Below are 71,925 nucleotides of genomic sequence, written 5' to 3'. Positions count from 1 at the left end.
GTGATGAATAGGGATGTCTTCGGGAGAAAGACTTCCACAGCCGGGCAGATGGAGTGAGCATTTGAGCCTGCACGAGGGGAACCCATCCAAGAAGGTGGACGCTCCACCCCCAAGACAAACCACACATGTCCTACTTTTGCCCAGGGGCTGTCTTTCCATTGTTCAGGTCTGAATTTCTATGGCATGTCTTCAGGGGGCCCTCCCGACAGCGTTCCTGAAAGCAAGTCCCCTCCGTACTGTCCCTCACAGCTTCCTCTGCTTGCCTTCTCCTCCTCCCCCTCCCCCATACCCTCTTCTTCCTCTCCTTCTCCCTCAACAAAACTAACACTCACTGGTTGTTTCCTCTGTGCTGGGTAGAACCCTAAGTTCTCTGCACGGATTGTCTCATTTAATCCAGCAACCAACCTCTGTATCAATCAAGAATCTGAGTTCACACAATAGAAAGCAAGGTGATTTAAGCAGAAAATACATTTACTGAAAGGGTATGGAGTAGCTCACAAGAGCCCTGGGAGACCTGGAACCAAGCAACACTGGATGGCCAGTATCCCAGCCCAGGGCAAACCCCGGTCAGGGCCCGGCTAGCAGCCACAGCCACCACGGCAGAACATGGGTCACTGTTGTCACCACCACCCCCAGACCTGGGTACACTCACTCTAGTTAGTCAACTCCAACTGTTCTTGTGTCTTTGAGGCACAACCTTGTTCAAGTCAAAGTCTTAGCCTGAAGCAGCCAATTTTCCAGGCTAAGGCCCAGGTCATCTGCAGGCTGCTACACCAGTTTCCATGAACAGCTACTGCTTCCACCGAAGCAGAGACTGGTCAGCGGAGAGTGGACGTGGGCAGGAAGGAAACAGGCTGCCCTAGTGAGATGCACCACAGATCATTCCCAGAACACAAAAGGGAGCATTCCATGCTGTCTGGCGTCTGGCTCTAAAAGTGACCAATTGCCCACACTCCTTGGGGCAGACAGAATATTCGAGTCACAATTTTTAAAAACACCAATACCAATGCCACCCCCGCTAAAAAAAAAAAAAATGTTGAACAAATATTTAAAGACTATCCATTTGAAGAGGGGCAAATTATTAGCCTGATGAGGGCACCCAGACTTTCCAGTCTCATTCTGCTGATGGGGGTGAGGAGAGAAGTTTCCCAGATGACTGCCTACAACCTTAGCTTCTCACGAACTCGTAGTTTTGTCTTTTTTTTTAAAGATTTTATTTATTTATTTGAGAGAGAGAGCACATGAGAGGGGGGAGGGCCAGAGGGAGAAGCAGACTCCCCGCGGAGCAGGGAGCCCGATGCGGGACTCGATCCCGGGACTCCAGGATCACGACCTGAGCCGAAGGCAGTCGCCCAACCAACTGAGCCACCCAGGCGCCCCTGAACTCGTAGTTTCTGACAGCAGAGTCAGGCCTCCAAGCCTTCCAAGTCTTTGCCATGCGGAGTGTGGTCCTGAAACCCAACAGCACCTCTCAGCTGGGAGCTTGTTAGACTCCAGGTTCCACCACAGCCCTACTGAATCCGAATCTGCATTTTAGCAAAATCACCTGTGATTCAGGTCCGCATGAAAGTTTAAGATGTCCTAGTGTTGCTTCCTGATTCTCAACCTCACCCACGCAATGAAACCATATGGGCAATTTCTACAAAGGACTGAGGCCTCATCCCACTCCCAGAGACTCTGTTGTAAATGTTCTGAGGTGTGGTCTGAGTACCAAAATTTTGAGATAACTCTAATGAAAAGCCAAGGTCAAGAACTACTTAGAAAGACATGAGTCGTCCACCCAGAGCATCCTTGGAATGAAAAATTATTCTCATGAAAACTGTGTCCACCCAGGGTCGTCTCCCAACATTTCCCTCCTAAAGGGTCCCAGAGCATTATCACTCACCAAAGTTGATTCCCGGAGAAGCAATTTTAAAAACCAAAGGGCACTGACTGGCCACTGCCACTCTGAGCTGCTTACTCTAGTTCTTGGTGGTGTTTTTCCTACAAGTGTTGAAGCTCAAGAAAGCAGTTTTCCCCCAGGGGTCATCCAGTCTAAGCCTCTCATGTTACAGATGAGGAAGCCGAGCCACAGACGGAGGAACTGAGTTTTCAAGCACAACCAAGGACTTGAGCTCCAACTTTCCGATTTCAAGGGCAGTCCCTTCCCACTCACCCCATCCCCCGCTTCACACACCGCCTCTCCAGCGAAGGGCACTCATAAGGAATGGATGTTCGATGAGTGCCTGGTCAAAAGTTCATCCCCAAAATGTTGATTATTCACAATGAGGCTGACAGCTTTGAAGCCAGTCCAGGGCCTGTGGCATCCCCGAAAGCCAGTTTCTCCGCGTGTTCTCATCTAATTACGGATAGGTACAGTAATTGGAAACAGGCGCTCTCCAATGGGCAGAGTTGCAGGAAATGGAGCTCTCTAATACAATTCTGCCTGGGAAGAGTCTGCTCCCACCGTCACGTGCAGCGGGGACTCTCGCAAGCCCTGTCCTGGGAGGGGGAAAGTGGGCACATTCCAGGAGGAGTGGGGAAAACAGAGAAGATCACCAAGGTCTGGGAGAGTGACGGTCCCACAAGGAAAGTGAGCCCCTGGCCCCTGTGCTGTGGGAACTCTGGGGTGCCAATGTCCCAGGGGTCGATCCTGAGTCACAGGTGGTGCAAGCCCTGCCTGGGTGTGGTTGGTTGTGGCTGGCTGTGGTCTTCCAGTTATCCTTACTGGTAGGTACTAGGTACTCGGTGCCAGGTACTGACCTAAGTACTCTGTTCACATGACTCCATTTTATTCCTGTATCTATTCCATGAGGCAGGTACCCTCCTTTGACAGGGGAAGAAAATGAGATTTAAAGGGCTTTGAGTCACTTGCCTGGAGTCCCACCGAGTGGGGTGGAGCCGGGATCAAGGTCCAAGTTCATCTGAGCCCAGAGCTCTGGCATCCACTCTGCTCTGCTCTCCATCCCGTCTCCTCAACCCTCATCAGGACCAGCCCGAGCCTTCCAGAGGCAAGTGAGCAGAAGCACCAGGCTCCACCGAAGCAGAGGCTGGTCAGCGGAGAATGGACATGGGCAGGAAGGAAACGGCATTCACACAGCAAACAGACGTGCCCCTCAAATGCTCCAGGAGGGCCAGCACCATGCATTTGGCTGACCCAGGAGCTGCCAACCCTGGCAACTGCTACAGTGTGTGCTCGCTGCAACTGGACCATGCGACCACCAGCACCATTGGCACCATCTGGCCTGCCAGGGCCAGAGATTCCACCACCATGTGCAGCTGAGTGTAAGATGATCAGGCCTCCAGTGGATGCCACTTAACAAGTTCATGGCTCAGTGGCTCCCAAGATGGATTACTCAAAGCCCCTTGCCCGGGAGCCAGATTTTCCGAAAAGCCGGCTGCAGGTGGCTTCTCGCGGTTGCCATCAGCCTTGTTAACGCCACCTGATCTGCACATCATCGTTTTCCCATCTGCTGCCTACCAGCTGGGCTGCTGGTGGCTGGGGGACTGATTTTTCAATCTCTCTCCCCTTCTCCCTCTCTGCATTTTTATTCCAAGCCAAACTTCTCCTGCGTTTACAACCCCACATGCCATTTCATCCCCATTTTCAAGCCCAACCTCAAATTTGTATCAGCCAGGGGTGAAACTGCTCTTTTATGTCTGATTAGGGCAGTGGGATGACACCAGCTAATGCAGGCCCACCCTCCTTTTGCTGTGAAGTTGCACAGAAGTTTCAGGAAGGCCCATGGAATGCTGCGGTGGGGGGAGGGGAGAAGGGTGTTCATGTCATCGGCCCTTGCAGGTCGTCACTGCTCTCATCCCCATTCCTGCCCCTGAGGCCCCTGTTGGCCTCATGACCCTTCTGGAATAATCTGCTACTTTTTCTTTTAGGTTGGGGATAAACTGAGGCAATCAGGGAGCTCTTCATTCAAGACTCATTAGGATGCCATTTTCCCCTGAGGTCCTGCTCCGTCTGTGGAAGACAGACATCCGGCAAGGATGCTCAGCCTGGGGAGCAGGAAGCCATGCCCTGGTGGGGTCTCTCCATGTCCACTCCTTCCCTGCACCCCCCTCCAAGTTGCCTCCCTGCCTGCAGCCCTGAGCGTCTTTTTCTGGTCAGAGACAGGGATGGGAAGAAGGTCTTAATCTCAGGTGTCTGGTTTCCTCCGATATGAGGCCCTTCTGGGCTTTCGAAATTCAAAAGCCAGGAAGAGAGAGTTTTCCCTTCTCCTTTCTGCTCTCACAGGGAGGCCTATGGAGAAAGACAGGACTCGCACTGATGGATGGAAGGAAAAGACAAGAAGGAAAAAGAAATAACAATCAGGTAATATATTTTTTTTTTTAAATATGATCCTATCAATCCTGGGATTGAGTCCCAGTCGGGCTCCCTGCTCAGCGGGGAGTCTGCTTCTCCGTCGCCCTCTGCCTCTCCTCCCTGCTAGTGCTCTGTCTCTCTCTCTCTCAAATAAATAAAATCTTAAAAAAAAAAAAAAAAAAGAATATGAGATATGGGAGAAAATCCACCCTCCCTTTAATCCAGTGGGTCTGGCTAGGAGTCAAAATAACCTGGTCACACACGGGGAAACTGACGCTAACAGAGCCCCAGGAAATTAAATAGTAATCTGTGCTCTTGAGAAACCGTTTTCCAGATGAAGACACTATGGCCCAGAGAAAGCAGGGTCTCATAGTTAGCTATAATTTATAATCTACCAACTTCCGAAGAAACTGAGGCCATTCATAACAAGTTCATGGCCTCAAGACCAGAACATGATCCCGGGCTCAGCTTCCTTCTTCCAAAAACCAGCCCATTGTCTACCCTCCAGCCTGTTTGCTCCTGGCAAGGGAAATGTTTTATCCATTTTTTTACCCTTTGTAAACAATTCATTCCCGAAGATTATCCAGGAGGCCCAATCGGGTTGGGAGAGAAATAGAAGAGTCTGTGCTCAGGTGTGACTGTTGTGAGTAAGAGTGACATTAATACACACTCAACACTCATCTGTCCCACCCAGGGGGCATGTACGTGTGTTTAGAGCAAGTAGGCTCAACATGATTCAGAATTACTAACCTGACCAGTCATTAACTACTTGATTAATCCTAAAAGATACTGGATAATGCCTTAATTCTTTTTTGTTTTGGTCAAATAATAATTGAATGCCTCGTGTATGCCCATCCCCATGCTCAGACTGGGCATACAGGTGTCACCTCTCTCATGTAATGCCCTTACGCTCAGGGAAGTCCCGCTTTTATGGGAAGATAGGCCAAAACAAAGGGGAACATGAAATTATGTAAATTGATTCTTGTATGTGAAAAATGACAATAAAAAAGCAAACAAAAGACTGAGCTGGAACAGGAGTCAACAAGTTGTTTTTTGGGGGTTTTGTTTGTTTGTTTTTTTCAAAAAAGGACCAGATGGTTAAGTATTTTCTGCCTTGCGGACCACACAGCCTGTGTCTCAACCTCTTGGCTCTGCCCCTATGACCCCAAGGTGACGGAACAGGTGTGGCTGTGTTCCAATAAAGCCTCATTTATGAAAGCCCACGCAGCTTGGTGACCCCTGCGCATGTTGCCGTAGGGGGCGGGGAGTAGAGGGCGCGTCCCTAAGCTAAGGCTAGAAGGGTAAGGAGCAAGAGGAGAAAGCCCCCCAGCAGAGGGAACCCAGGGCCGGGGCAGGCTGTGGGACGAGTGGGCAGTGCTGGTGGGGTGCTAATGGGGCTGTGAGCACCGGCGGGGGTGGGGTGCGGTCCCTGCATGGGCAGACCCTCCCTGTGGGCCATCCGAGGAGTCAGAATCTTACTCCAAGTGCCACAGAAAGCCATGGACAGCTTTAAGCGGAGAGTTCCCATGATTTGAGTGTGTTGCATCTTATAAGCATCACCTCTGATACAGTCGCTGGGGGAATCGGGAGCTATAGGCGAGACCAGGGTGGCAGCAGGGCCCCGGGGAAAGGGGAAAGGAGTCTCTCGGGATCTGGGTGGCAGGGGTGGGCTGTGCTGAGGTGGTGACCATGGCAATGGAGAGGAGACACACTGTAGATGTCAAGCCCACGGCTCTTGCAGCTGGAGGGCTTGTGCCGGGGAGCAAAGGAAAGAGTCGAGAATGATGAAGAGGATTCTGACCTGAGCAGCGGGGTGAAGTTGGGCTCCCAGGCCGTCTTAGCCCTGAGAGGCCACGTGTCATCGGTGAGGAAGTCGATGATGCAGGGGATGGGGCGAATCACAGGAAGGGTCATCTGAGCGGGGGTTCTCAAGCCATCCCTGGCTGTTCCTTGCATCCATCCGCCTTCATGAGGCACCACTGCGAGCCCAGCAAAAAGCCAGGTTGGGAGGCCCTACGTGGATGGGGTGGGCAGTCTCATCAGAAATCAGGACAGGTGAGGGCGGTCGCAGGCCGCCTCGGTGCGGGCCACACTCGGCCCCCCTCCACCTTCCATCTGGCTCCGGTTCCCTGACATCAAGGAATCAAAAGGCCAGCGAAGGCAGAGGCAGGGGCACCTGAAGGACAGCTCTGACCTCTCAGCATTGGCTCCGTCCTGAAAACTAGGAAGTTTTCAGAAGCTTAACTTTTAAATAAAACAGAACTGTCACCTTTATTATCCTTCAGTAAAAGCTGGGCCAGATCAAGTGATTTAAATGCCAGCCACCCAGGGAGCCCGGGGGTGGGTGTGGGGGATGTTATCTGCTTGGTTTTGACTGTTTTTATGAGGTAAGGCCTCAGGGGAGTCCAAAGAGTCCAAGGACCCCTGGATTCCAGCCCTGCCCTGCCCTGCCCCGAGGGAGGATGCCCATGTTTGACCCGGAGCAAGTCACGGCCTCGGCAGGCCCATCTGTAAACTTGGACTTGGCACAGCTGCTCCTGGAGGCTCTGGCGTCTTGCCCGTGCCATAAATCTCCTCTGTCGGGTGATGTCATTCACCACGCCGCTGCCCCAAAGGGTCTGTGGCTCGTGTAAATCAGGATCACTTGCCCTCTGTCTGGGACCCATACATCACGGCACAGAGAGCCCGAAAGGCCCTTCCTGCTCAGACACAGGGCACGCCTCCCGGGCGAGCAGAACTGAGGAACCCAGCTCCTAGTGGCAAGCACGTGGCACCCCAAGGTCACAGGGAAACAGAGCTAGCTGGTCCTGACCCGCCTGCATCAACATGTCCTACCCAGGGACCGTGGATTGGGTCATTTCTGACCTCCCCTCCTCCCCATGCCTCCCTCTGCCCAGCCTCACCCCATGAAACATCTTCACATGTGTATGTGGGGTTTATTTACTCGGCAAATATTGACAAAGCACCTACAGGGCACCAGTGTGAAGAGCTAGGGATACAGGACAAAAAGACACGTGTGCCTGTTGAGCTGGTAAGGGGACGAAGTCACAGCCTGTTTAAAATTACAACTTGGAATAAGTGCCATGAAGGAAGTTACAACGGAACATGAGAGAGACTGACAGGTCCCTAATGCTGATGAGCCCCGGCTCAGGGGGGCCACTCTGGGAATCGGCATTTGAAGGGAAGCCTGTGGGATGATCAGGAGGACAGGTGGAAAAGGGGGCGTGGCCAGAGCACAGGAGGGGCGGCAGGACATGACGGGCCACCTTATTCTCCGTACAGTTTCGAATTTATTAAGGGTTTGTATCATTTTCTGGGGCTGCCATCACAAAGTACCACCAACTGAGTGGCTTAAAACAACTCACATTTATTCTCTCACCGTTCCGGCAGGTACGATCCAACCTCGAGGCGTTGGCAGGGCCATGCTCCCTCTGAAGGCTCTAGGGAAGAATCCTTTCATGCTTTCTCTTAGCTTCTAGGGGTTGCCAGCCATCCTGGGCCCTCCTCAACTTGTGTGCCTCACTCCAATCTGCCCGTCTTCGCATGGTCTTCTCTGTGTCCTCTCTTCTTATAAGGACACCAGTCACTGGGCTTAAGGCCCACCTTCATCCAGTAGGACCTCATTTTAATCACACATGCAAAGAATGTACTTCCAAATAAAGTCCCATTTTGAGGTCCCGGGTAGACAGGAGTTTTGGGGAAACTAGTCCACCCACCACAGGATTTTTAGGCAGCGGGTGGGTAGAACAGCCTCTGTGTTTCCAAAACTATGACTGGCTGCTGTGTGAGGGCTGGATTAGGGTCAGAAGGAAGGTAAGTAAGGGTCTGAGGAGCCATGGGGAGGGGATGGAGGTGGGGGCTGGGCTGGAGGAGATGGAGACAAGGGGACAAACCCTAACTCTGTGTTGGAGGTTGAGTTGACACCGTTGGCCATGTATGGGATGTGCAGGACAAAGGAGAAGGGTCAAAAATGCCTTCCCGTCGTCTGGCCATGGAGCCAGACACACTGTGAGGGTATGAAATGACACCGTCTTCCCTACGGGTATTTTCTCCCCAAACCCCGTGTGTCGGTGGATGGCTCTCAGAGCACACAGGTCCGCCGCCAGGACAGGAATCCTAGAAGGCGAGCTTGCGGCCTCTTTCTCCACTAGCACTGTCACCTCCACACTCCGTCTCTGGCTTGCGTGGGGCTTCCCACCCCGCAGGAGAGGCAGAGAGCAGACCGTGCTCCCTGACCTTCCCCCAGCCCTCCTCCTGTTTCCAGGGCACTCTGGGCATTCGTTGGGGTGACTGCTGTCACTTCGGCCCCCAGGACCTTCGGGGCCAGAACCAGAGGTTCACATCTGACTTCTCAGCTGTGGCATTGAGCTGGCACAGAATGACGGGAGGGAGCGGGAGGAGAAGGGAGAAGGTCTTGGATCCTCAAGACCCTAAGTCAAAAGATGAGCAACAGAAGGAGGCAGCTGGAGGAAACTCATGTACAGACATCACAAAGAATTGTGTCCCCGCTGAAGAAGGCTTTTTTGCGGCAGCATCCTGGGGACTGACTTCGACGAAGGAGATACTTTTATGGTTTCCTGGCCTTCTCTTTGTTTGGCAAGTAGCCTTGAAGGAGTTTTGCAACCTTGAGAGGAGCCTGTGAACAGTGGAAAGCAGTGGCTGCTGGGAAGGGGCCAAAGGGGGAAGAAAGTAGCCCGCAGGCATATGCACATGTGTGTGCACACACGGGCAAACACACACACACACACACACACACGTTGCTCAGCAGGCTGCCTTTTGATTTTGTGCTTAAGAATGCCAGAGATACAGGGCGCCTGGGTGGCTCAGTCGTTGAGCGTCTGCCTTCAGCTCAGGTCATGATCCCGGGGTCCCGGGATCGAGTCCCGCGTCGGGCTCCCTGCTCAGTGGGGAGCCTGCTTCTCCCTCTCCCACTCCCCCTGCTTGTGTTCCCTCTCTCACTGTGTCTCTATCTGTCAAATAAATAAATAAAATCTTTAAAAAAAAAAAAAAAAAGAATGCCAGAGATACAAAAATTGCACCTGGATGGGGTCCAGCCTCCAGATCCAAGGTCTGCACTTCCAGACTACAGGAAATACAGCGGACAGAGGAACAGGTTATCCAGGACCCTGAGGATGCCAACAGCAGGTGTGGGAAACCACGGAACAATGCACCAGCTGTCTTAACAAACACATTGCAAGGTGGGCAGGGAAAGGAGAGAGGAAAAAAATCCAGCTCAAAAGAAACTTAAAAGACCTAACTGCTTGCAGTGTGTGGCTCTTGCTGGGATCCTGACTTGAACAAATCAACTATTAAAAAAAAAAAAAAAAATTTGAGGCAATTGAACGTTGAACACCGACTAGAACAACTGCTGTTTTTAGGTGTGATAATGCTATTGTGATTATGTTTTTTAAAGTTTCATTATCCCTTAGAGCTGCCTACTGAAATATTTATGGATAAAATGATCCGATGTCAGGGATTTGCTTTGAAATAATCCAGAGGTGGGGGAGGCAGGGAGGAAACAGACACAGCAGAATTGGCCCGAAGTCGGCAATTGCTGAAACCAGCTGAGGCAAGCGTGGGGCTTTGTTACACTCTTCTCTCCAGGAATTTTTTAAAAAAGGAAAGCAAGAGGCCTCTGGCCAGTAGACTCCCAGCCCCGCCACTGACCGGCTGGGGGCCTCTGGCCACTCCTGGCTCCCCCCCAGAGCCAGTCACCTTGGGGTACGGATTCCTGCTCCCAGGGACTAGAGTCTAGAAAGCTCCAACATGTCAGGGACTTCGGCTACTTATTTGTCCCTTTGTTAGTGTTTACTCTCTGTTTCTCCTGGGACATTCTCAGTGGGGTATCACATTACTGGATTCTCTTCCATCAGAGCTCAACTACTTTTCACTTCCTCTAAGAAGTCTTGCTTGCCCCCCAACTCAGCCAAGGTGAGTCCCTCCTCTGAGCCACCCTAACACCCTGCCTGGGCTTGTCATATTGTGTACCCATCATCCTTATGTGGTAATAGCCTGTCAACTTGCCTGCATCGCCCAGCAGACCCCAAGCTGTCCTCAGCACCTAGCATGCAGTAAGCACGCGGTGAAGATTATTTGACCAAGTAGATAAATATTTTGAAGAAAGAACTCTGAAGATCTAGAGGCAGAAATCTGCCTCCTGAGCCTTGCTTGGTCTCTGCTTTGCTGTGTGGCCCTGGGCAAGAATCTAAACCTCTCTGAGCCTCTCCTCCAAAAAAGTCACACTTACCGTCACATTGCAATGCAGAATGAATAGAAATCTGGCCGTGACCCACCGCCTCCTGGTTTCTGGTGAACCTGCATAGATAACGCACCTCCTCCATCCATACTGGCCTTCAGAAGCATGGCTGCCATCTCCTACCCACTGGCCTTCCCTTCATTAGACTCCCTCGTGTTCCACACAGACTCTACAGGAGTCCTCGGCCTCTGGACAATGTCCATCCTTCGCTAAGGCTCTCTTGATGTTGACAATCATCCACCAATGACATTTAAAATCAAATATAGTAACATTTCAGACAAGCCCTATACACAGTGAGGGTTTATCTTCAGACCCGAGAAATGGCTGCTGGAGGTTAGCACAGAAGCAGGGGCCTGCCAGGGTAGAAGCTGTATCCCCCTGGGAGAAGAAAATGCAGCCTGCCTGGCCTGCCCACAGCCCACATTGTCGGGCGGGGGGTCCAAGAATTTTATGCAGCCCCACCCCCAGGTTGGCCATGTTCAGAGACGCTGGTGGCAAGAGCCACGCCAGTTGAAACATGACACCTGTGCCCACAGCTGTCAAGACTTCCGTGGACCCCCCCGGGGGGGGGGGGGACAGAGGAGTGCCTGGCCCGATGGTTAAAGGCCAGGGCAGAATAAGGAAAACATTCCCCCCCCAACCCTTGGTTCCCTGGCCCAGAGCAGCCTGGAGGAAATGGCTTTGGAAGTGGGAAGCAGAACCAACGAGCTCCATGGGTTGGTTCTCGAACAGTGGCAAGCCGCGGTGGCCACCTGGCCAAACCTTCTCATGGTAGAGATCCTCCCTGCCCGTCTGAATCCTCCTCCGTGCTTCCAAGAGTGGCTCAATGCCCTCCGCTCCCTCCTCTTCCTCCTCCCCTTCCTCCAGGTGTGTGGTCCCACCTCCCCCTCCTCCCTGCTGGGCCCTCCTCCCTCACTCAGGGTCCCCAGCACCCCCGCGGCTTCTGAGCCTCCCCCGGCAGGAGGGGCTGAGCTCCGGCCACACCGCCTTCCCGCCCACTCATTGCCTGCCAAGGCCTTGCCACCACCCCAGCCAGCAGCGCGCCGGGAGCCGGCCCCCAGGAGGCACGCGGCTCTAGCGCATCCGATGAGCTCCTACTGAGTGCAGCACCCAGCTCGGCCTGAAGCGCGGAGAGGGACAGATGGGCCAAAGACGGGTGCTGCCCCAGGAAAGTCACCCTGTAGGGAGGGGGCTGGAGGCACCCACAGGATCCCGGACGGGCCGACCCGACCACACACACTGGGGCCAACTCGGGGAGCCTTTCTAATGTTCACCACCGGGGTGGGGGGCTTTGGCCTGGGGTCCCCACTCTAGGGCTCACATGGCCAATAGTGGGGCCAGGGCAGGTCGGCAAGAAGCCCAAGGAAGCAGCGGCCACGTGTGAGCACCGGAGCAGAGGAGGGGGTGAAGGGGATGCCAGAGAGCAGTTCCAGGCACTACAGTATGTCCATCCTGAGGTCCCGGAGACACCCCAAACCTCGCCCACTATCAACGGCCCTTCCAGCCAAGCCGGGCGCTGGCACCTGCCGGCCGCACTGAAGGGTGCTGGCACCCTCTAGCGGCGGAAGTGCAGACGGTCCTCCTCCACCGCGCCTCCGTCTCCGGCTTCTGGAGCTTCTTCCCTGCGGGGCGGGGAGGATGGCTCACGTTCCCAGAGGGGCAGGGCCGGAGCAAAACTGTGCACCGTTCCGGCTTCCTGTCCCTCCCTACGCCCCTCCTCAGCGTTTGCCATCTTCCCGCAGATCCCAGGCGCAAAGTGACACATCCTCCCTCCCACCCCCAGCTTGCTCTGTGGATCTCAGCTTTAGTAAGGTGCGAAATTGACACTGTAAACAAGACCTAACAGGGCAGCCTTCTCCTTCTCGGGAGGAAGGCAGTTTACAGCCGGTAGAATCTTTGTTAGGATTGAAGTTCGGATCTGATTCAGGCATCAGGGATGTGTTTCTGGGTGTGTGGGAGGCACCCACTGTCCCCTTCGGCAAGGCCATCTGGACCACGGAACTCCTAAAGCGCTCCACTTTCCAGAAGTCTAGAAGCAGGCAGGCGGGACCACCAAAGGGAGAATACGAGGGATCTGGAGCTCGCTGCTTAAGCAATAGCGGTGAGGGCCCAGTGGGCTTAGAGCCCCGTGGGCACAGAGCAAAGGGGAAAAGAGCCTGCCCAGCCTGGCCCCTCACTGTCTCCATGCACAGCAAGCATTCCTCACACAGCCAGGGGCAGGCAGCGGAGCGGACCCTGCTCCAGCCCCGTTGGCAGTATCAAATCCTGATGCTTGTTTTGCCCAAGGGAGTCCACCCCAGGAAATGCTTTTTGGAACACAACAATTAATCAAGAACAGTTCCTGCCCTCTGGAAGTTCTGAGTCTATGAATCAAACCTCAGATCGACTGTCCAGGTCACTCTGCCCCTCCTGCGCCCAACCCGGGAGCTGGCTGCTCCATCGTGTCACCCTTGGCTTCTCAGACGACACAGGGCCTCAGAACCCCTCCACCCCAGCCCAAGCCATTGGCGTTGGTATTCAACCTGACCCAAGACCCCATCCCTTTGTGATAGGGGAGAGTTGTCTGTCAATCTCTAGCACATACCCCAGTGGGCCCACCCGCCCAGCTCCTCCCACCGTGTCCTGGACACCATCAACTTCCGTGCATCGTGCTCTCCTTTCTTCCCCTTCCCTGCCAGGCCACGGCACAGCAAGTGGCAACAGTGCCCTTTAAAGGGCTTGAGCTTTGATTTCCCTTCGGTGCTGGGTTCCAGCCTTCTCCTAGCTTCTCTACAGCGGGCACCTTCCTGTCCTAGCCCCACTCGTGCTGCCCCGTAGGCAGAAGCAGCCCACTCCAGAGCCCCCCTTCAGACTCTCAGCCTAACCGTCAACTTGCTCAGAGAAGACCCCCGGTCCACATCCCAGTTATGCTCTCTCGCAGCACCCCAGCACCGCTTTGGCTTCATTCATCCTCATCTGTGCTTCATTTACACTCATGTTCACTCCCCTGAGGCCGAGCTCAGCACCTGGAAGGCAAGCTCCACGAGGGCCGAGATGTCCGTGCTGTTCACCACGGCTCAGCACCTTGCTGCACACAGTAGGGGCTCAGTGGAATGGATGAAGGTGTCCAGTGCCATAGGAGAGATGCAACGAGGGTTCAGAAGAAGGAGCAATCACTTGCAGGTGACCCAGGGGGGAAAAGAGAAGATTTGAACGTGCAGAGGTGGTGACAAGGCTGCAGGGGAGGGCGTGTCTAAGGAAGTCTCCCGAGTGGTTGGGCTTGACTACAGGGAGCAGTGAGGGCAAGGAGAGGGGACGTGGTCTTGGAGGGCTCTGGGAGGAGCCGAAAGGCTCACAGAAGACGGACAGCAAGGCAGAAGGGACAGGGGGCAGGGGGACCGAAGAGCGTGACAGAGTGGCCAGAGCCTGAACTAACACAGGGGATGGGCCGAGACACAGCCACAGACATAAGCCCAAGGCAGAGGTGACAGGGCTCCCTGGGGCCTCACCCATCGGCATCCTTGTTCCACAGGGACAGCAGACAGGGGACCTAGGGCCGCAGGAACCACACCCACTGCTGCCCTTTCTATCTCACCCCTCCCCACTGCGCTCTCTTCTCTTCCCTTTCCTCCCCTTGGAGGATCCATGTTGAGGTCTCATCTGTGGCCACGGCTGCTGAGGAGCAGAAGGAGCTTCTCAAATCCCCGCCCCGCGGAAGCGCACCTTCTAGTCCTGCGGTCTGGGCGAGTCCAGGAGCCCCCGGTGGGGCGCTCGCGCCACCTAGTGGACGGAGCCGGCGTGGCCACACCCTGCCTCCCCGTACAGGTGGGACCAGACTGGGGCCATCTGGCGTCGGAGGCTTCACGACCTCCGCTAGGGAAGCACAAAGCACTGTTCCTGACCATGCTGCCCTGTCACGTGGCTGGCATAGCTTTTGCCAGAGTGTTCCGGAGATCTCTGGCTAAGAGAGAGCGGGCAGATGGAAGTAGAAAAACCAGAGGGTCCTGGGGAAAGTTTCTGAGTCATCTGGAAAGGGACAGAGCCTTGACAGAGCTAACATTTATAAAGCATTTCCTATGTGCCAGGCTTGGCGCTAAATGCTTCCCGAACATTCCTTATTTCCTTGTATCCCCTGTGGGTGGAGGCGGGTAATCAAGAAACAGCTGGGAGGTCCCTGGGCTGGTCAGGAGGGAGCTGCGACTTGAAGCCAGGGAGCCTGGGCAGATTCTAGGCATTGGCTGAATCACAAAGCTATGGACACATCAGCAGCAGTCAAGTCAGGAAGACAGTTAACCCAGAAGCCCCAAGACTCCTGCACGGGACCTTACCTGTTCAAAACTATGTTAGCGGTTCAGGGCTCTGTACCTGAAGAAAGCTGTGAACACGGAAGTCACCCATGACTTCCTGGTCATGGCCTGCTTTTCCTCATCCAGGCTTGGGACTCGCCCATCCGTCACACTCAACGCCAGCCCTCACATCCCCTCCTGAAACATCTCTCTGTCCCGGGGTGGGCGGGCGTGAGTCCCGAGGCAGGACTGGGAGGCCTGTGGGTCCTGGGAGGCGGGCTTCAAGTCATAGGGGTGACCATAAGACCCACTTCCGGTGTGTCCCCGGACTCTCTCCCCCACTACCCTCACCCCTAACCCACCCCTGAATGTGGTGACTGTGGGGACTTACCAAACCCAGATCATGAAATTCAAGCACTCGGGAAGAAGCTCAAGGTCAAGGCAGCCCCGGGGCTTGGTGGAAAGAGCAAAGGTTCCAACGCTAGGCTGGTCATGCTTCCTTTAAAGAAACTTGAGGGTTTTCCCCAAGACGTTCTGCCTCCACTTCTTCATCTGTAAAATGGGGAGTGGCTGGCGTGCCTGGAAAGCTGTTAGCTCAGCGACCAGCAATTAGTTCGTGCTCAATATGTACCATTTTATTCTCGCCTAAAAAAAAAATACCTTTCCCATCCGCACACTCAGATGGCTTTCCTTTTTGTCATTTTAAGTAAAGACATGCATTTAGAGACATTGCTCAGTATTTGGGGGAAAAAAATTAAAAACTGCAAGCAAGCGGATTCAGTGACCTCTGACCCTTGGCCTCAGTGCCCGGGAACAATCAGGTGGGGGCGGGGGAGGGGACTGTAACAAACTAAAAGCCACAGGCCTCATCTGAACCCATTGTTCCAGGTGGAATGCAGACCCACTGTTGCCAGATCTTCTAGGAATCTTAACAAAAGTTAGAATTTTAGAATTTAGAAATCTTTTTGACAGCTTGCACATTGACTCCATTTGTTTTGCATTTCACAGTTAAGCAGAAGGAGGCAGGTCTTTGGGCTGAATGAAGCCCACAGGTGACCCATGCGCAACTTAATAGTTCTGTGAAATTTATTTACCGAGTGGGGTTCTGCAAGGATTCCTATTCCCACTGCCTGATTCTCACCCTGCCTTCCAGACCCTACTGAAGACTGACTCTGCCATGCACCCTCCCCGCCAAGTCCTTCGCCCCACATCTCCCACAGCAGGTTCTGTATTTGCCTCCAGGTAACTTTTCTTGGGAAAAGTCCCGTGTCTCCTAGGAGACAGGGAGCTGCTCACTTTACACTTTGTATCTTATTCCCCCGCCTATTAAACCCTGTCCGTGTTGGCAACTGATAACAATAACACTCCCTGAACATTTACCACCTGAATGCTGATCTCTCCAAGCACCATGTTGATCTTTCCCACTGACAACCAGCAAAAGATGCAGGGCAATGTTTATAGATCATTCCTCATCACCATCTTTGAACATGGATCGCAAACTAGGAATTAGAAAAGTCAGGTTCTCTCCCTCTCTAATTGTTCTGCTAGCTGGCATGACAGTGCATTGGTGAGTCCAACTTAGCAGTCTCTGGAAACACTCTTAACATCGCTTTGCAGCTCAGCATCTAGCCAACGAGTAGTCATGACGGCTGTCTTAGTTTGGGTTCCCCTAAAAGCAGCTTCTGAAACAAGAATTTATCTACAAGTCATGTATGTGTGAGCTGGTGCCAGGAAGCACCAGTAAGGGACAGGCAAAGGGAGACACAGCAGAGGGAAAGCCAAGAAAAAAGTATAATGAGTGGGTCACTGCCATGGCCGGTGGATCTTAATCTCACTGGGGGTCCTCTGAATTGTTCCAATGAGGGGCAAAAAAGCCATCTATTTATCGTCTGGTTCCCACCCCTCCTTGGTTGAGGGTCACTCTTGGGATGTTAACACTCCAGCACTTCTGGCTTGCTCTGTGGGCCCCTCATGCTTCTCAGGCAGAGACTGCCCTCAGCAGGGAGATCCAGGCAGACAAGGGGTGCTGGAACATTCTTGAGTGACCCCCAGGTGGCCAAGAGGGTATAGACAGAGTCCTACAGAATCTCCTGCAAGAACTCTGCTTCCAGAAGACCGAGTTCCATGGCCCTGGGAGAATGAATTATACTTGCAAAGCATAGCCAGCCCACTGGCCCATCTCTGTTCCCCATGATAGGCATGGGGCTCGGCTCGCTGCTGTAATTTACAAATGGGAGAAATCAAGTGTTTGCCCTGATGGGTAGAAACAAGTTACTGACTCTAGTTTGCAGACTTGCTGAACTTTGTATCACTAAAGACCTTGCCAGGGGGTTACTTTACACATAGCCAAGCATCTCATCCCTTCAAATTATTCTATAATTCTTATTTATTTCTATTTTTTTTAAAGATTTTATTTATTTATTTGACAGAGAGAGCCACACAGAGAGAGGGAACACAAGCAGGGGGAGTGGGAGAGGGAGAAGCAGGCTTCCCGCAGAGCAGGGAGCCCGACGCGGGTCTCAATCCCAGGACCCCGGGATCATGACCCGAGCCAAAGGCAGACACCCAACAACTCAGCCACCCAGGTGCCCCTATTCTGTAATTTTTAAAGCTGATTTCCTCACATCTTTTCGGGGAATTTGTCTGGTTCCTGGTGCGTCTTTTTGCGCTTGAGGGTCATCTCTGCTACAGAAACCTGTGTCTGCAGAAATTCGATGTCTGTCCCATTCTGGCCCCTTCCAGTGTCATGAGATCTGAACGCCCTTTCTGACAAGTACTCTTTCAACTTGTACATTTCACCTTAATTTATGTAAAACTGTTTCCTGGGCACTGGCAAGATTTTGTTGTTAATAAAATTGAATTAAAACAGCAACCATGGACACACCATTTACGCTGATGTCCCCGGTACAATGGATTAGAGAGCACAATGGATTTTCATTGGGAATGATCTCAATGGAAGGTTGTTGCCAATAAAAATTAAGTTTCGTCCTGATCAAAAACAATGGTTGTGTTCCACTGCCCATCTGAGACATTCTTTCCAAATTAATTTGCCTGCTTTGTGCCTACAGTGAGCGGGAACGTCAGTGGGGAAAAGTTAATGAGGCTGGAAGGCTCCTACAAAGCAGATTCTGTAAAACTTCAGAACCCAGAGATAGAAGCTAACTTTCCATTAAAAAATGACTTGCTGTTTTGAGTCTTAGAGCATTACGTAGCTCTGACCCTGTGGATACCATTACTGTCCCAGGAGCGCAGATTTAGAAGTGATTTATTCGGTGCTTTGTAGGGGAGGGGAGATCTCCTGACCCCAGACGGAGGGGCCAGGACCACAGGCTGCCCCGGGGGAGGACAGAGTGGAACCTAACCTCTTCCCTCCATAAGAGAGACAGTGACTTGTCCAACCCACTGAACACAGTGGAAGACTTCGGCGTGAGCCCAACCAAAGCCTGCCTGCCACTCAAAACACCTCCCAAATAAACGCCACCTGCAGATTCTGGGTCAATGTTATCCGTTCCCTCTTCCAGACGTGGACCCACCAGGGAGGCTGAGTGCCTTCCCTGAGTGCTTATAAAACACAATGCTGAGGATCACAAGCCCGCTAGCAACATGACCTTGCCTCAGTTTCCTCTGAGGGTCTTGAGGACCACCACCAAGTGACCAGCATGGTGCTTGACACACAGGATACTAAAAATACTATCTTATGATCCTTCACAAACTGGCCTTTGTACACTAAGGGCAAAGAGACACCAAAGAAAGAGGCAGACCACTCCAGATGGGTAGGTGGCAGCCTTAAACAAGCAAGGGAACTTACTTATGAGGCTTGCCCTGGGCAGTGGCAAGACAAACAGATCTCCACACCGGAATCTTAAAAGTTCACTGAGAGACCTTCACTGGGTTCCCTCACAGGAGCCCTCCAGATGATCTGAACAACTCCTTCCTCTCTCAGCACTACCTCCTTGAAATGTCTGCTAGGGCAGAAATAGTAGGTGAAATGTACATCCCAGGCGAAATGTACGGGGGCGGGGTGAGGCGCCTCCCATTGCCCTGGTCCAGGCTGCGGGTCGACGGGGGGGTCACGTTCTCTGGATAACCTCCTCCGACACCTATGGCAATCACTGCTGAGTTCTGGCTCTGCACCATGACAGATACACAATAAATGGCAGCCAATTTTAGCCATCTTCAACCTCAGAGGCTCTCTTCCTGCTCAACTCTGTGTAAGCAAAGGAACCATGGCAGGCAAATGGGGGTCTAGGTATAGGATCAGCCCACCAATAAAGAACCCAAAAGGAAGCAAGGGGAAAGGTTATCTACATCTGCTCTTGCCTTATGCAGGCATGTCACTTCTACGAAGTTCTCTATCTTGGCTATGTGAGTTAAGGACTTTAAAAGGTGTTTGAGGGGCTCTGTATGGATTCTTTTCTTTCTAATCTTCAACTGACATGCAATGGGAAGATGGCAAGACGTTTTCCCAGAAGGCTAGAAATTGAACTTGTGCACTTATTCTCATCACTCCCTGCCAGAAGTAGCTTTGGCCCTAGTACCAAGGCCACTGACAGGTGCAACCCTGCCTTGTTTTGACATACCCCTTCCTTGATGTGGGCACAGCAATGAGCCTGACATCAAAGGCTGACTCAGATGCGCACGGCCCGCATGGTTAAACATTACCCAGTGGTCCTCATCAAAGCTTTGCTTTGAGACCTCGTCCCTGCTTAACTCGGATGAGCACGGTCAATCTTCTTCCAACAACGGATTGCCCTCTGGCTCCTGGAAGGAGCATCTAGAACTGATGCTTTCATAGCCGCTGTCTCCCAGGCCAGAAGGCATGAACTGGCCGCTGATGAGAGAGAAAAGGGCCCAGCAAGCCAGTGTACATGATCACATCGTTTGTTGCACTGGCACATGAAAACTGGGTTCCTTCCTATAAAAATAGATTTCAGACAAAATTGATTTTTTTAACTCAGAGGCTCCAGCAACAATATCAGGACCATCTGATAAGGGGTGGGAGGCAAGTAAGAGCTGGAGAAGGTGGAGTTCTGAAGGAGACAGAAGACCAGAGGGCCAGGGAAGCTAGAAGGGCAGAAGCAGCATCTCACTGAGAGGCCAGGCTGCGGTATGGACGTCGCAAGGACTGTGGACAAGAACCAGGAAAACGCCTTTCTATTTGCCAAGGAGGGACATAAGAATTTTACTAGATGTGTGTGTAGAGCAGACTGCCAGTTGTTAAAAAAGGGAATAAACAGGCCTGAAATGAGTGGGTAGAACTGAACATTAAGAGATTAGCCTTCAAAAGGAACACCACTTAGAGTGAGTGAGTGGTTGTAAAAAATGGAATTTTGTTTGATAAAGGGAAGGTCACATTTGGCCGCAGCAAGAGTTGCTAAAAAGAAAGAAATGAATGCACCAGAGGGCAAGGACACAGTCCTGGCAACGATCTTCCAGAGCAAACCAGAGGGGGAAAAGTACAAAGTTCAGATAGAGGGTGTGGTGGAGAACAGATGGGGTGGTCTTGAATGTCAGGTTCACAGCCATGCCACGTACCCAAAGGACATGGACAGCATGGCCAGGCACCTGTTCGCTCCCTTTCCAGAGGGCACACTCTTCTTGAGAAGGCTGCATTTATGTGATTTCAAAGGATCCACAGAAAATAGTGCTGTAAGAAATACTTGCCTTACTTGTCAAAAAAGTCAACTAATATTTTTTGGGCGACTATTATGAACCGGTGGGGAAAACCTAACACTTCAGTACATAAAAATAGGACAGAAGCACCAAGTTTAAAGGAATCTTGACAGAAACTCAAAGTATATCTCTGTAATGTGAATATTTACTAAGGAGACCAAATGCTTGATCAAATTTGGAGAGCTATGGATCAGTAATAAAACCATGCACTGCAAGCTCATGCATTTATGTAAGATTATTTCCTATAAGCATTTTAATAAAGTTCCATGTAAAGTCAAACAAGAACAATTGTTTGTCTAACGAATTATGTCAGGAACTTTTAACTACAAATGCAAGACATCAAGAATATATTCATTTTTTGATTTATTAAAACAAAACTACACTTCTGTGCTTCTTACAATACATTAACAGGCATAAAAATCAATCAACATTTCCAAAAAAGTTTCGCTCACAAAATCACGCAGTATTATTTCACAGTACTTTATAGTAATTCTTTTTACAACAATTTAACATTTCTTTGTACAACAGGAAAATAACACCTTCCATCAAGGCATTTCAGAGCTTTAGATGTTTAGAAATAAAGTCAAAATTCTTTCAAATGCAATCATTAGTTTGTATTAAGCTAGAACGCCAGACGCCAAGTCTCAAGTTCCTAAAAAGAGTGTTTTAAAAAACAGATTTACATCCAAATTAAGTCTTATAAACTTCAATGATAGGTCTTACCATTTCTAAACACTAGAACTATCTGTGGATAAAAATCTGCATTCAGTTGTGCAGTACTTTCTTCTAGATCTGAATTAAAACCTTAAATTATTTACCCCAGTTAATCCTTGTGTTAATTTTATTACTTTCAGGGAAAAACCCAGGATCATGGACGGCTGATCTCTCCATCAAAGAGACCTGACCGCCTATATGACTATATGAGTTTTCTGTGCTTATCGTCGCGGGGGGCGGGGGGCGGGGGAGGGGGGCATACATCCACTAACTGTAACAGGTGATTGTACAAAATGCATGCAAGTTCTGCCTCCGTGCCATCTCATATTGTTTTGTCCCCTTAAAAAACTACCTAATGTAGTGTTTCCCAAAATGTTTTCCATGGCATACTAGTGAGAGGCTCATAGGGATACCAAGGGGGACAGAGGTCCTGGGGTGACAACAGTTTGGAAATGCTGGGTTAAACAGGCTTGGGACTGGCACGCCCTGAGCCCACGCCATGCCAGAGTGCACTGTTGAGTTTCTAAAAAAGAGGATCCACGTACACATTTATCGTACCAGCGACACATCTTCTACAAAACACCTGTGAACATCTCACAGCGCAGAGATTGCATTCTCGGAGAACCGTGGGAAATGCTTTTCCCCTTCAGGTGCCTAGAAGTTCCACAATCTGAGTTTACATTCACGGCAATCCCTGATGTATTTTCTCCACTCATCCTCGTGACTTCGAGAGACTGAACAGATCTGAGAAGGAAGACCTGGGAGTACTTTCCCTGTTACTACTAGTTCTATGCGTCTCACGCAAGTTCCTTCCCTTTGCTTTTCTTGAAATTAAGGGAGCAAAAAATCCTTCCTCTTTTCTGAAATCACTTAGGATATTCTCAGTTGGAAAGCGTGCAGATTCATATTGCTCATTATTGGATTTTGTTTTTTAATTTGACTCACAGTCTTCCCCTGGAGGGCATGCATTTCAGTTTTAGAGAAATGCAGTAAACTGTAATAAATTATTTACAAGCACCTAGTTTGTATCATCTTACATGGAAGCCATTCACTTTTGGAAAACAGTGAGAATAAATCTTTAAGCAAAAACAGTGCTATCTGGAAGCCTTACTGTGATGATGTATGTTTGTTTTTCAGTAATGAGGCACTGAAGAATGAGTTGTGCTAAAATTAACCCCGGGTCAGCTTGTCTGGATGAGCATAACTTTGGTTGAGATTCTTCTTCCGTAAAAAAGGTTTTCAAAGCACCAGTTAATTACAAAAAGCATGCATATTTATTCTCACAGTGAGTTAAGTTGCGGGAGAGCTAGCAAATCATACATTGCATTCCCCAAAGCATCTGATGATATTTCTAGAAAACAACCGGAAAGGAAGATGAAGCCAGGGCAGCCACTGTGCCCTGCTCAGGCTGACTCGGCAGCAGCGCTTAGTGGAAGCCACGGGCAGGGCAGTCCCAACCTTGACTTCCCAGGTAACTTGAGAGAGTGCTCGGGCAATCCTTGATCTCTAATTGGGAGGGAGAATGAGCAAGACTAGTGCAGTGACCGCCCGCCTGGAGAAGGAACACCCACGGGGATAACGAAGTCTCCCTGGGTGTCCCCCACGTGCAGGGCTCTGGCCAACAGAAGAATTGTTCCTCCGTCCCCGTCAGTGCAAGGAGTGCTACCACGTGGAGACCCTGTCCACGCTGGAGCCGCGACAACACTGACAATGGCTTAAGGGTACATGAATTCCTATAGAGAAGAGAGAGATCTTAAGCATGGAATTTGAGAAGACTGGAAAAAGCTCACAACAGCACAGCATTATTGCTATGAGTTTCAAACGAGATCTTTCATACGACGTGAAGTACCCATCAGTCCCCTTCCTTCTCCCGACACACACAGGATATTCATGGGCTACCATTAGTGTTTCAAATCCAAGCTTATAAAGGTACAAACTGAATTCTCAGTACTTTCAAATTCAAAGTCTATATGCAATATTCATCAGGAAAAATTCCTAATTCCATAATACCATGGAGAGAAGGAACAAGCTGTTAGAAAATATTTTAATATCACATGATCTTTATGAAATCACACCATAATTATCACAATGAACAGTTATGCTCCCTCCTCCTAAGAAGGCACCTACCCGTTATGAAAATTTTTCCATAATAATTTGCCACTATGTGACATCAGGGTTTAGGCATATAACCCATACATATTTGTTAAAAACCATGGTTTTTCCTCACAGCTAAAAATCCGTAACTGCCTCCAACCCCTGAGCAGTCCATAGGGCTCCCACATATATGGCACACGGGTTGTACACCACACAACTCGAGCGGGCACCAGTCATGTGGACTGAGTGCAGTGCACAACCTGTACACAGTGCATGAGAGCCCTGGGTCAGCAGCCTCCAGCCACAGCACTTTCCGCTCACACAGTCTATCAGGCCAAGCGAATCAAGTTAGGACAGTTGCTGTTTGGTTGGAGAATCTCCAAGAAACAGCTGTACCTGGGAGAGGCAGGTGCCACCTGAGGGGTGGGAAGGGGTACAGACATAAAACAGGAGTCGTTCCTAAATACTTGCTGGTCATTTAAAACTCAATGGCACTTTTTTATATGAGCAAAAGTTCAAAGTCAGTGTTCTGGCCAAGTTTACCTTGAATTTTGCCGGCCAAATTTACCTCCTGATGTTGACTTTTTGATCACATTGTAGCTCTATTTCTGACCTAAACTAATATTGTGTTTTCATGTAGCTCTTCAAACACTTTCTAAATCTGACCTCAAAGGACAGCACAGTGATACCTGGGTGTGATATAGATCAGCCCATTCATTTGTAAAGCACTTTGGGATGAAAGGTGTCCGCTTTAAAATTTAGCTACTATTGACAAAGGTAAAACTGAAAAAAACAAAACAGTGAACGGATGACTCAATTACGTTTAAAGGAAGCATTAACCATTAATCAGAAAATATACCGACAAATTATCCGACAGTATTAAGAATACTATATAAGATTCGGTTCTAAAATGAATCTACATTTTTGTGCCCATCACAGTAATTTAGTCCTTAACGGTTATACTTAAAAGGGAAATCTTTAATAAACTCCAGAATAACTTTCTGAGATTTCATTGTGTCATCTACTGACGATGAATTGCAAGCGGAAGCCGGGGGGCCCCCAAGCGTCACACGAAGGCTGCAGTGTCATCTCGGAGTAGGGGTTAGCACAGCCCCGTGGAGGGGAAGGCACTTGTCTTCCAGCACGTCACAGCAGGACAGGCCAAACCTGCCCACATGCCGGCACCTTCAGCTCTCAAGCCAGAGGCTGGAGCCTACGAGGGACTCGTCCGATGCCCTCCACTTGCCAGAGGTGCCAGGAGTAACCTACAGCACCACAAAACTCAGAATGTACTCGAGGAGTTTCTGCCGGTTGCACTGAGGTAGAAACGTGCTGCTGAGTTCTAAAACAGACACTCTCTTTTGTTTGGTCTCTTTGAAAACCTAGAGAGAAAGTTGAAATTAAAGACAAACCAAAACAAGAAGATATTTCTGCCACCAGCCCTGACCTGTGTCCTAGACCCCAAAAGGCAGTCAAGGCACATAAAACCGTATCCTGGCTTTAAGTAAACAGACATGTGGGTGTTCACCAGTAGGGTTACGGATGCAGGTGTGGTGTTTTTTTGAGTAGAGCCCAATCAGCGTATTATACTTTAAAATCCATGTTAGAACAAAGTCACAAAGAGTCCCTTACAAAGGCCATGGAGTACAATACACCGGAGGAAACTTCCAGCAATACTGGTAGAAATACAGTAAGTGAAGATCATGTGACATAACTAACATCCTGGCCGAAAACTGCAGTAGCATGTTGAAACACACTGCCACCTGTGATATGTAAATGGTTTGGGGATGAAGGTGAAAACCAGGAAAATTCTGGAACATTCAAACAAATCTGTACTGATGGGCCTCACCTTCAACATGCCCGTCCCCTTTCCAATCCCCAGAAACGTGCTCATGATCAGTCCAGCAGAAACTGCTTTTCTCAGGGCCCGCCCCAAATGCAGGTGGCTCAAACAGACGAGATCTGAGCAGAGCGAGAAGGTAACACACGCCTTCCTACCATAAGCGGTGGGGACTCACCCCAATATCCTTAAACATTTTCACAGCATTCTTCACGAGGCAGTAAGTGGCGCTCTCAGCTGCAGGGAAAGCATAAGACCTTGTCAAAAGCTGATGCCCGGCAAACACGTAAACCCCAACATCCACAGCAACAAAGTGTGGGAGGCCCTGGAGAGGGTTTGAGCAAGTCGGCAGACTCCGATCCAGCTTCACTCCTGCCACCGGTGACCTGGGAGGTCTCACAGGACTTGCTGTTTCTTTAAACCTATTCTGTCATCTTTTAAGGCAAAAAGAGCAAGGAGAGAGACAGAAAGAGGAAGGGAGGGAACGAGAGAAAGGAAAAGGAGAAACACCTGCAACATCCAGGTCAGCGGGTTTTTGAGAGAAGCGAACAAGACAGTGGGTAGAAATTCTGTTAAACTGCACAGTGATGAACAGATGAGTCCTGTTATCAGTGGAACCGGAAAGAGCACAAATCTAGAGGTCGGAAAAAGAGTGCTGAACCCACGTGTGCCCATTAACTGGCTGTGTGATCTACGATAGTTTCCTCATCTATAAAGTGGGTGACTTCTCTCCAGATATCTATCTATCTATCTGGAGAGAAATCTAGAACCACATAGGTCTACATGGATACGGAGAGAATGTCTAGAGAGAAATTATCCCTAGAGCCCTTTTGGCTCTAAAGAGTCTGGATTCCAAGCAGTTTTGGTCCTAAGCCATCACTGTATAAAACGTTGCTCCCACCCTAGTCGCACCTCTTATCATGACCAAGCAAGGGCCGGAGGTGGAGCCCCGGAAACACGCCGCAGCCGGAGTGCAGACGGGCGCCCCCGCCCCAAGGAACCACCTGCGGGGCCCACAGAGGCTCTGACAGGCAACACTACTCCTACACACGGATAGGTTCGTGCCGACGCCTTCAACACGTTCATGGCAGCACCAGTCACGGTAGCTCTCAAGTGCAGACACCCCAACTATCCCTCAGTGATGGGCATAAATAAAATGCAGTGGATGTTTATATGTGGGAATACTATAAAGGAACAAGAATAAACAACCACCCACATGCACAAACACGCAGGACTCTCACTTACCACGTTAAGTGAAAAAAGCCACACACAAGAGTACAGCACTGTATCGTCCCATTTACAGAACATCCCGAAACAGACGATAGGAATCTATGAAGCCAGAGGTGGGGATAATTCTGCATTTCTTCCCTACGGTCTACCTATCGTCAAAAAAGGCAGAGCTTTTAAAAGAAGCTGAAGCAGCAACAGGCCTACCATATACGGCAACACTTCTTTCTGTTCTGGTGATCAGGTATTTGTGCAACTTTTGCAGGTACTCAGGCTCGGGAACCGGGCCACTGAAGTTGTGGATGAAGATGGCGGCGGAGCTGTAGGCCTCCAGCGAAGGCCCGAGGAGCCTCTGCAAGAAGGTGACGAACTGCTGGTGCTCCTTGGACTGGCTCACCTGGGAGTGCAAGAGCGGGGGATGAGGCCACGAGAAGGGGGGCGAACAAGCATGCTGACACAGCAACTTCCGCAGAGGCCGGCCCTGGGCCAGACGGAAGCAGCCTGCCACGCCCCGGGCACAGGCCCTCTGCTGAAAAGGACTCTGGCTTTGAAATGGGCCCTGCACTGGGGTCACTGTTTGCTAGAGTATCTGCGGTTTGCATTCACTGGACAGCTGCCTGGAAGAAACGGGCACACTTGACTGACATGTCGCCACCACCGAGCATAGCTGGTCCCCAGGCTGGACACCCCGGGGTTTCGCTCAAGTGTGAAAGAGGGCACATGGCAAGACGCCAAGGTCACCTCAGTCCTCCCCGGTCCTCACTTCCTGCCACCCCACAGGGCCTTTGGCCCACATTCTGGCACAGTGGGGAGTGGCGGTCGTGGCGACGGGGTGCCGGGTGGCAGCGGGGGCTCTCACTGCCCCATCTCACGGCTGATCACACCCAAAAAGGCCAGGCGGACTCTCCAGAAGTCACACCTCCTAACTGTGTGTGTGTGTAAATCAGGGGTATTCTAGAGTAATCCATTTAAGGTATTCAGAAAAAATGGGTCATTATTAACTTATAAAATTACAAATCAGGGACAATCTATCTTTTAAACATCTAAAGTTTCTCCTGTGATGAGATTTGTTTTAATTGAAGGCAAAGGGCTCAAGGTAAGAAATCTGGGGGGGACTGGCAAGACGGAGCAGCACTCTGAAAGAGCCACCGGCCGTGGCGGCTGAGGAGTGACCCCTCCACCACCCTGGGCCCGCACCGCCTGGTCTTGCTGGTGATTGAACACGGTCCTGCCTCTTCAGGAGGGAACATAGGTGTGGGCAAATAGGTCTGCACCCTGGGCATCGTGAAGAGAGGCTCAGGAAGGGTCTCACACACGATACTCATCTTCCCAAATTTGCACTTTTGCTTCCTTTTCTGTTACCTGCACCCAAACTGAGCAATTGGGGGTATTCGCTCACCTCCAACATTTGAGTGTCTTTATTAGGCAGAAAGGACCACAGCTGGCTTATGGGTGCCAGAAATGGGAATAAGTCAGCAGAGGCTCCGTTTCTAAGAACCTCATTAACTAGGGGCAACAAAAACCTCAACTCCTCCCTGTAATGTCCACCAGAATTCTTCACCGAAGTACCTTCAGGTAGCAATCTCGCTGCTCCTCACCAAAATCACTGTCTTCATCTTCTTCATCACTTCTCCAAGACAAAGGCTCAGGAAGCTTCTTATCCCACTGCTGCTCAGCAAGACCAGGACTAATATCTTCCTGGTCATCTTGCTATGCCAAAGAGATGGCGAACAGGAAATAAACAGGCATGGGCACACGGACATCTGCGTGCCTGGACGTCAGGCCAGCAGCCCCTCTCCCTGCCTCCCTACTCCTCTCTGTTAGCCATTCAGTGTCAACCCACCTCCGGTTCCAAACTCAGAGTCACTCGGCAGACGGTGGGGAGGGAAAGAAAGAAAGGAAGAGGTAGTGGGGGGAAGCTACCAGACAGAGCAAATAAAGATACCCTCACCTCCTCTAACCTAATTTCTACTTCCCCAAGCCATACCCGTTACACTAAATCGACAAAAATTAAAATCTCAAAAGAGAAAAATGTGTGTGTGCAAGCTACAAGCATGCGCATATGTGAAACATCTCCTCTTGGAATGAAAACTTTCAGGTATCACAGAGTCAAGATATGTTCTAGACAACACCAGTTACACAAAAGAAACCAAAATACTAAAAACAATCCCAAAAGGTGTTTTACTCTCCCTGTTCTTACTTTTCTTTTCTCTTCATGTGGACTTGACTACATTTCAAATGTAATTATTGTCTAAAATAATCAGTTGTAACACTGAGTAAAATAACTGGTAGAAAAGACAAGGAAGAGCAAACTAAATAAAGGCAAATGAAGGAGAGCCATTCCTCTTACCTCTGCCACTACGAGAATGCCATACTGGATAAACCTTCCTACTGTTTCATGGCAAATCTGGTAAAACGTCTGGCAGGGCTGAAAAGAAAAGGCATTTAAATATAAATGTCACTGAACTTTTTTTTTTTTAAACGATTTTATTTATTTGAGAGAGGGAAAAAAAAGCACAAGTGGGGGCAGGGAGGGGCAGAGAGAGAGAGAGAGAGAGAGAGAGAGAGAAGCAGGCTCCCTGGGGCTCAATCCCAGGACCCTGGGATCATGACCTGAGTCGAAGGCAGACGCTTAACCGACTGAGCCACCCAGACGCCCCGTCACTGACCTTTTTATAGACATAAAACACTGTACAAAGTAACCGCCAAATGCTTCCATATCAACTACTTCGTTCTACTGGGCAAGTCCTAAGATTCCCAACGCCCACCCTCTTGATAAATGCATGGTCAAGGGCAATGCCCAAGAAAAGCCCTCGTTCTGGGTCTGGCAGAGCACCCAGTGAGTGGGTGGAGCCGGTCCTCAGAAGGGCTGCTCGTCAGGCCCCTACCGCCGATTTCTTGTCCATCATAAGACAATTTCCCTGCAAATGCACCTTATGGTAAACGCTGTACAGAGAGGTGGTGGAGGAGGAGACAAATATTCAAGTAACTCAAAAATGACCCAGGAAAAGGACACAGTCAATCTTGGGAGCTCTATCCACCCCATCCCATCCTGCCCTGCTCCCCAGGGTTCACGCAAAACAGATTCCCCAACAGGGTGACAATATACCATATGCAAAGAACGCGGCAGAGGGCCGCACTCACAATACAAGCAGGCACAAATGTCCCAAGACACATTCAAATGAGTGAGAGTATTAGACTTTAAATAGAATAGGGATACTATTTGTTGATGATTTTGAGGGAAAAAATCTATTGCTGAATGCCTATGCCTAATTATGAATGTCTAAAAGTGCTAGAATATAAAATAAATGCTCATCAGCCCTGCTGGGCCTTAGTTTTCCCATTAGTAAAATGACAGGGGTTGAAGAGATGATTTTTAAGACTGTTTTTGGCTCTTACGTTCTGGGCATGTTAATTATTTACAAGCCTCTGACCCAGTGACGTATGTACAATAAGAGCTCAGTAACTTTGGCTCTGACTCATGGAGCATGTTGAGCAATCTGTCCTATCACACCTCATAACTACATCAGGGGTTCACTGGAGCAGGGATCCCAACAGCAAACAAAGTTAGCAAACAACATATTGGCCTGAGAGTCACTGAGACTCAGGAGTATTATGTAAAGCTTCAGTAACAGACCAAACATTCCCTGAGAGAAAAACAAAGGTGGCTTATGTTTTCATAAAAATTCTCTAGAAAAGACAAGAGGCGGCACTGAAGAGTCCACTTACGAGCGATACGGTGCCTTCGTTAGAGAGCAGGTAGCAGAGGCTGGAGGCCTTCCGCACCAGCTGCTCCTGGCTGATCAGGCTGGGGGACGGCCCCGCAGGCCCTCCCGAGCCCCTCTTGTTCAGAACTGCGTAAAGGCTGCAGGCTAAGGAGAGAAAAGCATCACTGAGGCCGGCCACCTTAGAGCTCCAAGAAAAACTTGAACTGGCTCAGAAAACTTGGATTACCTTAATAGATTGTGAACACATCAGAAAGAATTACCTGCATTCACTGGAGAAAAACGTAACTAAATCCCTTCAGGATTCACTCCTCATGATGCCATGTGATCCCAACTCCATCTAACCCCTTCCCTCAGGGGCTTCGGTCCCTCCTGCTCTCCTTCTCCTCTGCTCCCTCTTCACACCCTATGCTCACCTTACTGCCATGTGCACTTTCTTGTCTCACGCAGACTTCCAGCTCCTGAGAGCCGAACACCTTCCCTCTCCTCCTCAGTAATAAGCGTAATACTACGCAAACGGTAATTCAGTAACTACTCATTGATTAATAAATGTAAAAAATAAGCTATAGTGATATAGCAACACATCCCCTCCAACAAGGGGCTACGATCTAAATCAACAGACACCACCATGTGCTTTAGGCTCTTTTCCCTCCCACGAAGCTACTTCCGGGCAGGCCGTACCTATGATGGCCTCCATGATGAAGACATGGAGCACGCCATTGCTGTAGAAGTTGAGTTCAAAGACTGACGGGACAGTTGTGCTGGGGGTAATAAAAAACTCATCGTTCCTGCTGGTGTGGGTGATCGTGACACAATTTCCCAGCAGCTGTATGGCATGCATGACTACATCTTCAGAGTTTCCTGAGAAGCCCAGGTCGAAATCACGAGCCAGGACTTCCTCCTTCATCACAAAGAAGTCCTCCACCAATGTGGAGAGATCAATGCCCTGGAGAAACAGACAGAAATGATCTCGCAACACTGGAAAACCTGCCTCCCAAAAAGCCAAGAGGCATTCTGAGGATTTTAGGTCTTGCCTTGGCTTTCCTGCAGTCTGCTGTTGGCACAGAGAGAAAGGGCCAGAATATTAGGACGCGGGATGTCAGAAAACTGGTGAAAAAGCTGGTCCTCCTGAAGGTCAAGATATTCACATCCAGAGAGAATGCTCTGGTCACAACACATGACAGGAGCATGTAAGATCACAAAGGGCAGAAGAAGCCATCTAAAAGTAAGCACTGCTTACGTTTTAAGCAGTAACTCCCCTTTTATTTTTTTTTAACAATTTTACTTATTTATTTGAGAGAGAGAGCTAGAGAGCACAAGCAGGGAGAGGGAGAAGCTGACTCCCCGCTGAGCTGGGAGCCCGATGCGGGGCTCAATCCCAGGACCCCTGTGATCATGACCTGAACCAAAGGCAGACGCTTAACCGACTGAGTCACCTAGTTGGCGCCCCAATTTCCCTCATTTTAAATATTTAAATATTCATCTGACAACTACTTAGTTGGTGCTTACATATGTGTGTACATACACGTGTGTAGATGTGTGTACATACGTGTATGTATGTGTGTACATGCATGTGTGCGCATACGTGTGTGTGCATATGTGTATGATGCATGCGCGCATGTGAATATGCGTGCATGTGTGTTGTATATGTGCGTGTACATGCATGTGTACATGTGCGTGTGTGTGTGTGCGTGTATGTGTGTACACACACACACACACACACACACACGTAGGCACTATGTTTGTGTTGAGAACATGACTGTGAATGGCACAAATGCGGTCTTTTCCATCATAGCACTTAGACAAGTGCATGAAGGGAACGCGGCCCTAAACATAAGTCAAATAGCTGTCATCAGCTGTCAGAACACTTACGGCACGTCAACGCAATAGGCCTTATTTACGTGAACTATAGTACTCAAATGTCCTACTGTCGTCTAAGTTATGCAGTCTCGGAGCTTTTTCACGTAGACATCTTCCTCCGTTGGATCTGGAAGCCCCAGAGCACGTGAGCTAGGTGCTTGGCTTATTTTACTGCTTATCTCAGAAGCACAAGCCAGGACTGGGCCATGTCCATTCACGAACAAGCTCTGAACAGCTGACAAGGCATCCGCACGCTTCCCCTCGAGTGCAGGGGACACCGCAGACGTACCTGCCTGTGTCTGTAGAGGAGCAGGCAGGCCACGATGTGCGTGGACATAATGGCACAGGACTTGCTAGCCGCTGGAAGGCAAACACAGAGCTTTAGGCTCCCTTTCTTCAATACCGCTCAAAGTCTCCGAAAGTACCTACATCTTAAACAGGAGTATTTACAACTATAAATACCTCTACATCTACCACATTTCCTGTAACTAGAATTTACCGAAGGGAAAGGACAACACGGTACCACGTTCTGGCCAACAGTCCTCACTAGAGATTATTGGTATCGTGTAACAGCACTCAGCCTAAGACAGCTCCATTTTCCAAACAGGCCAGTGGAATTTAGTTACTGAATGGCCGAGAGACATCTTCATGGAAGGCAGTAGAAGACCCAGAGTAGAAGCCTGCTCTGGCAGCTCTACAGGGTCTCCCACTTCCGTGCTTTTGGACGTGCTCCTGGCTCCAGGCTCTGGTGGCTATACACCTCACTGCTCTCTTCTGCAGGCATAATCACTGTCACCCTAGAACAGGGGTGCAGTGGGAGAAGGGGCAGTCGATCTGAAGTCAGAAAATCTGGGCTCAAATCTAATTCCTACACTGCCTAATTTCGTAACTGGGGGAAATTACTTCAACCCCCGTGCAGCAGCTTCCTCACTGGTAAGATGAAAATGCTGCCTCATTCACTGGGCTGCGGAGGAAACGACCAGGCCCGAGGTATGGAGGGAGAGGACAAAATACATTTGAGAATTACTGTAGTCCATAACCCAATACCCGGAATTCGTAGAAAATATAATCATATAAATCAAGTATGAGAACATCTATGGAAGAATCTGAAATAAACACACCGTGTGTGAATTTTCTGAGATGATAATGAATTCATGTACACTTCACTCACACTCAGTGCTGTCTCCAGTGTTTAAAAAATGAAAAAAGTACCAAGTACCATATTCATAGCCATTAAAAAGAATATTTATAAAGAGTTTTTTAAAAACATAAATAAGTACGTGTGTTACAAATGGAAAACAGTGCAATACAAAATCGTAAAAAAATATTTTTAGCGACTAGACAGCCACATCCTGGTTGTCTGGGTAGAGACACGCAAACAGATGTGCGCACAAAAGAATACCCCGACCTCCCGAGAAGCAGGACTAGGAGCTGGAGCGGCGGGAGCGAGGGGAGGAGAAGAAGTCCCCATGACGGTGTCACCAGCAAGTGCTGAGAGTCTGGCCTGCCTGGGAGTGACGCTCAGGGAATGGAAAGGAGAGCCCCCCCTGGGCTGTGCACCAAGGGGCTAGCCACTATCACTGCCACAGGATTTTGAAGCGGATCCTACAACATGACACATGTTGGCATTCGGGACTTCGAGAAGGCTAATTCTGCACGCAACTCACTCTGCTCTGGCTCACTCCCACTTGAATTACTTGCGCACAGCTCTGCCACCCAGACGAGCGTAAGCTCAGGCAGAACTGCTAATTCTTCAATTTGTATTCCCCACAGCTAAAACAAAGCTCTACACATACATAAGAGCCCCTCAATATTTGCTGGATAGAAATAATCATGGTGTCAGCAGGAAAAGGGACATGCAACTATACACCTAGACACCATCCCGCTAATTAGTGCAAAGAAATTCATGAACAAAAGAGACAATAAATCACTTTGACAGTACTGTTTTTTTAAAAAGCATAAGACCTACCATATGAGCACCTATTAATTCTCAGGCACCCTGTCTGATGTTTTACTTAATTACTTCAAATCCCCCTGGCATCACCTTCTAATAACTTTCCATCACCACCTGTGCAGTAGGTAATGGCACCAGAAGTAGAACCTAACTCCAGCAGATTCCAAAACCAGTGCAGTGTGCCCGGCACCATGCTGAGTCTGAACTGCAGAATGAAAGGGTTTGGTATTGTACTTACTGAAGAGAACGTGCTCAGCCAGATTTGCAATCAGTCTTCTTCGGAAGGACTCATCTGTTACATTTCTGGACTCGTTAATGGATGTGTCTGCACCTTCATCAGCAGCATCATTGGGTCTGAAAAGATTGTTTTCTAATTAGACTCTATAACCACACTCTTATCTCTCTTATAAGCAAACTATCTAGAATTAAGGTATAAATGTCTTAAATACTTTCAATTCTACATATTCTAAATTTAAACCACAAATAGATCATTTCTATGCATTGTTTTCCCCCATAACATACCTTATTATATTTAATACAGTCTCCTGACCAAAAGATTTTGAGCTATGACCAAATAATCTATTGGTACACCACCTCCAAAATCCACTGGCTGAAAAAAACTGCATAAAGTAAGATACCTCATTTTAAAACATTTCTAAAATTTTGACACCTGCACACATTAGGGGAGGGGCTTAATATTTAATTTCTCTAAGTTACAATTCACCCTGAAGTCTGGAAAATGTACGTAGGAAAACTCTTTTATACACTGCACTTACATACAATATGCATAACCTAAGCTATTACCAAAAGGAATCCAGTTCCAACATTCAAAAGCATAAATCAAATAAGAACTCCTACCTGATTCATACAATCAAAAAGATGTTATAACGCAAATAATCAAAAACCTCCAGACTAGTATGAAAATGTGTCACTTCACTATCCTTTATCAGACCAAGAGAAAAGGTACCCAAAGGGAGGAAGTGACAATGAGAACGTGCACATTCTTCATAAACTTAACCTATTTTTCTGTGCAATGCCAGAAATAACAGATATTTGATAGTATAGATAGTACAAAAAGCTTCCACAAATCTTACCTTAAAGGAAGTATAGCTGGTAACAATGCTTGCTCCAGAGAAAGTGGAGCAGATACAGGTTTCTGACTTTGGCTTTCTAAATATTCCTGGGGGGCGGGGAATACAACACAGTCATTAACTCATTGTCTTGCTTACATAAAATGAGCCATGCTACAGAGCAGGAGAAGTACTTTCCATAGCCTAAACTACCTTCAGAACTGCAGGACAACTCCTAGAATTTTGGCAAGTGTGAAATCTAAGGCCTGATGATACAAAGGATGGGACAATGACGCTTAAGCACAATTATGTATTTTTTTAATTTTTTAACTTTTTTAATTTTTAAAAAATTTTTTAAGTAGACTCCACGCCCAATGTGGGGTTTGAACTCACGATCCCAGTATCAAGAGCTGCCAGGCACCCCTTAAACAGAATTATTTAAAAGTTAAAGGAAAACACTTAACTTTTCTCACATCGACACAAAATATCGGACATTCCCAATATTATTATTAGTAATGATAAACACAACCATGCTTTTTAAAGGAAATCTGACAACCTGAGGGTTACATAATATTCAAAAGAACCTCAATCCAAAAGCAAATCATAACAACATAGAGAAATTGTGCAACAGTTTTGAAAAAGATAAAGTGGTAAGAAATGACAAGGCTCCTCAAAGTGGAAAGCATGTAAGGCCAGAAAGCATCTAGCCTGGCAGTTAGGTTCTTTAAAGTAAAACTAAGAATGGAACAAAAGGAAAAGGAGGACCCCTGCCCCTTACCCCTGGGCTCCCGATTCCCTTACTCATCCTTCTTCTCCACCAATTCAAAAATCTTAGGAATTTAAAACTGCCAGGACCTCGGGACCCATCAGTGCCAGGCTTCTGCGTAAGAATGTCACTCTCCCTGTGAAATGTGTGCGGGCTGGATTCCACTCAGGAGAACATCATCCTAGACTGTCAATTTTACCCAGATTTTAGGGGTAGATTTTGCAAAATTTCCTCTAAAGGCAATTTTAAAATATAAAATACCAATATATACTATGAAGCAACAAGCAGAATTCTCATGAACTAAAAAAGAAACAGTAGCAATAAATGTTGACCCTGGCATCTCCCAAAGATAGATATTTACTGTCCTCTGTCAACAGGCATACTTTGGTAGGAAAATTTAGGAAATGCCATTCTTGACATAGTCTTCATTTCCCAAGAGAAGAAACCGAGGTCACACGGAGAGGAGGCTGCAGAGGCAGGACCAGAGCCCACATCTTCCAACACGGAGCTACACCAACGCTTTAACACTGCATCATTCCAACAGATACTCACCTTTAAGGAAAATGGTTGTGCAAAATCCACTCTGACACATCCATAGTTTTTTCGTAACATTCTGATAACTCCTCTAGCTACACTCCAAAGGCTCTCATTCTTCTTAGGTTTTCCCTAAATTCCAATTTTAAAAGAATAGCATGGTAAGAAATAAAGCTAATAGGCATTCTGTTATCCAAAAAATGCCATTTATTTATTTATTTACTTCTTAGCTTTATCTGAGAGAGAGAGCAAGCGAGCATGTGTGGGGAAGGGGGCGGTACAGAGGGACAGAGAATCTCCAGCAGACTCCCCACCAAGTGCAGAGCCTGATGCAGGGCTCAATCTCACCACCCTGAGATCATGACCTGAGCCGAAACCCGACTTGGACATTTAACTGACTGAGCCACCCAGGCGCCTGCCATTTATTTATTTTTTTTTTTATGGAAACTGGAGGTTTGTATAAAGAACAACACTAAATAAAGAAGAAAAATAAGTATTCATTGACTGAGACCTGTCATAAAACCTTTAGCATGCAAAGATGCTAACAGATGTAATCCTTTTATTGGGAGAGGCAGTCTGGTCAGTGAAAACCAGAACACTTAACACTAATTCACTTAGTACATTGTTTACACCATTCACAAAAATACAACTGCGAACTATGGTATTGGCACAAAAATAGACACATAGATCAATGGAACAGAATAGAAAAGTCCAGAAATAAACCCACAATTATTTGGTCAACTACTCTTCAACAAAGGAGGCAAGACTATGCCCGGGGAAAAGGACTGTCTCTTCAACAAATGGTGAAGGGAAAACTGGACAGCTACATGCCAAAGAACTAAACTGGACCACTTCCTTACACCATACACAAATATACACTCAAAATGGATGAAAGACCTAAATATGAGACCTGAAACCATAAAAACCCTTGAAGAGAACACAGGCAGTAATTTCTCTGACACTGGCCATAGCAACATTTTTCTAGATATGTCTCGAGACAAGGGAAATAAAAGCAAAAATAAACTATTAAGACTACATGAAAATAAAAAGTTTCTGCATAGCAAAGGAAACATTCAACAAAACTAAAAGACAACCTACTGCATGGGAGAAGATATTTGCAAACAACAATGTAATAAAGAGGATAAAGAGTTAGTATTTAAAACATATAAAGAACTTACACAACTCAACATTCTCCCTGAAGAACTCAGTCAGGGGCCTTCAGAGGACTCTCACGTTCCTTCTGGGACACCTTTTGAACTTCCCTCCCCGGAGACCTGCCTGCCAGGGCTCAGCCTGATGTTGTTGCTCCTACAGTGGGTTTGAAGTCAGGGCCCAGGGAACGTGCGGCCAGGGGAGGACGTGTCAGGGAACAGCAGGGCCTTGGCTCTGCCCTTCTCTCTTGTATCCTGTAGACTCACTTTTCTGAGTTCCGTGCACTGCCCCGAGGGCGGTCATGCTCCTGCTCTGCCCAGCTTTTTATTGGGGCGACCCTAAGTGGGTGTAGGCCAGGGGCAGCGGCTGTACAAATCAAGGTTTTGTTTCTTTGAACTTGCTCTGTTTTGCTGTCAAGTTGGAGAAGATTTTGTCTCCTGCCCTGACCCCTGTCCGGGTCTTCCCTGGAGTTCTTCTCAGCCGGACCTCTGGCAGTCCCGCAGGCCGGGAAGGGAGGCATGGGGGCTACACATCCTTGACACTGCATCATGACACAGGTAGTGTCTTGGCAGTGGGTGTCACTGCCTCCTAGGGTTGTAGAGCCTTCCTGGGCCCCATCCCCTTTTGATCTGAACCTTGGGCAGCTCTAGAGGAGGAAGCAGCCTTGAAGACCTGCCTTTTTCTATGCCCCAGAGCAGTGGCGCCCTGGCAACACAGGGTAGTTCTGGGGTTGGGGCACACCTGGCCCTTTGGCAATCATGGCACCTCCATTTGCCCATGGCACCCACCTTGCTAACCCCTCCCTTCGTTCTTCTTGCCCAATAGGAAGTACAGTCACTTTGTCCTCCTGTGGTCACTCCATTTCCTCTGTCTTGGCAGAGGGGGAAGAGGGGAAGCTGGGCAGTAGCTTTGGGTGGGGGAGGGCAGCTGTGGTCGTTTTTAATGGGAAATACCTCTCAGAGATGCTCCTAGGGGCTCCCTAGAGCCCCATCCCAGTGCTGGGCTGGTTTCCATGGAGATAGGGCACTGAGACTCCCTGTGAGGTTGCAACTGTACCTGGGGGGAGGGTCTCCAGCCAGGATCCGGCCCTTCCCTCCCCCAGATTGGTGGCAGTATGGCTGAGAAAGCTGTATTTCCACCCAGTTCTGGGTATATCAGTGTGTCTTGCAGAATCTTGGATCATTAAAGATAAACATATTTAAAAAAAAAAAAAAAATCCAAATAATCCAATTAAAAAATGGGCAGGGGTGACTGGGTGGTGCAGTCAGTTGGGCATCCAACTCTTGGTTTCGGCTCAGGTCATGATCTCGGGGTCATGAGATCAAGCCCCGCGTGGGGCTACATGCTCAGCAGAGAGTCTGCTTGAGATTCTCTCTGTCCCTCCCCAAACCCCCTCCATGCACCTTCTCTCTCTCAAATGAATTAGTAAATAAATCTTTTTTTTTTTTTTTTAAGATTTTATTTGAGAGAGAGAGAAGGAGAGACAGTGAGAGAGTACAAGCGGGGCGGAGAGGGAGAAGCAGGCTCCCTGCAGAGCAAGAGCCCGATGCAGGGCTTGATCCCAGGACCCTGGGATCATGACTCGAGCCGAAGGCAGTCACTTAACCGACTGAGCCACCCAGGCGCCCCTAGTAAATAAATCTTTAAAAAAAAAGTGGGCAGAAGACATGAACAGATAGTTCTCCAAAGAAGACATACAGATGCCAACGGACACATCATCAAGGAAAGGCAAATCAAAACTACAATGATATATCACACCCGTCAGAATGGCTAGCATCAAAATCACAAGAAACAAGTGTTTCAAGGATGTGGAGAAAAAGGAACCCTCTTGTACCGCTGGTGGGAATGCAAACTGGTGCAGCCAATGTGGAAAACAGTATGGAGGTTCCTCAAAAAATTAAACATAGAACTACCCTACAAGCCCATAATCATAGTACTGGGTATTTACCCCCAAAATACAAAAACACTAATTCAAAGGGATACATGCACTCCATGTTTACTGCAGCATCATTTATATCAGCCAAAGTATGGAAGCAGCCCAAGTATCTACCGACAGATGAATGGATAAGGAAGATGTGCAGGAAAATGCCACATTAGCAAGGCCAATCACACGGACACAAGGGATGACAGCTACTCACCCCACCCACTCTACCATGTTTCCTACAGTGCTTTAAATAGCAGCAAAAAATTCCTAATTGATTCCAAAAGCCCGTATCTAAAAGCAAAAGACTTGAAAGTGAAGAAGACGTTTGGGAAGGCAGTCCTCTTACCAGCTGTTCGCCATTGTAGTGACCTTCAATAATTCGATCATAGGAGATTCCAACAGGTATTATCAAGATGTCTGGAATGGTATTAGTAGACAAAGTATCTACCACAACTGACAAAAGTCCTGCCCGAGCACAGGAGGTTTTTCCACTCCTAGAGCGTGTACCTTCCAGAAAAATCTCTAAGAACTGCTGCTGTCGAAGTAGTTCAACTATATGCTGGAATATAAGGAGAATGTAAACCATGAATTCAAGACCACCCAACTTAGAATAAGCTCAGCAAAGTTAAATCTTAAAATAAACAAACAAAAACCTGTAACTTCACTACTGACAAAATATTTTATTCACAGGAATAATAGCAAGCCAGCTCCGCCGATGCTATATTTTGGTGATAACAGAAATAATCATCAACCCCCATACCCAGACAATAACCACTTAAATAATTACACAGACAACAATTTTTTTTTTAAATCTCAATCAAGTCTGTTTTTCCTTCTACTGTGATAACTACTATAAGGGCTTTAAGGGTGATGAGAGGGCATACATACTCCATGGAGCAAAGCTCTATAGAGAATATCCTTCCGTCCATCTGGCGTTTCGTCCAGCCTCCGACGTATGAAAAAGCCCCCAAGCTTATGGATCAAGGTACTATAAATTGAAGAACGCATCCGTTATTTATAAGTAAAAATGTAACAATATTCAATTCCAAGTTACTTCAAAACATATGCCGTAGGAATATAAACCACATGTGTTGTTTGAGCTGTTGACAGTGAAAATGTGGATGTTTTTCCATTTTCCATGTTACTGACATTTTTCAGTCATTTGCATCATTGGTCAGCCTTTAGAATATCACTTCGTGTACTGAAGCCCTACTAACCTACTAACATCTGTTCCAAACCAAAAGAAGTTTGTATAATATATTACCCTGCAAAGGTAATGTTACAGATTTTAAGAGGATGATGAAATACTGCTCAATTTGAAAACTGTCAAGGATCTCAGGACACTGACTGTTAGACATCCTGAAATCTGCCTTTGGCACATTTGCTACAAAATGAATGTGATGTTACAAAAGCTCCTTTGGGGAAATTTCCTCAAGAAAGTACTGCTTAGAGAGTGTCTCTGTAAGACAAGGGTAATTTTATCAAACCAAAACCAAGCACAACCATTTTCCCAAAACATGAAACAAAAATGTGCTTTATGTACACTTACACGGGGATAAAACGATTCTTTTCTCAACCCCATGGTTCTATGACACTGACAGATTTTGATACTGAGATGAAATTTTATAATACTTAAGGCAACGTTTCCAAATTCAGAGCCTCCTCTTCTTTTCAAATAGAGTGATATTAATATCAATGTATATTTTCACTATCTTCTTTCACTCTCTGAGAGCAAAACTATGAAAAAGTTCATAATGAATGAGATGAACCCCCCAGAGAAACAACCCACCCTGAAAAGTGGTTTGTGAACGGGCAGACTGGCGTGTAACAGAAGAAAGTGGCCAATAAACAGGCCAGGTCATCGACTGTCACGTCTGAAGGAAGGATGAGCTAAGCAACGCCCGGCACAGAGTTCATGAAAAGGAAAGTTGGATTATGAGATATTATCAATTTTTAACACGCATTTCGATGAGATTCTTCCAGCAGCACCTGCAAGCTGAGAACCTGGAGGGAATGAGTACAGGAATTACTCTGATGACAGGAAAGGCAAACTATTATGGGGCAGGGCCCCCCTAAAGCCCAAAGGGAACAGTTCTCTTGGCTCTAAGTCTGTGCCTGCTACCGACTTTCTGGTGACTTTCTAATGCAACTTCCCAGTTTTCCCAGTACTGGGAAGAGGTTCCCAGGAGAGTAAACACAGATATTCTAGTCCCTAGGGAAGCATGTCTGCCCCGCAGGGGGTGTATCGCATCGCATTAGAGCTGTTTGTTTATATTCCCCAGTAGATTATGAGCTATTTGAAGGCAAGGACTATGTAACTTCTTCACTCTTGTCTACAGCACAGCTGGTAAGTATCAGTGACTACACGAATGAATGGCTTCCCTTCAGCTATTCCCATGAGTCCGGTTAGCCACAGAACTCTGAGCCAATGGAATCAGGAAGGAGCTCCTTGGACTGTGAGGCTGAGGATCAGACTTCACAACACACAAAGGTTATTACGGCTACTTTGTGAGACCTTATGTGCACAACCCCCCACTCCACTTGCTCTCCAGTTACTGTAAATCCATCCTCCTCATACTCCCTACTGCTCGGAGCCGACGTCACAGATGCTCTCTGCTTTGAAATTTGAACCTGCAATGTCCCCAACCAACTAAACCTACTCCTCACCCATTCCCCATTGGTGATCAGCTCCACTATCTATCCAGTTCCCTGGTGGTAAATATCTGGGAGTCTTCCTCCCACAACTCCCCCTCTCTGGACTAGCATTTCGTCTTATAAATTCACCTTACTAAATACTTTTCCACTCTATGCCTTCCTCACCAAGAGCACCACTACAAATTTTAATTTAAGCCTTCATTATCTTTTGCCTAAACTACTTTAATAGAGTCAGAATTGTTCTAACACCCTGTAATCCAGAATGACTTTTCAAAATGCAAATCTGACCACTTTTCAACTACAGGATACACTCTAAACTCAGCTTAAAAACTGTTTTGACCTAGCTCCCACTCCCCATGCAATGACCACTTCCGGCCTCTGACCCTTCCCACTGCACCCTGCATTCCTATGCAATGACCACTTCTGGCCTCTGACCCTTCCCACCGCACCCTGCATTCTAACCCTACCAAATCGTCTGCCGTTTTGGGGCCGTACCAGGCATCTGAGCCTCTCGGCCTCTTCACATACTATTTCCTCTGAATGGAATGCACTGCCTTCTCCTGAAAAACCTCTAAAATATACTTTTTGTGTCGTATTATAATTATTATGTGTTTCTAGCACTACTAAATTATCAGGTCAAAGGTAACAGGTATGGTTCTTCTTACTTTATACCATCACCACGACCCATATCCCCACCCCCACCTTCCCTACTGCCAGGCCTGCTACAGTAATTTGCTATCTCATCTTTCTAATTGCCTTTTAGCCGTGTGATAAATAGTGCCCATGAAGTTGAGGTATTCACAGTTCAAGTATCCCACATAAAGCATAGAAATAACAGTGATAGTCTTAATGTCTTTTTGTACCTTTCAGATTTTCCACAATAAACATGCATGACTTGTATAATGAAAGCAAAAAACCTAATGTCATCTCTACAACATGTTTCAAAATGTACACTGAAAACACCAAAAATTCAAAATATAATTTTTCCATACCTTAAATTTCAAAATAAGTTGGTCTTACCTGAAGATGGGAATGTTCAGATTGTTGCCTGAAGCAATGTACGGTGCTTTGATGTTATGGCAGAAGAGAATGAAGGTCAGCAGGAGATAGTCAATATGTGATCTGTGAACTGGTAGAAATATAAGTGGCAAATTCATCTAGTAAAAGAAAAAATGCCAAATTTAAAATTCAAATGTGAATTTCAATCACACTTCGCAACTTCATATTTGGTTAGAATCACTCCAACGCTGGCTAATCAATGACTCATTCTTTAAAAACATTTTCCAGTAATATGAACTTCTTCCAATTTAACACTTCCTTAGCTGAAAACAACCACCACCACCACCACAATTAAAAAAAAAAAAAAAAAGAGCTGGGGAAGGAGAAGTGCAACTGAGAATTCAAGTGGACTTTATGTATTTCTGAGAGTCAGCCCTGATCATGTCAAAAGAGCAAAGTAAACCCCAAGCTTGGTTTGGCTTGAAATCATGGGCAGTCACTTACTAGCCGTGACTGGGCAATCTTTATCTGTGCTTTTATTTTGTCACTTATAAATATGGATTGTTCTATCTAATTTCAGAGCTGTTGCAAGGTAACTTACAAAAGGAATCCAGCACATTACTGGTAGGTCCTCCCTTACTCACCCCTCCCCAAATGCACAGCTACTGTGCTCATGTCACATGGGGGAAATCTTCCAAATGGGTTGGATGCACACAGGACACAAGAGAACATTTCCATACAAAAGAACTCTAAAATCACTCCACAAACATGGGGACAACAGAATGACAGATCCCACAAAATTCTTGCCTCAGTTGCAGCTTTAACCATCTCAAGTTGGCCTTTGTGAATCTGAATATTCCAAAAGAAGCTGTTGAACAGTTTGAGCAACACCCATCCCGTCAGTCTAAAAGAAGGGGGGAAAAAAAAAAAGAAATTCAAATGTATATACATACATTTAGAGAGTTGACTTTTGTCTACTTAAGTTTCTGAACCTACAACCGAAAAGTACTTGTAAGTAACTTAGTATGTGTATGTCTGTACCTGAACTATTGAATTAAAGAGCTGACTTTCACATGCACACTTATGGATACATGTATTTATTATAGACTAAAATCTTACATTTCTATTTATCTATTTATTACAGATGAAAATCTTACATTTCACTCAAATAGCACACTTTACACTTCAGAAGCAAATCATTAACAGAATATTTAGGTGAACAGAAAGCTGCATAAAACCACTCCCTTTAAGATATGGATATGTGGGGTGCCTGGGTGGCTCTGTTGGTTAGGCGACTGCCTTTAGCTCAGGTCATGATCCTGGAGTCCCGGGATCAAGTCCCGCGTCGGGCTCCCTGCTCAGTGGGGAGTCTGCTTCTCCCTCTGACCCTCCCCCCCCCCATGCTCTATCTCATTCTCTCTCTCAAATAAATAAAAATCTTTAAAAAAAAAAAAGAAAAAAAGATATGGATATGTGAAACCCAGCTCACAAGTCTAGAGATAAGTCAGCAGTCATACAAGGGCTGCTATCGATTAACAAAGATCAAGGCACCTTAAAGTCTACCACAGGGCTACTTTCCATGGAAGCTGAATAAGAATATAAGGAGTTTTGGGCACATGGGTGGCTCAGTCGGTTAAGCATCTGCCTTCAGCTCAGGTCATGATCACAGGGTCCTGGGATCGAGTCCCACATGGGATTGAAAGTCCCTCATCGGGGTCCCTGCTCAGCAGGGAATCTGCTTCTCCCTCTACCCTTTCCCCCTGCCCGTGATCTCTCTCTCAAATAAATAAAATCTTAAAAAAATTAAAAAAATAAAAAATAAAATAAAAAGGAGTTTTAACAACAGAATATGTCCAAACTTCCTTTGGACCAAAACCATTGTGCCAGGAAAGTCTAATGGTTCAGTCCCTGTTTGCTCAAAATAGGATGGCTCTCACTGAAAACTTTGTGCTTTGCCTCTTAATACCTGATCATCGTTGGTGAGACAGTGGCAACCATTTCTTGAAGGATCCTTTTGGCTTTCTTTTTCACTTTATTGATGGCTTTTGATTGCTGCTGAGCAGAACCATCAGGGTTTAATTCAGCAGCCACTTCTGTAATTGCCTCTTGTACTCTGGAAAACAGAAAATGTAACTAGTTCTATGCTACATTCTGCATCCAGTATTTTCTAAATCATAGCTATAAGTCACAAAACAAAATGTATCTTCTTAATATGTGATTAACACGAAAATAAGCTCAAATTAGATATGTTTTATCTGGCTGCCTAATAAATATTAAGGATATTATATTCCTAAATCAATGAATCCCTGAGGAATCTGGAAAGCAGCTTTAAAAATTTAACTCAAATTCACTGGGTAACAGCTACAGGAATTTGAACATTCCAGGTATGTTGCGGGGGATACAAAGTTACACTCTACCAGAGGGGAGAGAAAGGTTGTGGCTTTAGGCAATACTCAGAGGTATCCAAAGCCCACTGCCAAAGTAATGTGTGATTTTTCTTTTAAAGACCTAATTTATTACTCATTTATATAGTGACTTTATTAGTAGAACTATATGTGACACTCCCTAGGAGGGATCAGAGAGGGGCATAAATATTTACAAGTGTTTGCCATATCAACCCAGTAATTTAAGAAAGCTCAAGATTAAAACAACACAGAGCAATAAGCAGTGAAGTAAGACGTAAGATCTAATCCAGTTTTGTAAATTTTCCATGTGACTTAAGGAAGAACCCATGAGGTTAAACCTCCTTAAATCACTTTTAATATCATAGTTACTAGTCAAAACCTCTGGATGGAATGAAACATCCTTGAAGGTTTTTACCTAGAAAACAGAATATACAATAACCCAAAGGAGTTTCAAATAATATGTTTTCTCCCACTGTTGCTACTGATTTTAGACTAGTACACAGCAAAACCGCATATAACCCCATAATTCATTAATTCAAAAGTCCAATTCCACAGACTGCTGATGCACCTTAGGCCATTCCTTTAATACCTTTATTTCAATCTGGCCAGGAATGTTTTTACAAGTAATTGAGAAGATAATTAAATCTCCATTATCAACTATTTATTCATTCATTCAATATTTATTGAGTACCTACTACATGCCACCACTGTTTGGGCCTTAGCAACCACACTACAGGGTTTCTAAGCAGTCTTTCAAACCACTCTGGTCTCTGGCTCCCCAAATCCAGATAGATGTCTACCATGGTGACACCAAATGAGGTGGATCAGAGACCGACCTTCATGCAAACTCTCATATTCTAACGCCTAAACTTGAGAATGATTTATTTCCCCACTCCATCTGAGTTCCAGTCAGTCTCCCATTTGTAAGTAAGCTCTTCTGAGAGCAAGGACAGAATCTTATTCTCTTAAAATTTCTAGTAAGGATTTCCTAGCACAAGAATTTGTGCCTAGGTACTCAAAAACTGACAGAAATATCAAATGTGTTTCCCTTTTGGCTATAATGATAAGAAACACAATGTCCCAACATTCGTATTACAGAAAACAGAGAACTGGAAATATGTTCATCTCTGAATTCCGACTCACCTTTCACATCTTAGAAACCCATTCGATTGTTAATGCATAAAACAAGACTGCTATTTCCAAAACCATCAGTTCTCCTACTTTTCCTTGCTTTCCTTTTGAGTTTAACATTTAACATTTGGAAATGGAAATCCCTCTTGAGACAGAGTCCCAGAGAAAGTAAAGGTTAATAAAGGAAGGCAAAAATTCCTACCCCACTTCCCCCCCAACTCCCCACCCCCCGCCTCTTCCCTTTATAACAGCATCCCCACCCTTACCTACTGCTGTTCAGTACATTTTCAGCCACATTGGTGGCAAACATGCCTTTATGGACATCTCGCTCTTGAACAAAAAGCACATAAGAAAGACGTCTTGCAAGCCATCCTCTGTGCCTGCAATGTGAAAAGGACTTAGCAGAGAAGTCATCTAGGTACACCTAAAACAAACTGCTTGACTTGTAGTTTCCTGCTATAAAAACAAAGCCTTGTTTCATCTATTCCTGAAATTTGGTGTTCTCCTTTAGCAAATTCTCCTTAGTAGTTCAGGATGATCTATGCAATTTCATTTCTGATTTCTTTTGTGTACACTCAACTAAAATTTAAACTTGGAATTTGTGTACTAAAATGCTTGAATGGCGTTACTCTGCCAAATAATAAACCAAATATAAAAACAAAAGAAATTTAAAGTCTTACTTTATCAATATATTTTTTAAAAGTATGCTGAATGCTATATATATATATGTAACTTATAGCTATGAGCTATAAAGAGATAATCCGGAAGTCTTTTCTACATGAAGGGCTAATTTTTTATAAAAGGTAATTTTTTTTTTATCTAAGGCAATCACTGACTCTGACAAAGCTGATTAGTTGACAGAAGTCAAGGATAATTAAAGTATGGTCTAAACATTTGCACACTGGGCTTATGAAGCCAGAAGTTCTTACCTCCCCCCCCACCCCCCCACCCCCCCCCAACATTTGACATATCTAAGGGATAGGACTATTCCCATTGTTGTTGGTAACTATGTGTTACTTATATAGGGGCTTGGGACAGAGACCTCAGAATAACAATGTTACAAACCTTCATATGCAATGATTTGAAACCATTTGTAATGATTATATAATGCCTCATTATCATTTCACGCATAAAGACACTCAAATAGACAGATTTCAAATATAAATGCATGAATTCTGAAAAGCCCTCAGTTAAGGAAAAGTAACTGGAGGAAGAAGTGTTGATTAATCACTTGTTCCTTCATCTCTTTTTCTGACATTCTCTTTTTCTACCTCCTTTCCTTTGTCTCAATTCTCTGCAAACATGACCCACTATGTTAAGTGTTTAATTCTAAATTCTTCCTTGAGTGAACACTTTCACAATTGTTACTAGAATGTGCAAAGTCCCAGCTCTTGATGAAATCCTTCTGTAATGGATTGAAGGCAGTGTGTGTGTGTGTGTATGTGTGTGTGTGCTTAAAAGTGTCTAGGCTTTGCTTCATGTAACACACAGAGAAGTGAAGTAGCCAGCTCAACTGCACAGGCAGGTCATCACACGGACTGGTTTCAGATCACCTAGTCAGTACAGTGTAGGCTTTTTTTTCTTAAATGCCTTCAACTGGGGACAACAAATGAACCCTTTGGCTTTATACATAAAATGGCTACTTACATAAACAAGGGACTCTATGAGATCCCTTAGGATCTTAAGTCAAAAAAGAGAGAAAAAATATCAGGGGGCCAGAATTGCTCCTCTCTCCTTTAAATTTAAAAGAGAGAGAGAGAGAGGGAGAAGGGTAGCATGGGATTGGGAAAAAATATGTCCCCTGACTTTGGTTCTATTAAAAAAAAAAAACAAAACACTTTTATATGCAGGCATTGTCATGCTCACTTATTACCTCATCACCAAAATATGATCAGTAACATCAGAAAGCCTTCAAATTTACATATTTGACTTCTTGGATCAATTTTCACAGAATTTCAAGAATGTCTCATCACCTGAACCTACTGCTGACCTATTCCAGGCATTTACTCTTAGAACTAAGTAGAAGGACTGGCAGCGTTTTTGGCTGCCATTCTCTCCTGCCTCACAGACATTCACACAACCTCCCCTCACCCCTCCCTTATCCCCTAGCCTAGATTCACATAAAACAAAGCCTCTTTTCTCTCACTGGGATGCCTAACAGCCCACCCCCAAGTGCCTGACGTCTGGAAGAATTCTAAAGAAAGTCTTAAGCTAGTAATAAAATGAAAGAACATTTGCTCAATACAGGAATACATCTTCTAAAACTCCATAGATTAGGTTTATTTCAATTTTTAAGCATAAAATAATAAGTCATAAGACATTCAAACTTACCCTTTCCTCAGACAAATCTTTATCACGTTTTGGTACACTTCAGATATAAAATCAATATGCCAAATAGAAAGAGAAAGCTGTAAGTGATATCTACACTCTCATGAAATCAGTACTATATAATTACATAGTGGTAATAGTAACCAGTCTCTCAGGGGGCTATGCTACTTCCAATTTTTAGATAAGGCCTCTTGTGTCAGAAGCTCAATTCTATTAATTCTCAAAAAGATGAAGAAATTCCTCTTAGAGTATATCCATTGATTATTATAGTTTTTCTTTTGAGATGTATTAGAAATAAAAGAAATTTCTTTTTACCTTGTGTGAGTTTCATTGATATAAATAACATTCCGCAAACCCAAAGATGGGATACTGGAGTTGAAAAATTTATCCTACACGAAACAAAATAAATGTAGACATAAGTATACAACTGGATGGCTGGTGAAGAGCTCACATTACTTCTTTTTTTTTTTTAAAGATTTTATTTATTTGAGAGAGAGAGAGCATGAGCTGGGGGGAGAGGGAGAGGGAGAAGGAGACTCCCCACTCAGCAGGGAGCCTGCCTTGGGGCTTGATCTCAAGACCCTGAGATCATGACCTGAGCTAAAGGCAGACGCTTAACCAACTGAGCCACCCAGGCATCCCACATTACTACTTCTTGATAACTTTTGTAACTCAAGTATAAAGTTAAGCACTGCTTCAAAAATCTAAGTGATGAAGAAAAATGCTTTATTGAAAAGTACTTTTTAGTCTTCAAAGAAGGTCACAAACTCAGAATTAAGGCTTACCACGTTGCAAAGGAAGCTGTGCCTCCCTTTCCTGCCTCACTCCTTACCTCCAACCCAAAAGAGTTGAAGCTACTGAGAGCTTATTAAATCACTGACAGGAATATTGGAGATTTCAGTATTCCCCAAATGCAAAAATACCATGCTAAGTAGCATGTAGTTATCATTAGATTATTAAATCCAGCAATAATCCTGACACAATAATTATTATCCCCATTTTACAGATAGGAAAATTGAGGCTGATGGAGGTTCTAATATTCAAATCTACATCTTGCTCTAAAGAGTACGGTCTTTATTTCTCTAAAATGACTGTTTACTTAATTGGAAAATGTACGGCTAAAGGTCACTCTCTTTACAGGAAAACTTAAAAGGATAACTCAGAGATAGTTCTTCTGGAAAGAGAAAGTCTGTAGCTTTATCAGTGTGGACAAAAAGGTAAACATTCCACAAATAAATGCTGGGAAAGCATAATGTACCTTCAGTAGAAGATATAAAAATATTTACTTGGAATCTCTTTAGAGATAAGGAAAACAGGGTATCAGAGAAAGGGCAGCAAATATCAAAAATTACTATGAAAGTACTGTTTAAAATTATTTTAAATAAACATGCCACGAAAGAACTTAAAATCAAGTTCAACTCCATCAGGTACTGTATTTAAGCAAAAAACAATTATTTACTATACAACTCATCCATGCCCACCCCAAAACACCCCCAACCACCACCACCAAATAATTTCCTACACTCTATCCTGACGCCTAGGTGGCTCAGTCAGTTGAGCTTCAGACTCTTGGTTTCGGCTCAGGTCGTGATCTCAGGGTCCTGGGATCGAGCCTCGTTGGGCTCTGTGCTCAGCACAGAATCTACTTGGGATTTTCTCTCCCTCTCCTTCTGCCCCTCCCCCATGTTCATGCGTGTGTTCACTTTCTCTCTCTAAAATAAATAAATCTTTTTAAAAAAAGAATACATTAAAGTCAAGGTATTATTTTGACTTTTTAAGGATTTGAAATTAGAATTAGATGAGATGCCAGTCTAAAAAGAAAAGTCACATGATCATTTATTTAAATTTTTATTTCTACTGGCCTATTAATCTGAACTGCCCTCACTCCTAGACTATAAATGTCATGGTCCTTCAATTCTACCAAATTCCTGCAACAGGTGCTTGTGATTTAAAAGGAACAATATTTATAATTAAGAATATTTAACATAAATTGCTTGGGTCCCACACAAATCTTTCCCAAGTTAGTGAACCTTTACACCAGACTCAGAATTCTACTTCCTGCCAAGCCAATCCTGAGTAGAAAATTCACACAGCACAGTCAGCTACCCACACAGGTTATAAGCAATGTCTATAAATGAAAGGCACTCAAAATGGCAGAATTTCTGTCCTGATAACTGGCCCATCCCAGAAAGAGTTAACATCCAGGTATACTTTTTTTTTTTTTAAAGATTTTATCCATTTATTTGAGAGAGAGAATGAGAGATAGCACAAGAGGGAAGAGGGTCAGAGGGAGAATCAGACTCCCTACTGAGCAGGGAGCCGGATGTAGGACTCGATCCGGGGACTCCAGGATCATAACCCGGGCCGAAGGCAGTCACCCAACCAACCGAGCCACCCAGGTGCCCAGGTATACCTTTTAAAAGGTAACTCTACTGCCCAAGAACACAGCCACTTCGATTCTACATTCCCGGGCTAACTCATCCATCTAGCAAATTACCAACAGAAGCTTGCCTTTCATCCAACTGACTCTTTTCAAATACTACACTGTAATGTGAAAGATTCTGCATGACATGTGTTTGCTTCACCAAAATATAAACAAACCCGCACATACTCTATTTAAAATCTTCAGCCTAACATTTTATTTTTTAAAGACTTTATTTATTTGAGAGAGCGAGAAAGCGCGTGCGCGCGGGTGCTTGAGCAAGTAGAGCAGGGGGAGAGGGGCAGAGGGAGAAGCAGACTCGACTCAGGACTTGATCCAGACGCTGAGGTCACGACCTGAGTTAAAGGCAGAGGTTTAACTGACTCAGCCACACGGGCACCCCTTATTTTGTTTTAAATAGATTTTATTTATTTATTTATTTATTTATTTATTTGGGGGAGGGTAAAGAGAGAAAGAGAAAATCTCAAGCTGACTCCACGCTGAGCACAGAGCCCGATGCAGAGCTCCATCTCACAACCCAGAGATCATGACCTGAGCAGAAATCAGGAGTCGGACACCTATCTGACTGAGCCACCCAGGCACCCCAATCCTAACATTTTAGTAACCATCTTTCACTATAACAGTCACCAGATACTCACCCTCCCTACCCATCCCCCCTGCAACAGAAACTTAGGAAAAGGAGAGTAGGGTAAATCCACAGCTTTAAACTTCACTCTGTCCTGCTATCTCTTACACATCTCACTAGGATTTTAACAGTGAGTCAAAAGTTCAACATCTAGAAGTTCTATGAAGGTTCCCATCAACTCTTTAAAATTAAGGAGGGCATGTGATCGATGAGCACTGGGTGTTAAGCAACTAATGAATCATTGAACACTAAATCAAAAACTCATGATATACTATATGTTGGCTAAATGAACTTAAAAACTAAAAAAAGAAATAAAAAAAGAAGAGATCTAAAAGTAAGATCTACTCTTCCCCTAAAGTCATACTAAACTAAAAAAAGAACCAGGGCGCCTGGGTGGCTCAGTTAAGTGGCTGTCTTCAGCTCAGGTCATGATTCCAGGGTCCTGGGGCTCCCTGCTCAGCAGGGAGTCTGCTTCTCCCCCTGCCCCTCCCCCTCCACGTGCTCGATCTCTCTCAAGTGTGTGCCCATTCTCTCTCTCAAATAAATAAAATCTTAAAAAAAAAAAAAAAACTAAAAAAGAACCAAATTATCACTTAGCATCAACTGTTTGACCGGTATTTACTGAATAAATGAATGGAAAGAAAAACTGAGTCAACATCATTACTTGGAATATTTGGTTTATAAACATGGGCCTAAGTTCTAAAAATGAATTAAGTCCATTAAGACTACCCAATAATAAAATTCACACAAAGTTGGAATTTCACTGTTTATTAAAGGTCAACAAGCAGTAACATTCTTACCCAGCTCTGGGGAGTACAGGAATAACAACATCTTCCAACAAATGGTCTCTTCCGGCTCATTAGGCTTTCTTTCCATTTTAAGGTTGCAGATCTGAAGACGGTAGGTCTGAAACCACACTCACCCTAAAAAATGTTAATGGAAAAAAAAAAGTGTCTGAATGGCAAGAGAACTGTATTTGTCCACTTGATCTCTAAAACTAAGATATTTCAGATAGATGAGAAACCTAGACTTGGGTTTCTTTTGGTAGTGTAAGTTTCTCAGTGATTTTCCTTTATGGTACTCCCCTCCATCATCAACACTTGGAACAAAACTTGGAACATAAGCAAAATTTGAGCACCTAAGAATAGTGATGGCTAGCAAGGACTACCGCACACTCAGAGGTTCAAAAACAGTTTTACAAGGTTCAACAGCCCATGACAGCAGCAGGATGAATAAAACCAGACTCCTGGATCCATATGCTAACAGTTAATATTCCTCTTCAATCCTGGACGCCCACAAAAGCACTACAAAGCCTTACTCAGTAAGCAAGTTGTTATGCACAGCTTAAAATATTTTACTTTAAATAAAAACAAGGTAAACTTATATAACATTCCTTTATCCTGACAACAGAGTTTAAAACCTGGAATTCTTATCAGAGCTGTATGTACTGTCCAATTAGGGTCAAATTCTGCTCCTCTGTTCTAAACATTTTGCTCATTGAGCTCATCAGTTGCTCATATCCCACTGATACAACATTCTCAAAACTAAGCAAAAAAACCCCAAAACTCTGACATCATTTTTATATAAAGCAGATAATGTTCAAGAAATATTTTAAACATGCCATGTTATGTCAAAATAGAAAAAAATACAAGAAAATGCATGTCCTTTGAATTGAGATTCATACTAAAATTTTTATTTTTTTAAAAAACTTTATTTCCATTACAAAATTCATAATTATGGAAAATAGATTCAGAAAGTATCTTTATAAGTACACCACCCAAAACAACTCCTAGGTTTTTCTATGCAAAGTATTTTGCTTTTTTTAACACAATCACTATGCTTAAATATCCCACCCAATTTTTTCTTCCCAATTAACACAAAACCATAAGAATGTTTAAATATTAGGCTCCATAAACATATCTTCTAACAGCTGGAGGCAGTTTCTGTAGCTATTAACCTCTATTTGATACTATGTTGCTTCCAGCTACCTTCATAAACAACACTGAGACAAACATCTTTAGGTTGAATGTTTCTAACCTGTATTAAACTTACCCATTCCTCATTTGCATGCTTACATCGACCAACACTGCATTCTGATGAATTTGGCAAATAAGAAACATCTATTGTGCCAAGGGTCAGTGCAGATTCATCCATGTCACAAGAAGTAACTCCCAAATCATGTGCTATAAAAAATATACATCATTTAAATTAATGACTAATCCAGACAGTAACGACCAAAACTCAAAATTCTGACCTCGACATTATTTTGCTCCATCATAGGATGTCAAATGAACTACTGTGGACGTCCACCATGTTTAGTCAATGTGTAAAAGCAGACTTTGATGTGTTTAAACTCAACAACTCTGGTAGACTGTTCTGATTTTTTTTTTAATCAACATTTGTATCTTTAGATTTCCTGAACAAAATAGCCATGAATGTGAAAGGGCACATAACAGCTTATTTCGGGTAGGTAACAAAGAATTATTTCATTTGCGTTAATAACTGCATAGTTCCTGGGAGGATGAAGGTATGTGTTTATTTAATTAAATAGAAGTTATCTGTATGCGCACAAGTAGATGATTTTTTTAAATTACGTGCTGGGAATTTTTGGTCATACATATTATGCAATATAAAAATGGTGAAGGCAAAGAGGGCACCTCTAAAGTTTCCCACTCAAAGTGAATTAAGCTCTCAATTTTCTTGTGATGCCTTAAATGCAATGATATTTGCACTTTTAATACATTTACAAAGCTCTAAATCAAAACCATACCATCTTGAAATATCTGATTTAAAAAATTTTCATCCTTGGCGTGCCTGGGTGGCTCAGTTGTTAAGCAGCTGCCTCCGGCTCAGATCACGGTCCCAGGGTCCTGGGATGGAGCCCCACATCAGGCTCCCTGCTAGGTGGGAAGCCTGTTTCTCCCTCCTCTACTCCCCCTGCTTGTGTTCCCTCTCTCGCTGTGTCTCTCTGTCAAATAAATAAATAAAATCTTTTTTTAAATAAATAGTTTTCATCCTTTTCAATAAGCCTTTTCGTACCCTAAGGGAAAATTTCATTAACAGTGAACTGCTTAAAAAAAAAAAAAAAAAAAAAAAACAGCGATTAACCTAAAATATAAAAACTTCCTAACATAATTCTCAAATTGCTTTAGCTTTTGGCTACTTCTCACCCTGCCTTAAATTACTCCTTTAAAACTCTGAAAGGTCACGTCCAGGGTAACAGAGTTACTCCCCATATGGGTTTGCTGCAGTAACGGTTATTCTCAGCACAACCATATCGTCCTTAACTATTTGACATGACATCAACCTAACATAATAGGCCAGTTGAGAGAACAGTAAAGCAATGCACCTGGCATGAAAGCTCTACACTATTATGAAATAAATCACCTATCAGTTTCACATGCAGAATGTAGCTACAACAGGGGGAGCCCCGTTGCTGCCTGAGAAAAAGAAGTTGCTGCTGGCCCCAGCGATGGGAGTAGTGGAAGACAGTCTGGTGCCAATAGGAAATCAGGGTTCGCTCCTCCCTCCCTACAGCGTTTATCCAAGGTCAAGAAGTAAAACAAAATCTGGAGGCGCCGAACTATAAGCTGAGGTGAACTAACTCCTTTTTAAAGGAACAGAGACAGGAGGATCAGCTCTGAAGCCAAACATACCCAAGTTCGAATCCCCCACTGCTGACCATCTGCGTGTTTTTTGAACAAGTTGGTTAACTTCTACGCCTTGGTTTCCCCATCTGGAAAATGGGCATATGATAGATCTTACCTCCTGGGGTTGCTGGGAGGGCGGCACAGTACCTATAAAGCGCCTAACATAGTGTCTGGCACACGATGTGCGCTCAGGCCAGTCATCGGTTAAGTGTCATGGGATTGTCCCCAGCACCAGCTGCTCGCAAAGCACCCCAGCTGCCTGAAAGCCAATGCCCCCACGATCCCTTCAGGTGCAGAGGCTACTCAGTCCACAGGAACTTCTCCCCTCCTCCCCAGGGGAGCCCATGCCGCAGCCCGGTCTCCCGACCCCCACCCGGCACGAGCCGGGCCCATTTCTCAGGGGGAATCCTGGAGCTCCGGGGAAGTGGACAACCTGCCGGCGTGGCGCCGGGTCCAGCGGAGAGGGCGACGACGCACCTGTCGCGGCGCTCCGGGCCCGAGCAGCTTCCCGCAGCCGCTCTCGCCCTCGCGGTCCGCACCCCGCAGCTCCGCCGGCTCCGACTTCCGCTCCTGCAGTCGCCGGCACTTCGAGTCTCGGCCGGTGCGGCTGCAAGGTCGCGTCGCGATGACGCAACCGGCGCCCGAGAGTGAGCGGAGCCTCGGCGAGTGCGCCGGCCCCGGCCTGGGCGGGGGACTGCCGAAGGCTGGGGGGGTGGGGCTCCCGGGCTCCGCGTGCGGATCCGAGCAGAAAGTGTGCACAGCAGGGGGCCAGGGGGGCCAATAATGGAGTGTAAGTGCCTAACCGAACGGGTACTCCGCCTAGACGCTGAGTCACGTGAGGGTGTTGTGCGCGCGCGCTACGCGGTCGTGCACGTGCGCCTGAGGCTGCTTTGGGTCAATTCTGCCCATCTGGAAGTCTGTGCCTACCCCGGGCTCTTTTGGGACTGTTCGCTTGGGTTGTTTGGTTCCCGTGTGTATGTGTGGTCTGTCTTATGAGATTTGTAAGAATATGCAGAAATTGTTAGGGTCGGGGGAGGTGGGGATTGGGAATGACCCTGTTGTGTAATTTCTGTAACAGTGGCTGAGTACCTTTTCCTCAATAGAATAAAATGAGCTGAAAGAGAAACAAGGCTTGAAAGAGCCCGAGTCCAAGTTTGCCTGCCTTTAATTCTTCATGGGGCACAAAGAAGTTCTTTCACAGTATTTGTCATGCCATTGACAAAGCAGGTGGTTTTCAAGAATATTAGCAGTTTGGAAAGCAAAGGATAACCTTTTACGTGGACCTTAGCAACAAGCATGAAGTTTGATCCAGCAGATGGGAATACAAAGATGATTAGGTCATAGTATAGTCCCTGCTCTCACACCTCTGCCACCAACCCTCATCAACTCTGCACACATTAACCCTAACCCTCTCATGGAAACACATCTTCCATGTCCTCCCATCAAAAACCATCCAGAGCTCGCCACAGTCCAAATGCCTGAGCCTGGCACATAAGGCCTCCACAGATAGACCTCTCCTTTCCCCACTGTTCTCCAGTAGAAGCTCCCACTCCAACCTCTCTGGTGGTCCCTAGTCAAGCCATGGCCTCCCATACTCCTAACTGTGCTCACACCATGTTTTCCTAAATCCTGTAATTCTTTCCTGAACTAGGTCTCCAAGCCTTCCCTATTATCTCCAGCTCTCAGTAATCACACCCTTCTGTGAAATCTCACAGATTTACTGTGGTGCCACACCTTGGGTCTTTATCAATATGTGTCATTCTTTCATAACAGTATGAAATCATCATCAATGTCTGTGACTTGTCTCAGTCTCTTAGATAATACAATAACACTATTAGTAAACACTCAATAAATACTGTTGAAGCTGAGGAGCAGGAAGAAAAACAAGAATTCCTTTTCTTGAACTTTCTACTTCTAAGTCCATCTCAAAATGCAGAGGTGTCCTACTTTTAAAACAATCCAAAACTGTGGGAGTAGCTATTCATTAAAAAAAAAAAGACTGAGCTGCTTGAAGTCAAAGGCCCTGCCTTTATTCAACCCCACACACCCCTTTACTCCAAGCACACACCTGAGTACAAAAAGACTGTGCTGACAAGAATGTGATGAATTCTAATCCCAAAACATCATGACATGTTGTGTATAGATTGTTGGTCCCTGACCAAAAGGAAAGAAAAACAAAACAAAACAAAACAAAAACAAGGAGAGAAGAAAACAAAGGAAAGTCTCAGGGTTTGAAGTCATTGCTAAAGAGAAAGTGATGAGAAATGAAGCAGAGAGAGTATTGCAGGAATGAAAATGGAAGCCAGAGGGAAAAATCAGATGATCTTACACAGAGTTTATTTGTAGGCAACTCTTCTGTAACACCCATCACACAAGGGTGTACTGTACTTGCAGGAGATGTGGATTGCAGTGCAAGGTGTTTCAGGTTACATAATGAGAATTCTTGGGGAAACAGTTGACACAGCAATCTGTTTTATCAACAGAACAACAATAATTTATAGTAATCCAGTCTAGCCAGCCACAATGGAACAACATTGACTGAATTTACTCTCCTACCAAAACAACTAAATAAATTAATTAAATAAATAGGCAGCAATGCAGAACAGTGGTCCATAGGGAGAGTAGACGAATGAGGTGGTTGCCTCTGATTGCCTCTGCTTACTGCCTAAGAGAGCTGTCAGGCGGCAGTGCAGAGAGGGGGATCAAGGAAGAGCTAGACAGACTCCCTGAGTTGAGGAGATAGAACTGGGAGACCGGGAAAGGCGAAACAGTGGGAGCTGGGAGTAGAGTGCTGGAGAGAAGAGAACTATACAGTGAAAGAGGAGCTCTGGAGACCTACAAAAGGCCTTGTTCCAGTCTTCAGCTGATTAGCACGTGAGCGTGAGGAAGCAACCCATGGCCAGGGAAAGAGCCACCTAGAAAGGGAGTGAGAACAATCACCAAAGCTTGCACAGGGCAGGCAGTTGTTCCAGTTCCCACAACTCAGAGTGGAAAGATACCCAGGGATTATATAGGACCAAGGAATAGGACCTGATCCTGGCACCTGGATCAGAAACCTCATAATTCATGACTCAACAGGTCTTGTCTCAGTAGTGGGGTAAAAATAACCATAGAGTAAATGCTGCTCTGGTCCTACCGAACAAATCTTAAAAGCCAGCACCAAAAGGACCAAACCGTTTCTAAGAACAAAGTATCCCAAAACCAGTACAACAGTACTTAATAGGAAATCAGAGATATCCACCAACCAACAAGATAAAATTCACAATGTCTGGCATCCAATCAAAAATGATCAGACATACAAAAATAATGTAGGGAAAAAATGGCCCATATAAGGAGAAAAATCAATCAATTGAAAGGGTAACAGAGGGGCGCCTAGGTGGTTCAGTTGGTTAAGCGTCTGCCTTCGGCTCAGGTCATGTCCCCAGAGTCCTGGGATTGATCCCTGCATCAGGCTCCCTGCTCAGCGGGGTGTCTGCTTCTCCCTCTCCCATTGCCCCTCGCCCCACTCATGCTTTCTCTCTCTCTCTCAAATAAATAAAGTTTAAAAAAAAGAAAAATGAATCAACTGAATGAGTCACAGAAATTATAGAATTAGTAAACTAGGACATTAAAAAACAATTATAACTGTATTCTATATGGCCAAGGAAGTAGAGATATGGAAAATCTTTAAAAAGACCTAAAAAGCAAATACCTAGAAATCATAAAAACATTGTCTGAGATTTTTTTTAAAGATTTTATTTATTTATTTGACAGAGAGAGACACAGCAAGAGAGGGAACACAAGCAGGGGGAGTGGGGGAGGAAGAAGCAGGCTTCCCACAGAGCAGGGAGCCCGATGCAGGGCTCCATCCCAGGACCCTGGGATCATAACCCCAGCCGAAGGCAGATGCTTAACGACTGAGCCACCCAGGCACCCCAACATTGTCTGAGATTTTTAACACACACACCCTACACTTCTATGGGACTAACAGCAGATTAAGCATTACTGGGGGAAAAAAAGGTTAAAGAACCTGAAAACATTGCAATAGAAACTCTCCAAAATGAAATACAGAGGGAATAAAAAGCCTGAAAATATAAACAGAGTATCAGTGAGCTTAACATACACATAACTGAAGTCCCTGAAGGACAGAAGAAATATGGGAACAAGGAGGGGTCAGGGAAGACAGAAAAAACAGTTGAAGAAATAGTAGCTGAAAACTTCCTGAACTTGATAAAAAACTATAAACTCGCAAATCCAAGAAGCCCAACAAACTCTTCAGTAGAAAAATGAAGAAAACTATACCAAGGAACATCGCAATTAAATTGCTTAAAACCAGTGGTAAAGTGAAAACCTTAAAAGCAGAGAGAAAAAAAGGTACATCACTATGCAAAGGAACAAAGATAAAATGAGGACAGTTTTCTTATCAGAAATTTGCAAACAAGAAATCAGGAAAGCAGCATCTTTAAAGTACTCAAAGAGGGCATCTGGGCGATTAAGCGTCTGCTTTTGGCTCATGATCCTGGGGGCCTGGGATCGGCTGCTCAGTGGGGAGCCCACTTCTCCCTCTCCCTCTCCCCCTCCCCCTGCTTGTGCTCTCTCTCTCTCTCTCTCAAATAAATAAAATCTTTAAAAAAAAATAAAATACTCAAAGAAAAAACTGTCAGTGTAGAATTCTTTTCCCCAAATAAATACATAGATTTCAAAAACAAGACAAAATAAAGACACTTTCTGACATACATACTCTGGCCATCCATTGCAGCCAACATGGTCATATGACCCAGTTCTGAACAATGAGACCTAAGAGAAAGTCAAATTTGAGGATTTCCAGAGAAGCTTTTCTTAGTAAAAGGGAACAGACAGCTAGCACTGCTTCTTTTTCACTTTCTTCCCCCAATTTGTTCCGTAACTTAATGTCCAAACCCAACACCACCAATCACACATCTCTGGATTTTTGTTAAATCTCTATCTGTTGAAGCCAGTAACTCTTGTTTTCTGTTACTCACAGGCAAATGCATTCCTGACTCACATTTAATTTTGAGCACAATTCTGGCCACTAGAAAGACTCAAATATATAGGGAAAAATGAGAGAAGAGTTAAGAAGTCATCCCTACCAGTGTATCATGCAGGAGTTTGTGGCAACGGAAGTGATCTTAGAGCCTGTCATTTAGAAAGTACGTTAGGCCAGAAGAGAATGGAACCCCTCTGACTCACTTTTACCACATTTGTGGCAGAATAAGGACTTCAATTCTACTAAAAACTGCTTTATTAGTAAATTAAGCCACAAACTTCTAATAACCCCAGTAGGACGCAGGCAAGCTTCGGGTAGATCTGCCTTGGCATCTCCTACAGGTTGGGCTACCTGACGGGAGTCAATTCCCCACCCCTCTACCCCCAAGAAGGAAGGCCCACATAGGGTTCCAGACTTTCTTTCAGCTATTAGCTGTGCCTCAGGGCAGGGCACCAGTTCCAGAGGGGGTCTGGGGCACTGCATCAGAGAACTAGTGGAGCAGAGTACTTAAGAAATTAGTTTGTAAGTCGAATTTTTTTTTTTTTTTACAACTAATAAGTTCATTCTCAAGAAATGGAAGGTATTTTTTCCCCTTCTCCCAGGTGTGTAGCCAGGCTCTTGGGTTTAAGTCTCGAGATTCCCCAAGGCCATAAGGGAGGCTAATTGCAAGTAACTGCCTTTTTGTTACTGAAAGCCAAAAAATGAGAAACTATTGATCGGGTTGGTCATCCAGAAGACAAACCCTGAATAGGTCTTTTGTTTTTCCTGTGGAATCAAGCTAGGTTGTGTGAGAAGAGGTTGTCTGAAAAGGGGGCAGGGACCCACATGGCGCAGGGGCTGAGAAGGGGCTAAGTATTGAGGGTGCTGGTTCTGGATTCCATTTGAGATGCAGGGCCATGGAGGTGGCCAGTCTGCAGAAGGAGGGTGACCATGGGAGGACTCAGATGACCGAAAGTCTAGAGTCTTGGGAGCCTCAGTGAAGATCCCGGTGGCCAAGTATGTTGTAGAGGGAATGGGGCTTCACATACCACGCAGGGCCCGGGCAAGGAGCAATGGTGAAGGAAACTGGCTGTCAGGCGTTCTGCACAACACAGATGCCAGGATAAGGGAGAAGAGGGGAATCCCAAAACTGATCACTACCGAAGTTCTATGGACCCTTGACATGAAATTACTTCAACATCCTTTCTTTCATAACATACTGACTGAGAGCCCCTTTTTTGCCAATCTTTTAGTGCCTGAGGATACAAGATGAAGATATGGGGATGTCACACAGATCCTGCCCAGGTGGTGTTAAGAGTCTAATGGCCACTGGCAGGTCGGGAGGGAGACAAGTTATGGAAAAGTACAACGAAGATCCAAACAGCCTCTGTCACAGAGGACAACAGAGGTGACCAGCATTAGAGAAGGTGGTCAGGGAGGGCCTCTCTAAAGGAGGAGGAGCTACTCCAAGGCTGTGGTGCAAGAAGGGCCTTGTCTGATGAGCCCAGAGAAGACCCTTCCACGGAGGGGAAAGTCCACAAGGCAAAGCCCTGCAGGAGGACAGAGCTGACAGACAGAAGTGAGCAGCGTGGGCTGGAGCAGAACACGTAGTAAAGTGACAGAGGGAGGTGTTGGGAACAAAGAGGGGCCAGATGAAGCAGGCCATTTTAAGCCCTAGTAAGAAGTTCAGAAAATTAAAAATAACATTGTGACATGTGTCAAAAATGTCATGGAGGAATTCACAGGCCCTTTATTCTGTAAAGATTAGAGAAGGATGAATCAAAACAGAAGCCCAGGTCCGTGGACTTGGCCAACCTGGAAGGAGGAGGCAGTGACTCAGGAGCTATGATGTGGGCAGGGGCCTGCCTGGGGCCAACTGGCTGCAGAGAATCTAGGTAAGAAGAAAGTAAGCCCATTTTGTAAGCTACCATTGGTTGAGCACTTTTTATGTGCCAAGCACTCTTCTAAGTACTTCATAGGCATTATCTCAAGCAACCCTCTGTATCAGTCATGGCACGATCTGGAAAACAGCCCATGCCAGACCACCGGAAGTGTGACTTTCATACAGAATCCTTCTTCAAAAGGTCTTGGAAGAGCTGAAAGAACAAAAGGGGACTGTGACACAGCCCAGAGATTAGCAACACCAGATCAGTACCCTAGGTCTGGAGCAACAAAGATGTTAACACAACCAGAAGCCAGAGCCTCCTAAGCCACATCTGGGACCAAGGAGAGAGGGGCTGCCTAGGAGGACCCCAAACCACAAAGCTGCCGCAGCTGGACGTGCAACCTGAAACAGGAGGAACACCGTCCCTGGCTTTCCTCCCTTTCTGCCCTCCCTCCACCTGCAAGCCCCTCCTATTGGCTGAAGCAAACTGCAAAGAAGCCTAAGGAATGAGTTTGTAGGGATGGCTCCCCTCCCAGGCATAAAGTAGAGCAGGGAAGGATGGGGAATGGATCTGAGAGCAAAAAGAAAAACAAGGGGCCCATCCTCCCCACAGCCCCATGAGCCAGGAACAACTATCACCCACATTTTTTCAGATGGAGAAACGGAGGCATGTGGAGAGGTTAAGTGAATCCAGTACCTGGCAGAACCTCAATGTGAATTCAGATCTACCTGATTCTAGAGCACAAACACATAACATACATTTTCAGCCAACTTAGGTGAGAGTCTGGTAGTTAGAGTAGTCAGGTCCCAGGTCTGAAAAGTGTATCTTAACGTTAAACCCCACTCTATAAATATACTCAGATGGGGCTGGCTTAAGAGCTGAGCTTCAAGTGAGGACATCAGTGGGCCAACCCTGAATCCTTCTAGCAGAATGTCTGAGAACTCTGCAAGGACTTTGGAGCCAGACACCCTGGATTCCAATCTTGGTTCTACCATTTACCAGCTATTTGACCCTAGGAAAGTTATTCAACCTCTCTGAGCCTCAATTCTCTCATTTTAAAAGTGGATTTGCTCATGTCCACTTCCTTATTGGGAGATTATTATTTTGAGATTAAATGGAATAATGTATGCAAGATAATTAGCATAGCACCTGCTGCATGGTTAAGATTAACTAAATAGTAGCTATTATTACCATTGTTAGCAGTCTCCACTTGCAGAGACTTTGGAGACAAAAGAGAGATCCTAATTCTTTGAGCTTAAATGCTGGCAAAGAATCTGTCCTAAAATCTTTGGAACTTGTATAAACTCTTAAGGTTACTTTGTTCTGGAAAGGGTGTCTCTGTATCAGTCAGGGTGGACTAGGTTATGATACAGTAACAAATGTCTCAGAGCCTTAAGACAACAAAGTTTATTTCTTGTGTCTGCTACATGTAAACTGCAGGTCATTACAGAAGCTCTGCTCATAAAGGTCACTGAGGGAGGCTCCATGTTGATACATACTTCCTTATTTGCTGAGGCCAAGAACAGAGAGTATAAACCATAATCTCTTAATCCATACATCGCTTGTGTTCCAATTTCATTAGCTAAAGCATTGTACAAAGAAAGTGGGTGAAGAAATGTAATCCTACCATGTGCCCAAAACAAGATAACCAAACATTTACGAACAACTCTAATGACTATCAGAACAACCTCAGTGAACCTTCTGGTTGGGATGGATAAAGCAAAATTCCCAACCTGGAAAGAAGAGAGTTTGGAGCTTTTGACTGGCCAGACTACCCTATATGACATCATAAAAGTTAACCTTTGTTGTGCCTTTGTTGCATTTCTGAAGACAACATGTAGTTTTGTTCCTAAATATTGCTTTAGGTCACTTCTCTGAAAATCAGTTGGTATTTGGAAGATATTGTCCAAGGTGGTTTGTGGAGTTGAGATGTTAGCTGGACAGAAAGCATCTTGTCTTCTGGAAGAGGGATCCTAATGTGGCCTAGATGGTGAGTGTCCAGACTTACCCAGAGTCCTTCTACTATTGTACAACCTGATGTCAGATTATCAGATACTGATGGCTTGCTGAGCAAGTTCAAGTTCTAGCAGAAGGAGCAAGGCCTTTCTTCAGCTTTCACAACCCCATGTTCTCCTGGATTTCTTTTTCCCTACCTACGTGTTTTTTCTTGGCAACTTTTGCTGGTTTGAGGCCCTCCTTTGTTCTTACTCCCTACTCTCTCAACAGACTGGGAACCTAGGAGTCATTCTTTTTTTTTTTTTTAACATTTTATTTATTTGACAGAGAGAGACAGTGAGAGAGGGAACACAAGCAGGGGGAGTAGGAGAGGGAGAAGCAGGCTTCCCGCCGAGTAGGGAGCCTGATGCAGGACTCGATCCCAGGACCCCGGGATCATGACCCGAGCTGAAGGCAGACGCCCAATGACTGAGCCACCCAGGCACCCCTTAGGAGTCATTCTTAACTTCTTCCTACATCCAATCCCACACCAGCTTCTAGCAATTTAACCTTCTAAATAACTTTAAACCCACGATCCATTTACCTCCTCTCCACCTGTACTACCCTAATGCAGGCCACCACTCACTTACTACCAAGACTCCTCATGTCTGCTTCCCGCGCACCATTCTCCCAAACGTTCCACATGTCAGCCAGAGCAGACGTTTGAAAATGCAACACTGAGCACTTCAAACACCCCCACTTCTCTGCCTGATCCCCACTGCAAGGGCTTAAAATCCTTTCTATTGTTCTTGCAGTTTTTAGGACAAAGGCTTTGGACTTTTAGGACAGAGACTTTTAGGAAACAGTCTTCAACATGGCCTCTAAGACCTGGCCCGTCTACCCTTGCTAACCTTCCCATCCTCATCTCCTCCCACTTGCTCTTTCTCTCTGACATAGGCCACCCTGGCTTGCCTTCAACTCCTTAAGAAAGATGGCTCTGCCCTTCTCTCACACATACTCCTTCCTCCGCTGGCTGTGGTCCCCACCACAACCCCCTCTTTCCTCTTACAATTCATGCTTCATACCACAGCTCAGTTCCCACCTCCTCGTGACAACCTTCACTGACCCTCAGACTAAGTCAGACCCCTTGTCAGATGCTTCTCCCCCATGGGACCTATCACAATTATAATTAAAGACTCCATTATAGAATGAGCTATTTAATGTCTGCCTGTCCCTCTTAAATTCTTGACCCCTTCCATTCCCCTCTCGATTTCCTAGCACCTAACAGTGCCTTGCACAAAACAGATACTCCAGATCTGTTTGTTGAATGTCTAAGTACAAGATGTGATTACTTATTTAATAAAGGAGAGTGTGAATGACTATTACAACTATCAGTAGTCATGGACAAGTATAACTTTAAGAATGGAAGTATTCAAGGAGCAATACATGAGCCATAGAGTTTTAGGGGCTCAGGACTCTACGGGTCTTGAAGAAGCATGTATCCAAGCTGGGTAGAGAGGTAGCAAGCAGATTACCCATTCCCCCACCCCCCGACCCTCACTCCCTGGGTCAGAGGAGAGGGAACAACATAAATACCAGGGAGAATAGGGGCCCAGGTCTTCAGTGGTGACCAGCAACGCAATGGGTGGTGGTCTGCCATGGATGAGTATCCACAATGGAGAACAAGGCAAAGCAGAGGCTGGGAGGCAAACACACATGTGCCTTATACACTTGAAGGGAGGAATTTGAAAATACTTGAAAGCTAGGCATGGCTGGAGATAGACTTATTTCTATTTCCTCCTTAGAATCAGTTTTTGTCAAAAAGGAAAAAAAGTTTTCATAAAGAGGATGAAGAGAAGCAGAACTACTTTGTATTTAAATTATTCTTTTTCTAATGAGATCAAAGTAAGCTAGAACTTCACTTATTAAATCTAATCCGGAAGAGCCACCGAGTTTAACTAAGTGTCCATTTAGAATACTTTTAAAGACATTTAGTTTTATTACTTTTGGGGACATAGAAGCTCTAAGATTTTCTTCTAGAAAATGTATTTTCTTGGATGTTCTAAACACACTCCTTATAACCATCTTTAGCTTTTAGCTTACAGATTTCCCACAATAAAAGGTTTCCAAAGAGTGTTATCAACACAGTTTCCAATTTTCTAAATTACCTGATATAAAGCAAAACCTGAATAAGCATAATAATATGATCAGCTGTGATTCTTACCAAATCTTTTCTGACAGTCATCATCATATTATTCCATAAAATATTTGAATTAGATTACAAGGATGATCCCCAACATGAAAGTAAAATATTGTATAATAGGTTTTCCATAACCCAGAGTCATAGGGTACAATCCCCTCTTGTAGTCCCACTTGGTTATACCGCTGATGATGCAGGTCACTGAGCCCGACCCTTCACTCAGGGTGACTTACGCTCACCGATTCCGCTTGTACATCCAATTCTGCTTAAGAGATGACAAAACAGTTTTCCCCTTTATCAGATTATTTTATAGTTATTTGTTCCAAAGGCTGTCGGTTCTGATCCAGGGTTCCTACCTCACCTCCCGAAATTACTTGCACACATATGTAAATTTAGCATGCATCCATGAATTGTAGAATTCCTAGTAACCTCTATAGGTTACAGATGGGATTAAACAAACCTTCATATCCACAAAGTTGGTTTTCTCTAGGTTAATTATAAATGATGTTTTTAGAGGATAGTCCATAAGCTTCTAGGTCACCTGCTCATTAACTGTTGAAAAAATATAATGAATTATATCATAAGCCCCCTAAATTGATCAAATCCTGGAATGAATGAAATTTTAACCTCTCAGAGAGAAGGCTTAGTTAACTTTAAGCTCTACAGTGTCATGGCATGCCTTAGGTACATGGCATGAATTTTTTAGTGATGATAATAGTTACAATAAAATTATCTAGTCAGTAACCCCATTTTATAAACCACAGTGACGCTTAGACAAATTCTAATTAAAAGAGCAGTCAGCTGGCTCTCCTTTGCACATGACCTGCAATTTGTTCTTATCCACCAGAGGAGGTACCTATAGGAATCCTGTTATTAATTAGGCATGTGCTTGGAGATTACAACACGGGTACCATTCAGACATGTCCGAAATGGTAATTACTCCGAACCATTAATTACAGCTTGACAAAATCAAGGACTGTGAAGGGTCTTGGAATGTTAAATGCAAACTCAATCTACAGTTTTAATCTCTCTGTGCCTCATTTTCCTCATGTGTACAGCAAGACTAGTCATAATGTCTGCTTTATATGGTGGTTGTGAAGATTAAGAGTTAAAATATGTAAGGCCCTGGTGGACAGTGCCTGGTGTATAGTGGGCAATACATAATGTTTGCAATTGTCAGAAGAGTTTCTGGGAAAACGTCTAGTCCGGGAGGCTTCATTTGATCCAGGTTCATAATCAGTCAGTGTGGTAGTTCAGAATCACAGGCTTCCCCAGCTCCAACCCCAACAACTTCCTTTTTCCACTTACAAATTTGCATAGAGTTCTTCGATGACTATACTATGGGTTGTGTCACTAAAGTCTTAAAAGACTCCACTTTTTGGAGTCAGGGGAACACTATGAGAATCTGATGAAACTCTAGATTCTCTCCAGAGGAAAAAAAAGGTACATGTGAAAGTTTGCATTTGCGTTTGATTTCAGGGGGTTCATCACCCACCCCCCCGAGGTCATCCATGGACCCCAGATTAAGAATCAGTGTTTGAAAGCGTGGCTTAGAAGACAGCCACATCCGGGATCTTGTTCTTTTAACAATGTCTAAAGCAAGATGAGACAGAAACACATATTTGCATTGCAAAGGAAGTATTAATTACTATTAGCCAGGTAAGTACTTTCCAATGAAGGGTTTTGGTGATGATCAAGAGGATGAAGAAGAAGGAGGCGGAATCATCCAAAGCCAATAAAAGTAGGTAAACTAGAGGTAGACTTTTAATTTAAGTAAGCTAGGTTTGCAGCACAGCTTTGAAACTGGGAAGTGCCACATGGCTGTTATTATTAGCAACTCTAGAGGCAGTTTGGGTAACTGATTGTATCTATGGCTTTCTTTAAAACCGCCAACAGGCAAAATATTTTCACTGGGGCTCTTCACGCCTGTTCAATGATTCAGACACAAAAGAAATGCTAATTATGGGAACTGAGCTGTGAATTCTGAGTGACCCTGGGGACAAAATGATTATCTGGTGGTCTTATGTTGCTGGAAATTTATTAAGAGGGTTTTAAGATTACATTAACTGGTTTTCACCTTAAGTGCTCTGCCTGGAAAAGCATTTAAAGGCTCCTGATAAGAAAAATTTCAAAGAGGCAATGGCATCGGCCAAAAGATCTTTTGGGTGAGTCAGGGATACTGTAAGGAGAAAAGCCCAAGTGAGGTGGCCGGGGTCAGCCAGGGTGGTAGGATGGGCTTGCCACAACCAAAAGCTTCCAATTTGACGAGGGCTCCCCTTGGCCCCTTCCCATCTCCAGTTTCTAACAGCGACGAATGCCAGAGACCAAAGAGGAAGAATAATGTATTACAACAAAGGTCGGAGAATGAGGCCAAGGACCTCATTTCTGTCCACTATGGTCTCAGATTGCACCTCTGCCTCTAAAATCTTCTCAAGGCCCACAAGTCGACATGCTGTTACCCCTGTTGACCTCTGCCGACCTCTGCCATCCTCCTCTCCCTGGTCCCCAAGGCCACCCCTCTTCTTGAATCATCCCGAGCTCATCCCTGGCTCAGGGATTCCTTACTTGTCCCTGCTGTCAGGAACATCCCCAAAGACAATACATTCCATCTGATTCTGCATCATGTGAATTACACATGATGCCAGTGTCGAAACAGAACCACATAACCTCCCATTGCAAGTAAGCCCCAAATAGTTAATATTGAAGGACCAAGTGTAGCAAGCCACTCTGTTAAAATTCTTCCTCTCTCGACAGTGAGCCTAAAACCTCCAGTCTTTCCTTCTCAAGCAAGCTTAAAGGTTATTGGCAAGAGGTGAAAGACACGATACGAATCACAGCTCTGAGTCAGCCCAGAGTAACCTCTTGCAGCCTCATTGGGAAGGGGAACACGATTTGTGCTCAGTTATATGGTCATTCATAGCAGCTCTTGAGACTGAATATCAGCGTTAAAGCAAAAGATCAACTCACCAGTCCCTTGGGCCTGGGCTGGGAGGTAAGGGCTGAACTTTGCGAAGGTGGGAGATGGAGGGACGAAGGCAGTAGTTTCGACAGTGTTTGGCTGTGCATAAGGACAGGCTGGTGTGGCTGGGGAGCCTTGGGGGGCTAGGCCTCCTCTCACACTCCGCTTTTCTCTCGGGCAACCCTAGGTCATCAGAAACCCATTAGACAAATATTCATTTCTCTCTTACCGGGAAGAAAGATTCCCTCTGGAAACAGCACATGCTGCTTAAACCAATAGGCACATTTTCCTCAATTTGTATGCAATTTTCCAAACTTGGGCTTTAAATTTCTGGGCAGGTGACAAAAATTCAAACTTTAGTCAGTCTCCTGAAACTTCTCCTAAGCCCATCTGTGCACCTCCTTGTAAAATCCAGTTTTAGCAAGAACGCTGCTAAGTCAGTTTCACCAGATCCCCAACCTTCCAAATCTGATCCAGCTCCTCACCCTCCACCCACCCGCAGGTGTTGCCTGACCACCCCGGCCTGTCTTCGGTGAAGAATCCGGTTAGGTCGGTTTAGCCAGAGTCCCCCTTAACCTTGCTGTTTCCTCTTAGTACTTTCCCATCCGCTGACCCCTCCGCTGCTCCTTGCCCGTGCTAATTTGGGAGTTGAGTCCAATCTGTCTTCCCCACTGTAAAAAGCCCCATCGTGGTGGTCTGCCACTGCGAAGAGTCTGCCTTACCATGTTTATAGGTGTCATTTTGTTTCTCTAACACAGGAAAGCAGCCCCAGCATGGTAGAACCAGCACATGAAGGAGAATCTAGAGATGCAAGATCTGCCCCAGCTCTGCCATTAACCTGGACGCCCTTGCCCTCATTTCCCCTTTTGAGCCCACTTTCTCACGAGCAACAGAATAAGTCAGTGTCATACCTGCCTTTTCATCCACCCAAATCCCTCTTTTTGTTGTCTAATACCTGTAATATTTATTATCGTTTATAGTTACTATTTAAAATGATATCTGTTATCAATAAAAGTGGATTTCTATTGAGTACTTAATATTTACTAGGATCGTACCATATGCCTTCCACATATTCTACCATTTCATTCTCACAACCTCCCTATGAAGAGGGACCCTGGTGATTGCAGACTTCTCAGATACAACAGCTGAGGTTCAGAGTAGTAACATAAATGTCCCAAGGTGAAACAGAGAGTAAGTGGTAGAGCTGGGCTTTGAGCCTGAACCTATTTTTTCCAAGAACTACACTGTCTGCATGTTTCCCATAGCCCCTGGTCAGGATCTGACTGGAGAAGAAAATACAGATTCAAACTCCATTGCCCTGAACCCCATGATGCCTTTCACCATGTCAAGCTAGCAAACACCAACATGTTTTCCTTGGAGGAGATGGTGCAGGAGTTCCCACAGAAGACCAACACAGGGTCTTTGCCCTTGAGACACTTACAACCCATGATAAAACCCATGACCCGATCAATGCCCCCTGGAGAAGCAGTGCAGATAACTCGCAAAGCAGGAGCTCCCTCTTCCTCAGATCCTTGTCACCGTGCAAAGAAAACATGAAACAATGGCTTCGGCATATCTCTGGTGATTCTCCAGACTCTGGAGAATCTTTTTCTTCACTAGAGAGAGGCAACTCCTTCAAAAATGGACCAAGTTAGAAGGCGGTGGGGGTGGGGGCTCTCCTTGAAACAAACAGTTGGGAGATTTTTAAGAAGACAATCAGTATTGGCCTGACTGGGGAGACGGGTGGAGGCACGTGGTAGGTGAAGGGTAGATGCCTAGAGATGGCAGAGCAAGGCTGAAAAAGTTAATGTTTTGTGCAGAGCTAATTCTCTCGGGGTGGGGAAGAAAGGAGGATGAGTTTAATTACCGAATGTCTACTATGATAAAGTCTTTTATGTACGCTAAGCATTAGGTCCTGACAATAGTGTGTAAGGTTGATGTTTTATAGATGAGGCTAGTAAGAATCCAAAGAGAGAGTCTCTCTTTTTTTTTCATTCTATCTCAATGCCTATGTAGAAACCATTCTAGCTCTTATTCAGATTTTCATGAAGTAGATGGCACTTACTCCATGGAATATCTGTAAAAAATATTTAAGCTACAAAACCTAATGTAGTGCCTAGCATATAGTAGGTGTTCAATGAAACAGGATGGATTAACAACTCAGTGTGGTTTCTCAAACTGAAGTAAATATAATTTGATCCAATAGTTCTCAACTGGGGATGATTTTGCCCCCAGAAGGACATTTGGAAATGTCTGAGATACTTTCAGTTGTCACAAAAGAGGGGAAGAGTACTACTAGCATCCAGTGGGTAGAAGCCCGGATGCTGCTGAGCGTCCCACAGTGCACAGGAAGCCCGGATGCTGCTGAGCGTCCCACAGCGCACAGGAAGCCCGG

The 71,925-nt window shown here is 45.7% G+C and overlaps 1 protein-coding gene across 2 annotated transcripts; it reads right to left on the bottom strand.

Annotated features, from left to right (window-relative positions):
• Positions 1-20,954: 20,954 nt before the first annotated feature.
• On the bottom strand, positions 20,955-56,159 carry GPAM (glycerol-3-phosphate acyltransferase, mitochondrial). 2 transcript variants are annotated; one of them, XM_088019794.1, is made up of 22 exons: positions 56,062-56,159; positions 55,591-55,670; positions 53,987-54,117; positions 52,735-52,857; positions 49,182-49,255; positions 46,805-46,918; positions 44,969-45,115; positions 43,810-43,906; positions 43,024-43,160; positions 40,237-40,336; positions 39,695-39,907; positions 36,291-36,404; positions 34,997-35,082; positions 34,141-34,256; positions 32,238-32,308; positions 30,770-31,034; positions 30,093-30,235; positions 28,714-28,791; positions 27,933-28,073; positions 26,571-26,760; positions 25,315-25,373; positions 20,955-24,678 (listed from the first exon to the last, which is right to left on the bottom strand). In XM_088019794.1, the coding sequence occupies exons 3-22, from the start codon at positions 54,086-54,088 to the stop codon at positions 24,562-24,564; spliced, it is 2,487 nt and encodes an 828-aa protein (XP_087875920.1). In that variant the 5' UTR covers positions 54,089-54,117; positions 55,591-55,670; positions 56,062-56,159; the 3' UTR covers positions 20,955-24,561. The 2 variants fall into 2 exon arrangements, with proteins under 2 accessions (XP_087875920.1, XP_027947803.1); XM_028092002.1 differs by lacking the exon at positions 55,591-55,670.
• Positions 56,160-71,925: the final 15,766 nt, after the last annotated feature.

The sequence above is a fragment of the Eumetopias jubatus genome, unplaced genomic scaffold (assembly GCF_037043125.1).
Source record: "Eumetopias jubatus isolate StellerSeaLion01/CBP00866 unplaced genomic scaffold, mEumJub1_p1.0 scaffold_17, whole genome shotgun sequence".
NCBI classification, from domain to species: Eukaryota; Metazoa; Chordata; class Mammalia; order Carnivora; family Otariidae; genus Eumetopias; species Eumetopias jubatus.
Note: the sequence above shows the minus strand (reverse complement) of the source record. Positions and strands in the feature narration are given on the sequence as shown.

What these genes read in the sequence shown, in the direction of transcription:
- GPAM (XM_088019794.1), bottom strand. Translation starts at nt 54,088, where the DNA reads ATGGATGAATCTGCACTGACCCTTGGCACAATAGATGTTTCTTATTTG. An exon ending in CACAACCATTTTCCTTAAAG is followed by an intron (nt 35,083 to 36,290) that starts GTGAGTATCTGT and finishes CCCGCCCCCCAG; the next exon opens with GAATATTTAGAAAGCCAAAG. An exon ending in ACGAAGGCACCGTATCGCTC is followed by an intron (nt 28,792 to 30,092) that starts GTAAGTGGACTC and finishes TTTTCTTTTCAG; the next exon opens with CCCTGCCAGACGTTTTACCA.